The following is a 70577-nucleotide window of genomic DNA, read 5'->3' as shown; positions in this document are numbered from 1 at the left end:
TGGCTCACTGCAAGCTCCGCCTCCCAGGTTAACGCCATTCTCCTGCCTAAGCCTCCGGAGTAGCTGGGACTACAAGTGCGTGCCACCACGCCCGGCTAATTTTGTGTATTTTTAGTAGAGACAGAGTTTCACCGTGTTAGCCAGGAGGGTCTCAATCTCCTGGCCTTGTGATTTGCCCGCCTCAGCCTCCCAAAGTGCTGGGATTACAGGCATGAGCCACCGCGCCCGGCCCGCTGATTTTTCTTTCAAGTGGAATTTGCTGAAAGTAGCACAAACCAGTTGCAGAGCAGACTCTTTAAAAAGAAAAATGCTATGAAAACTCCTGGATAACACTGCCATTTTCGCCCTTTTTGTAGTTTATTATTGTAGGGGCCATAGGAAAGCTTCCCCTTAGCCCTCTGATGGTTTGCTGAAAATCACTGACAAAAGGCAGATTAATAGGAGAAAAGATATACAAATTTATTTGATCACAGTTTCACGTGACTCGTGAAGACTCAGAGATACAGGGAAAACTGTCCATTTTTATGCTTAGGTTCAACAAAGTATGGACAGTGGTGTAGAAATACGATTGGACAAAATGGGTGTGCTCTTATGCTAGCAGAACTCACTGGGGGCTTCACAGATGCTGACGCCCCCCTAGGAACCCCCTGCTACCAGCCATGGTGACTCCCACTGTGTTCTTCAACATGGCCATCAATGGTAAGCCCTGGGGCCATCAAACAGCCCTTCAAGCTGTTTGCAGACAAGATTCCAAAGACGGCAGAACAGTCTCGTGCTCTGAGCACTGGAGGGAAAGGATTTTGTCACAAGGGTTCCTGCTTTCACAGAATTATTTCAGGGTTTAGGTGTTAGGGTGCTAGCTTCATATGCCATAATGGCACTGGTGGCAAGTCCATCTACAGGGAGAAATTTGATGATGAAAACTGTAGCCTGAAGCATACAGGACCTGGCATGTTGTCCAAGGCAAATGCTGGACCCAACACATACGGTTCCCAGTTTTGCATCTGCACTGCCAAGACTCAGTGGTTGCATGGCGAGCCTGTGGTCTTTGGCAAGGTGAAAGAAGGCACGAGGGTCCCGAAATGGCAGGACCAGCAAGAAGGTCACCATTGCTGACTGTGGACAACTCTAATAAATGTGACTTTGTGTTTCATCTTTTAAAAAGAACTGACTGCGAAAACCCAGCAAGGCCTGTCTGGTGTTCAGGTTCTTCCTGGCCTCTGTGCAGCCTCCTTCCTTCTGGGTAAAGGAGCAAGACCCTCTCTGGAATGGGGGTCTTATGACCTACACTCAAGCAAGATAGGTCAGAACATTTCTTTTTGGCCAGTTTTTTGTTTGTTTGTTTGTTTGTTTGTTTTTGAGATGGGGTCTCGCTCTGCCACCCAGGCTGGGGTGCAGTGGCATGATCTCGGATCACTGCAACCTCCACCTCCCAGGTTAAAGTAATTCTCCTGCCTCAGCTTCCCAAGTAGCTGTGATTACAGGCATGCACCACCACACCAGGCTAATTTTTTGTATTTTCAGTAGAGATGGGGTTTTACCACCTTGGCCAGGCTGCTCTTGAGCTCCTGACCTCAAGTGATCCACCTGCCTTGGCCTCCCAAAGTGCTGGGATTACAGGCATGTGCCACCATGCCTGGTCTGTGGCCAGTTTTTACAGAGAAAAGTTGGGGTGTTGAGTTCTGTGTTTTTACACAGGAAAGGTGGGGTCAGCTTATTTAGCTGATCTTACTATAGGATAGAGTGTATTAGGTAGCATAGAGAATTTTGGATTTTCAGGTGTTGGGGGGCAGGGAGTTAGAGTAATTATTTGGGGAAAAGGGGTTCTGGTTTCTATGTCGTGCCTAAGGGAAGAGGGATTCTAGTTTCTCTGGCTAGCCTCAGAGCAGAATGAAGGGCAGGGACAAGAGGGCAGGAGAAGGTCAGAGAAAAACTTTTGCTTCTGAGGCTACAGCTGAGGCCTCATTCTGGGGTTCTGTTTCCTGAGCCCGTGTTGTCACTGTTGATATCAAGAGGCCCAGAGGCAGCAGATGACCTCCTCCTAGCTCTGGGAGCGCTGATGTTCTGACGTGGACAAGACTACTAGGCTCTGCCCTGAGCTGAGCCAGGTTTTGGGGAGCTGTGGGATACACCGGTGCCCACTGGTAGATGACACTTTTCAGCTATTCAAAACCCCCCAAAAGTAAACATCCGTATTGATCATTCAGCACCCCCTTCAGCTGATGATGTGGGAACCACACTGCCCACACCCCACTGTATAGCCAAGGAAACTACCCAACCCATGGCAGGGGAGGGGCGATGCCAGGACTCACTGCCCCAAGCAGTGCCCTGGAAAGTCCATCCTCTCTCTGTATGACCATGTTAGGGCCCACAGGGAAAAACTGGCCATGACCCTATTAAATTGGCTTGGGCTGGCACAGAACACGCTGAATGTGGCCTTTCCTTAAGCCCCGTTAAAGCTGAAAAGCAAGGACTGTGGCTGATTGTGGCCATGTGCCCACGGGTTCCTCTTGCCCACTAATATTCTGCTGATCCTCTATATAAGTATATAAGTATCATTTAGACATGTTCTTTTTTTTTTTTTTTTTTCGGGAGGGAGTCTCGCTCTGTCACCCAGGCTGGAGTGCAGTGGCATGATCTCGGCTCACTGCAACCTCCACCTCCTGGGTTCAAGCAATTCTTCTGCCTCAGCCTCCCAAGCAGCTGGGACTATAGGTGTGCGCCACCACACCTGCATTTAACCATTTAGCCATGTTCTATTCCTTCGTGGTGGTGGTGGTGGGGTTCCCATAGCCTGAAGAATAAGGGCTTGGGGCTGAAGCTTGGGCCTGGGAAACCTGAAGCTCCAGAGGAAGATGCTTTCCTGGACTTCCCTGGCAGCAAAAAAATACTTCACCTCTTGCCTGTGAATTGACTGTATTTTAAAGGGTGTGTGTGTGAGAGAGAGAGAGAGAGAGCGAGCGAGAGAGAGTGAGAAATTGAGGTGTAATTATTTTGCTGGGTAATGACAACAAACATTTACTGCTCCTAAACAGGCAAGGAAATGATTTAGCCACAAACTTTTCATGATGCCTCATTCCCTCCTGTGGTCCTGTGGTCCTCAGCCTGCCCAGTGGGAGGAGGGGGGTGGGGGGGCCACAAATACCCCATGTGGAGAGGAATGTGGGGTCAGCCTCAGGAAAACTGGGAGGGGAGGTCCCACCTAATGGGGGTCTTTGTAAACCCTACCAAGGGAAGCCCAGGAACACCAAGAGGTACAGGGAGAGAGAGGCGAAGGTGTTTTAAAGAGTAAAGCCTGATATTAAAAAGTGTTGTTATTCGAGTAAAATGGCCAACGTTTCCTTTCTTTTAAGAGTGACTCTTAAATTCCAATTACTCCGCCCCCAAAGACCAGTTGAGAATAACCCCAACTGGAGGGAATTAATTTCCTTAGGAATTTCACTCTTACAAGATTAATGGAGCCCCCTGCAGAGAAACAGTAAAACTGTAAGTACAGTAGATTTGCACCTGAAGGATACATATTTTAATTTCTGTTCTCAGGCTGCGATAACATCGTCTCCAGCTACTATAAAAAGCATAAATGAGCACCCGCACGTCTGCTGAGAACTTGCAACCCCAGGCTCCCGGGGAGCAGCCCCGCGCCGACCCCCCACGCTGCTCGCCTGGGTGCGGGATAGGAAGGCCCGGGACAAACAGCCTCCCCGCGAGCCGGGTCGACCCAACCCAGAGCAGAACGCCTGGACCACATTATCCGAAGTTGACCCCTACCCCACCCCCAGCCCTGCCACCCACCCTGGCACCGCCCTCCCGCGGGGACAATTGGCCTGGACCGAGAATGGGGAGCCTGAACAGTGGCCGGTCTCCCACCCGCTCCTCCGGAGCCTGCAGCGGGGTTCAGCCTCTGTCCAGCAGACTTCCTGGCCCCAAGGATGGGCCCTGGGAAGGGTCTCCCCTGACTCCACGTTGAGAGCAGCCCATCCCTTCTCCTTAGCCCAAGCCACTCTGGCAATGGGGACCCCCTCCCTCACCCTAACCAAGGACCAGTCTGGGATGGGGAGTTGGGGATGGGCTGTGAGGACTCTTCTCTCAGCCCGTAGGAGTCCAGAACTTATCTGGGAACACATCAGCCAATTTTCTGTTCCCTTTCTTGTCAGGAACTGCTTTTATTGGAAGAAGTCTGTGTATATGCGTGCTATAAAGGTTGTTTATGCTGTCATAGCTAGATTTTTATTGGTTGTATTTTTGCTGCACTTGCTTGAAAAATAATTATTTTCAAAGAAAAGAAGAATTACATATCCAGTAAACTAAATAAGACTCACTGTTTATTAGAGACCTCTGACAGCTCCTCAAACATGAAAAAAGATTTCCAAGTAGTGGATGGACAATTTATGTGTAAGTTTATTTGTAAAACAGATTTCAAGACATACTTCATCTTGGCTTTGCCAATAAAAATACATTCCATTTCTTTTCAGAAGTATGTCTTATCTGATGGCTTCACAGTAATCTGGTTTCCCCTAAGAAGCTGAGACTGTCTGGGCAAGTGTGTACCCAGTAGCCCAGTCTAGCCTGGGGTTGAGTTGTAGGACTGCTATGCAGGGGGGAAAGTGATTATGTCCCACGGGCAGTTCTCTAGAAGAAATGTATTTGTAAGAAATGTAGTTCATAAATCCCAACCCAGCCGCTGCAATCTCCAAAAATTACTTAGTTAAAATAATTTTCACACGTTTTTAATTGTTTACAATTTACTGAGGGAAGAAAAACTCACCTTGGAATTGCCTGCCCATTTTGCATTCCCTGCATAGACTCTAATCTCTCTCCCACCGAGGATGAGCCAGGGAGTTGGGCGCGAATTGTAGTGCCAGATTCCAGGCTGTAGGTGGCATAAGTGCCTCTTCAGGCGGGCGAAACAGCAGCCTTTGTTGGGCGGCTTCTTTATCCAACCTGAGAAACCACAGCTGAGAATTCACACGAACTGATGCTGTATTTGTGGAGGCTCCGCCGACCCACCCAAAACACGTGCTTTTCCCCTGACCTGCAAACTTTTAACACCTTCTTCTTCTCTTCCCGTTTCACTAGGCTATTTGAGATCTTGCAAGATTTATCAAGACCGTGCTGGCCATATGAAAGCATGTTAACACAGGGAGGGAGAGAGGAAGAGCCCTCCACGTTATGACTGGCATGCACGCTTCCAAAGCATCGTTACTAACCAAAAGCCCAGTTCCTGCGGCGATCACCCCAGACACACCGAATGCGATTTGCTGGTCACTGAGGGTGTATACCTAATTGCCACGGATGTTTACATGTAGCTGCATTTTCTCTCCTTTTGAGTCACAATGTTTTATATGTAAATAGTATTGTGTGTGTATGTGTATTTATCCTCCAAGTCCAGTTGGAGTTAATTTTCTGCTGTTATTTGTAGTTCACGTTTCATATCTAAGAAACTAAGGACACAGAGGGACTTTCCTTGGTGTCACAAACTTTTATTTTTATTTTTTTTAATAGAGATGAGGTCTCACTATGTTGCCCAGGCTGGTCTCCAACTCCTAAGCTCAAGTGATCTTCCTGCCTCAGCCTCTCCAAGTGCTGGGATTACAGGTGTGAACCACTGCACCTGGCCAACAAACTTCTGATTCTTATAGAATCAGATGTAATTCCTTAGAGACCTGAGAAGTTCTATACTCAGGTTCTTTCATGCTGTCTGGCTTCAAGAGTTCTCGCCTGAAGGAGGTCCCTTCCAGGACACTGGGTCCCAACCCACACCACCTCCTCGGAAGGCGTGTGCCCTCTCTTCTGCTGACCTTGACATTCTTTCACAGGCTGCTTTTGCACAGAAGCATCACCTCCCAGAGGGGACCACTGGAGTGGCCTCAGGCACCAGGTACAGTCAGCGGCTCCTACCTGTGGAAGGCAATCAGGGTAGAAAGGTCTGGGAAACACTAAAAATACATATAACCCTTACAAACACAAGTCAGTGATACACGCTCATAGTTCTGGGCTCCAAGCTGGGGCCAAAGCACAGACTCCATAGCTAGTTCTAGCATGTAGCAGATGTCACCCAACCTGAAAAGCTACTTGGTTGAAACTTATTTAAATCAGTGGCCCCAGCAGTTTTATACTTGCCCCGAGTCCTCCAATGTCTGCCACACCTGCAGTGGCTTCCTTCCCATTCTCTCTCTCCTCTAAAAAACAAGTGACATTTCCCCCCAGTGCAGGAAGATGGAACACAGACTATTTTGTTAATCATCTAGATTCGTGTTCTTGAGTTTTTTCTGGAGTTGCCAGGCTGAGGCTGCATGAACATTGGCCCACCACAAATGCCTCCCTCTGCCGAGAGTGAGGTGGGCCGGTCGGGGCAGAACGCCTGGTTCTTATGGCACCCCATGCTCGTTCAGCTCTGGGAGCCCCCGTGCCAGCATGCCAGACAGTTACTCTACATGAAGTTCGAGTTCCATTTCAGGAAGGTGGTGAAACAATAAAATAACCCAGGATGACGTGAACAGTTTTGCATTTGCTTCAAACTCTGAAAGGATTCATGGTTCCCATGGCCTCCAGACTGGATGACACACTTTGGGTTTCAATGGCACGATGATTTTTCTGTAAAACAATGGCTGGCTTTAAATTTCTTCTTCTAGAACAAACCAAAAAAGAAAAGAAAAAATAAACCACTAATTTTTAAAGGATGCATAGGCCCCGGTTGCCTGATGGTATGTAGAAAGAAAGCCCAATCCCTGATGGTATGTGGAAAGAAAGAAAAAAGAAATACAGCGGGAATGTTCTGGTGAGGGAGCTCATTTTGTAAGAGTCAAGTGGAAGCTTGCTGTTGACTCCATGATTAGCCTACGTCTGAGGTCGTATCTATTACTTGCCCATCATATGAAATATGCTTTAATCAGAAGAAACATCTCATTGAAACACTCCATGCCAACATTACTTTCATACTTTCCCACCATAACATATATGTTCTTTTTCCAGTTCGCCCCTGGTTGAAATGACTTAAGAAGTGGAAACGGGAGATGCACAGGAGATGCAGGAAGAAAATCACCCTCCTATGATGAGAGACGGATGTGTGGGGCCCTACTGAGGAACCCTTTACTCCATGAAACCGAGGGAAAGATCTGTGCTGAGCCACGTCTGGCCGACTCTGCACAGACACAACAGGGCAGCTCTGCCGGCCACCAAGCCCATCAGCAGCCAGGTGGCCAGTGAGCAGCAGCTGCCCTGAGGGCTGATGGTAGGAGGCAGAGAGCCCAGAGGCCGAACAAACAGAGGGCTCAGTGCCCCGCTCCCTCCTCTGCAGCCCTTCCACAGGGGAGCACAGTTTGGCCCCATTTTCAAAGTCACTGTTTTATTTCTGTTGTCCCAAACTCTCTGGCCTTCTTCCTGGAGAACACCAAGAGGAATGCTCTCACCAGTTAGGTTGAAACCCTTATTTTTTAGTTTGTGCACATTCTATGTCACTATGCTAAGAGTGACCAGATGTATTAGTCAGTTTCCATGCTGCTAATAAAGACACACTGGCCCGGCGCGGTGACTCACGCCTGTAATCCCAGCACTTTGGGAGGCTGAGGCGGGTGGATCACCTGAGGTGGGGAGTTTGAGACCAGCCTGGCCAACATGGAGAAACCCCATCTCTACTAAAAATACAAAATTAACCAGGCGCGGTGGCGCATGCCTGTAATCCCAGCTACTCGGGAGGCTGAGGCAGGAGAATCGCTTGAACCTGGGAGACAGAGGTTGCAGTGAGCTGAGATCGTGCCATCGCACTCCAGCCTGGGCAATAAGAGTGAAACTCTGTCTCAAAAAAAAAAAAAAAAAAAAAAAGACATACCCAAGATGGGTAATTTATAAAGGGAAGAGGTTTAATGGACTCACAGTTCCATATGGCTGGGGACGCCTCACAATTATGGCGGAAGTCAAAGGAGGAGCAAAGTCGTGTCTCACATGGAGGCAGGCAAGGAGCTTATGCAGGAAACTCCCCTTTATAAAACCATCAGATCTCATGAGATTTCTCATTATCAGGAGAACAGCACAAGAAAAACCCACCCCCGTAACTCAATTACCTCCCACAACGCGTGGGAATTATGGGAGCTACAATTCAAGAACAGATTTGGGTGGGGACACAGCCAAACCACGTCACCGGACTGCCTCTTCAGGGAGTGAATCACAGATGTATTCCTGACCACCCTGTTTTCTCCCTTCTTGAATCAGGTAAGTATATAATTCCTTGCCCAGGACTGAGATTGGTCATAACTGTATTTGCCCTAAAGAAACATGTCCTTTTATGATGGAATATATTTATTGAATAACAGTATTCTGTTATTTAATGACTACATGAACACTAACACAGCTGGATGAAATTGAATTCCAAAGGAATCCCAAGGCCTAATCCTATCCTTAAATAAAATATTCTTTTCTTTGCAAAAGGGTCTTGCTTTTTCACCTAGGCTGGGGTGCAGTGGTGTGATCATGGCTCACTGCATCCTAGACCACCCAGGCTCAAGGGATCCTCTGCCTCAGCCTCCCGAGTAGCTGGGACCACAGTCGTGTGCCACCACACCCAGATACTTTTTTTTTTTTTTTTATTTTTCATAGAGATTGGGGTCTCCCTATGTTTCCAAGGCTGGTCTCCACTCCTGGGCTCAAAAGATCCTCTGTTTTGGCCTCTCGAAGTGTTGGGATTACAGGTGAGAACCACCATGCCTGGCCTAAAATGTTCTTTTTTTAAGAGATAGCTATAACAATCTTTAACTATTTAGCAATCCTTTTGGAGGGGGGGAAGGTTGTCTTTTGTTTGTCAGCAAATGTCGTATGTGAGTCTACATGTCTTTGCTTTCATTGTATAATTTCAAATAGTCAGAAAATATTGCATTCACTGGCAATCAATTTATTTTGATTGATAAAAAGGGGTTAATAAAAACCCCCTTAGAAATAAAAAGAAGGTGAATAGTAATATATCAGTCATGGTGCCTTCTTTCTGCTATGCATAAAGAAAACAAGCTTTTTTACTTCTCCCCAATAAGTCTTCTCCCCTTATTTTCTACACCTATGGAGTCATTTATAATCTTTATTATTTCCAACCACACACTAACATGGCATCAGTCATATTGCCACATGCTGGGTTTTTTTTTTTCCTTACTATGTTGTGAGAACTGAGAGGCAAAAATGTCCTATAATTTATATGAAAATACATGTCCAAAATGGATGATCAGACATAACCAATGTGACTTCATACACTTGAAAATAAAAAAATTTAGGATGAAATATAAAACACCATGGTCAAATTTCAATCTATTGTTGAAACAAAGCATGACTTAGAAAGGACATTGGTGTGTGGCATTTAACAAACATTGTCAAGCTATTAGAAGCAGGGGTAGGTTAAGATGGGAGAGAGTACTTTCCAGTCAAACATAAAGCTGTTGACTTTGGAAGGTACATTTGTGGTTTATTAATATTTTTATTTATCAACAGCACCTATGAAGAAAATGCAAAATGACAGACTATAAAATTCTTACCTTCTGTATATAGCGTGTGTTTATAGTACCATTGTGAGATGGACTTGGGCATATACATTACACAGTGTGTCATATAGATCTCTAATTTGCACTGGTCATAAAGACTTTTTTTTTTTTGAGACAGGGTCTTACTCTGTCACCCAGGCTGGAGTGCAGTGGTGGGCGAGATCTTGGCTCACTGCAACCTCCTCCTCCCAGGTTCAAGTGATGCTCATGCCTCAGTCCCCTGAGTAGCTGGGATCACAGGTGCCCGCCATGGTACCTGGCTATTTTTTTTATTTTTATTTTTAGTAGAGATGGGGTTTCACCATGTTGGTCAGGCTGGTCTCGAATTCCTGACCTCAAGTGATCTACCCACTTCAGCCTCCCAAAGTGCTGGGATTACAGGCATGAGCCACTGCGCCTGGCCTAAAGTCTTTTGATATTAAATAATTATCTGTTTCTTTATCATCCTTAAAAAGCACATTTACAATGTCAGAAAACAATTCAGGGCACTGGCTTAGATTACAAGTCTGCACGTAGAGGTATTATTTTGAAAGTTGAGGCCAGGTGTGGTGGCTCCCGCTTGTAATCCCAGCACTTTAGGAGGCTGAGGTGGGTGGATCACCTGAGGTGGGGAGAAGTTCGAGACCAGCCTGACCAATATGGAGAAATCCCATCTCTACTAAAAACAGAAAATTAGCCAGGCATGGTGGCGCATGCCTGTAATCCTAGCTACTCAGGAGGCTGAGGCAGAATTGCTTGAACCCAGTAGGCGGAGGTTGTGGTGAGCTGAGATCGCACCATTGCACTCCAGCCTGAGCAACAAGAGCAAAAGTCTGTCAAAAAAAAAAAAGAAAGAAAGAAAAGAAAGTTGAAAAATAGTGGGTTGTTACTTTCTTTTTTGTTTTAATGATGTATTCCTGGATTATTATAAGGATTGCATTTAGAAAAGTCTTTCTCTTTTTTTTAATCTCATTTTTATGAGCAGGTAGAAAAGTCTTAAACTGAGTCTTATAAAAGAAAATGCAGCCTAAGCTAAAATGATACTGGAACAAAACCATGACCCTCACCAAAACAAATGTGTGACTTCCCTTGTAGGGACAAGGGCAGCCTTCAGGTTCTAATCCTCTTAGGCTAGTACAACTGCCCTGTCCACAGGGAGAGGAGAGGGCTAAAGACCGAGTCTAGACAGGAGAGATGAGAGGCAGCAAAGCGGGAGACCCTTCGTAGGCAGTCCTATGCAGCTACTCTTCAGTGATGCGATTTGAACATACAAGTGTCAGATGTCATGAGAAAATCACGAAGCAGCGTCTGCGTGGCTTGTACATTCTCACCGACTTGTCTCACTTAACGTCGAGTTGTGTCTGCTTCACTGGAGCCTCTCCTGCAGAGAGGGCAAGAGGGCAGGGGTACCCCTCCTAGAGGCTCCCCCAGGGCTGGGCCTGAGCAGACACCTCACAACCAACTGCTGAACTCACCTATCCCCGGCCTTGAGCAGGCACCCACTCTGGGCCCTGCCTGCCCTGGGCGCCAGGACACACAGATAAGCAGACACAGGGCACCTGAGCTCCCTCAACAAGTCCAGGTGAGCAAACGCGGATGGCCGGCAGAAGGGGGAGCTCCTTTGGAGGACCAAGTGCCAGGAGAGGTCAGAGGAGCAAGCCTGAGCCACGATGTGAAGTCCCCATGCAGCCCTGGCTCGAGCTTGCAGGACGAGAGAGGTGGAAATTGCATGGCATGAAGCCAAGCCTGGAATGCACGGCCCCGGGGCAGCGCAGGCACTGGCAACGGGGTGGTAAGTGGACCAGCAAGGAGCCGGGTGGGGAGGCAGGCAAAGCCCTTAATTGCACATGGCCCTGCACAAGCCACTTCAGACTCAAAGGGGTGTGTGCAGAATAAAGAGCACACCAGGGTGTGCAACAGAGGCTCATGTCAGAAAGCCACGCCCTGGGCCTTGCACGTCACTCCCCAGCAGGGCGCCCGGAAAGTGCCACCACCAGTGCTGGAGGTGGGCATAGTGGGACGAGTTTGGGTCATGGGGGTGGATCTCTCGTTAATGTCTCCATGTCATCCTCCAGGTACTGAGTGAGTTCTGGCTCTGTGAGTTCGTCACAATCAGCAAGAGCTGATTGTTTAAAGAGCCTGGCACCTCCTCCTCCCTCTCTTGCCATGTGAGACCCCGCTGCCCCTTGGCCTTCTGCCATGATTGAAAGCTTCCTGAGGCCTCACCGGAAGCAGATGCTGACACCATGCTTCGTGGACAGCCTGTAGAACTGTGAGACAAATAAACTTTGCTTTGTGAATACCCAGCCTCAGTTATTCCTTTACAGCAGTACAAAATAGACTAATCCAATGGGGACGCCTTTCCAGGTAAAGACGGTAACTGATTATTGTTACTATTAATATATAAAGAAACTGTAAATTTCAAAGGTAAAAACTAACCTTATTCTAGTGCCCAAGGAAGTGCTGGGAATGTTTAAATAAGAAGGCAGCAGGGAATGGAAAGGGTGCCTCTGAAATGCCTACTCCATGCCAGGCTCCCTACTACAGGCTTTACATGTTATCTTGTATATCTCAGTAAGATGAGCAGACACGGTGCTTTTTAAAAGACGTCATGGGAGTTTGAAAGGGGGAAGACTGGGTAAATGGAAGAACGGAAGTAATGGCGTTGCAACAGTTGAATTGAACTGCTCCTTGGCCTGGCCCCACCACACACACAGATACCCGTTGGCATGGCCAAGATGAGTGTGTTCATTGGCAAATCAGCAGCCACTCTTGGAAGCTCTGACTTCTCTAGAAGGCAAGCGACAGGAGCAGTCTATATTATTCCTATTTTATAGATGAGGGAACTGAGGCTCAGAAACAAACACTCGTCAGTTGAGTACAGGAGGCATTACCAAGTCAAATGTCTCTGGAAACTTCCTGAACTCTATGTGATCCAGGAAGGGGAAAGGCTACGTGCTCAGTTAGAGAAAGACTAGAGGCAGTCACAGCAGCTACCACTAGTTGAGAGCTTACCAGACGCAGTGCTCACTACCCCACAGTCACAGACAGCATCTCACTTAAAACTCCAAAGTGTCCGGGTGCAGTGGCTCACGCCTGTAGTCCCAGCACGTTGGGAGGCTGAGGTGGGTGGATTAAGAGGTCAAGAGTTTGAGACCAGTCTGGCCAACATGGTGAAACCCCATCTCTACTAAGAATACAAAAATTAGCCAGGTGTGGTGGCAAGTGCCTGTAATACCATCGACTCAGGAGGCTGAGGCAGGAGAATCGCTTGAATCCGGGAGGAGGAGGTTGCAGTGAGCCGAGATCACACCACTGCACTCCAGCCTGGGCGACAGAGCAAGACTCCATCTCGGGGGGGAAAAAAAGTACAAAAAACAAAAAACCCAAAAGTATTCCACTGAGGTAGACACTATTAGCATCCCAATTCTTAATTTTATTTCTCTAGTTTTTAGACAAGGTCTCCCTATGTTCTCCAGGCTAGAATGCAGTGGCCATTCACAGGTTATACCATAGCACACTGTAGCCTCAAACTCCTGGCCTCAAGCAACCCTCCTGCCTCGGCCTCCCGAGTAGCTGGGACTACAGGTATGTGCCACCGTGCCAGGTTTTCTTATTCCAATTTTATGCACCAAAAAGGGGAAGGGGACTTAGAGGTTCAAGCAGCTTTGTCCAGGTGCTGGAAACTGGCAGGGTGGGACTGAACTCAAATCACCTTCCACCTGAGAGAGACTTCCCTTGAAAGCGGTGTGCAAGATGACAGTAAGTGGTGCATAAACAGGTTTTTATTTATTTATTTATTTAAGGCAAGGTCTTGTTGTGTCGCCCCAGCTGGAGTGCAGTGGCATGATCGTGACTCACTGCAGCCTTGACCTCCTGGGCTCAAGTGATCCTCCCACCACAGGCTTCTGAGTAGCTGGGACTACAGGTGCACGCCACCATGCCAGGCTAATATATATATGCCTGGCATATACATATTATGCCTCTCAAACTGCTGGGGTTACAGGTATGCGTCACCATGCCTGGCCATGAGAAACAATTTTTATTTTATTTTTAGAGATGGGGCTTTGCTTTGTTGCCTATGCTGGTCTTGAACTCCTGGGCATGAGCCACCGCACCCAGCCAGGCATTCTTTATATAATCTGGATATTAACTCCTTATCAGATACACGATTTGAAAATATTTTCTCCATTTCCTGGGTTGCCTTTTCATTGGATTAATAGTGTCCTTTGATGTATAAAATTTTAAATTTTGATATAGTTCCAAATTATCTATTTTTTTTCTTTTATTGACTATACTTTTGGTGTCATATGCAGGAAATCAATATCATGAAGCTTTCCCATATTTTCTTTTCTTTTTTGAGACGGAGTCTCGCTCTGTCGCCCAGGCTGGAGTGGAGTGGTGCAGTCTCAGCTCACTGCAACCTCTGCCTCCCAGGTTCAAGCGATTCTCCTGCCTCAGCCTTCCAAGTAGCTAGGACTACAGGTGCGTGCCACCACACCTGGCTAATTTTTTGTATTTTTAGTAGAGACAGGGTTTCACCATGGTGGCCAGGCTGGTCTTGATCTCCTGACCTCGTGATCCACCCGCCTCAGCCTCCCAAAGTGCTGGGATTACAGGCGTGAGCCACCGCACCCAGCCAATTTTTTTCTTTCTTTCTTTTTTTTTTTTTTTGAGACAGAGTTTTGTTTTGTCAGCTAAGCTGGAGTGCAGTGGCGTGATCCTGACTCCCTGCAACCTACGCCTCTGGGGTTTAAGCAATTCTCATGCGTCAGCCTCCCAAAAAGCTGGGATTACAGACATGCGCCACCATGCCTGGCTAATTTTTGTATTTTTAGTAGAGACAGGGTTTTGCCATGTTGGCCAGCTGGTCTCGAACTCCTGGCCTCAGGCAATCTGCCCGTCTTGGCCTTCCAAAGTGCTGGGATTACAGGCATGAGTCACTGTGCCTGGGCTCCCATATTTTCTTCTAATAATTAATCTATTTAACATACTAAAGTAGTGAGCATTCAAACCATCATTTTATAGATGTTACATATTATTCTTAAAATTTTTCAAACTTAAGATATTGAGAATTTAAATAAATGTACTATGTAAATAATAGGAGAAGTTTAGCATACACCTTGCAGTTAGTACCCATGACTGATGCTTGGAGAATAGTGTGCTAAGCTAAACTGCATCTTTCTGAATATACCTATTGCTGTATCTCATTCCTAGGCTAAGTAGTCCTCCCCATTACCAAATAGTTGCCTCATGCATCCATTTAAGAAAGACAGCAGGCCAAAACTGGAGTCACTAATGCTAAGGATCCATGCCACCACACTGAAACCTGGGTTGCTTACTTGTAAGATCTTCTGAGAAATCAGGAGAGAGATGAAAGCCAAATTACATAAAGCCAAGATTTCGTTTGCACCTCTATAACGGAAGTAATCCTGAAATGACTGAAATGACTGTTCTGCTATTTGTTCATTCTTCCTGCTTTCCTCCACTTTTTTCTGCCTGTCAAACTCACCCACTCGGTCCTCACTGGAGCACTTTTCTGTCTTGTAGACTGCCTGGTGCATGCAATGCTAATAAAAGCCAATCAGATCTTTGAAACTAAATTTGTTGAAATTTTGTTCTTATACACATCTGAAAAGCAGCCATAAGTATAAAGGCCAGTGATACCAAAAAAGGGTAACAAAGCAAGTCATCTAATCTAAACTGCAAGACAAACGTTTTTAGAGGCCTACGACATACCTTATTTTCAATTCTGAAATGCAGAAAGTCCTCCAAATTAGTTTTTCCCCACACTTGGAGTGAACTCATTTGAACTGATACGAGACTATTTACAACCTTTATTTATTTATTGTATTTATTTTATTTGAGACAGGGTCTCACTCTATTGCCCAGGCTGGAACCACTGCAGCCTCAACCTTCCAGGCCTAAGCAATCTATCTTCCCATCTCAGCCTTCTGAGTAGCTGGGACTACAGGTGGGAACCATAGTGCCCAGCTAATTTATTTTTATTTTTATTTTGTAGTGACAGGGTCTCACTATGTTGCCGAGGTTGGTCTCAAACTCCTGGGTTCAAGCAATCCTCCTGCTTTGGCCTTCCAAAGTACTGGGATTACAAGCATAAGCCACTGTGCCTGGCCCTTTTTACAACCTTTATATATCCCACTTAGGATGAATATTTGTGAAGACTCACACATTTCTGCTATAGAAACATTGTTTGACTATGGGGGTATACAATATATCTCACCTTTTTTAAACATTCAAAAAATTCTGAATTTCACAAACACATCTGGCCTGAAAGGTTTTTGATAAGGGGCTGTGAACCAGTGGTGGCACAATTAGTCCTAGGAGTACTAACTAGTAGGAGAAATATAACATTTGTTGAGTACTTAGTTTGTGTCCAGCATTGTTCTAAGTATCTTCTAGGTAAATGCCTCATGTAATCCTCACAATCTCTATGCTTTATTATCCTATCCTTTATAAATGAGTAAACTGAGTGAGATTAACTATTTAATTTGCTGAGGATCATGCAGCAAATAGCCCGAAGAGCGATTCATGCGTTTCACTATAATGGTTAAGAACAGGGCTTTGTGCAAAGGATACCTTCAACTGCAGAATGATGGACTCACATCACAGACACACGACAAAGTGACCGGTAGTCAGTTGTGGGTTGGTTCAGAGGCTCAGGCTGTTCTGGCTTTAGGGGCTTTCCTAGGGTTCCCCCCAGCTGCCCTCACGGTGACAAAAAGGCTGCCGCAGCTCCAGGAAACTTACACTGGGCAACGACAACAGGAAGAAAACAGCACCCACCCACCCACCTCCCTTTTTATCTAGAAGAAAAATCTTTCCCAAAACTCTACCTCAACAGACCTCGCTTACTTCTCCCTGGCCCGTACAAGGTCATGTGCCCATTGCCAGCCAATCGCTGGCAACGGATTGGCCCTGTTTTAAATCATGCAAAAAGGGCGCCTGTCTGGGATGTTTGGAGCAATCAAGGGAGCTCCGTGCTAAGGCAGGAGGGGCCTGGACAAGCGGCTGCAGGAGTCCGGAACTCGGTGCCCTACGAGGAGGGGTCAGTGGTGCTCAGCACCGCGCCGGGCCAGAGACTGAAACGCCGCCGGCTGTTGAGGGTTGGTTGGCTGCATCCCCGGCAGGGGCCAGGCGGAGCGAACATCACGGCAGCAACCACCTTCGCAGCACACGCTCCCGACAGTGGCTGCGCTTTTTCCCTTCAGCACAGCCCAAAGGCCCTGGCAGCTCAGCACCTGCAACCTCCTAGTGCCCTCCAGCCTAGGGGAGAAGAAGTGCTTCCGGGTCCTCCCAACCAGCAGCCACGAGACACAACAGTCGTGTGCCGCGCGGGGCTGGCCTGAATGCTCTGCATCTTCCCACCGCGGCGCCAGGCGCTCCCACCCGGAAGCAACGCAGCCCTGCAGACCACAACTCCCAGAAACACCCGCTGTCTTACTCAAGCTAATTGGCCCGCTGCGCCATCTATTAGCCAACCAGCCACAGGGAGACCGCGCCCCACGAGGCCTAACAACCAATCATAAGACAGAGGAGGCGGGCTCTCCAGCCGATCCACCGGCTGTTGTCAAAAGTTTGGCGGGATCCTGAAAGAATGCTTTCTTTGGAGCCCCACGGCTGCTCCTGTGAAGAGAGAAGCGACAAGCCGACCTCTCTGCGAAGTAATGACTTGGGGCAGACGGACGACGCCCACATCTCCCAATATTCCCAGAAGACTCCGGTCTCTACTGCTCCTGCCTGCAGTCCTCGCCTGGCGCTCTCGCGCTTTCCACGGCGCCCCACCCCTCAGTCTCCCCATTGGCTCCCCAGGGCCGTGTGCGGAAGGGGGCGTGAAGCGCGGGCCTCGGCCAGGCCTGAGAGGCCCGTAGGGTTTGACGCTGTGGCTGCATGGACAGCCTAGCGCTCTGCCGCTGGCGGCGGCGGAGGGCGGAGGATCTGCAGGTTCAGGGGGACGTGGTGAGCCCCCGGGGCCTGGGCGTTAGGGACGGGAGGGCGGATGGCCCCTGGGCGGGTTCCCACCGCGCCTCGTGTTGGCGGGCGCGGCCCTGCCTATGAGGAGGCCTGGCCCAAGCCACTCGCAGGCGCGCGCACCTCCCTGGGAGGGCGTGGCCCGTTACAGGCGTGGCCTGTTCCGGCGGGGTTGTGACACCGCCCTCCCGGTTTCGCGCCTGCGCGGACTCGCGGAACCTGGGCACCTTGACCACACGCTTACTGGGACTCCAGACCCAGGCTCCCTAAAACATGGGCCGGGACTCATAGCAGGACCTCGGGTGCTTGGTATCCGTGTCAGGTTTTCTCCTGCCGTCTACACTTGACTGTTCATGAGTCTTGTTCACTGAGCGCTTGCCACGTGCCAAGCCCAGGGCTGGGTGTTGGGGAACAGTACGTGGGGAGCGAACACGCGCAGAAAATTACCCGTATTGAGCGTGTTAGTGCTTCTTGGGCTGAGTCCATTAACCGATGAGAAGAGGGTAAGATGAGATGGTAATGGTGAGGCTTGCACAAGATCCCAGGGTGAGTGGGTACGTCAGGTATGTGTGAGACTTGAAGGATGACCAGGGGTATGTAGGATGGGAGCTGACAAAAAACAGTGTTGGAGGAAGAAGCTTAGCGTCTTAGGGGAACTGAAAGAAGTACTGCAGGATTGGAGCTGGAAGACAGAGCTGCTTGGCGTTACTGTATTTTATCTTCCACCTCTGCTTGCAAATTGGCCAGTTCTTACTCAGCCTCATTTATTTCAAAGTTCCTTGCTAAGGGCAGCAGTGAGCAGCCAACATACCGCATATTTGCTTTTTTTTTTTTTTTTTTCCTTCTAGAGCTACACAGGCTTGGTAAGTGCAGGATCTGTCTTCCCAGTTAATGCAGGCAGCATTTTTAAAGATGTATTTACTGCGTAGCGGGAATGACTAGCTTTCTGCCCTGCACCACCTCTTTCCTCACCACCCACTGCCTGTCCGTGAAGCCAGTGCCACTTAGGTTTCTGTCACAGCCGCACCCCTCCTCCAGGTACAAATTGTTACATTACTAGGGTGCAGGTTACCCCAGTAATGTACTAATAATATGGTATAGTAATGTAGTATAGTAATAGTATAGTACAGTAATATAGCAGGTTAGGGTGCTTTTGTAACCAAGAGCCTTCAAAGTATGCTGGCCCTAACAAGATGGAAGTTTGATTCTCCTGCACAGAACAGCATGAAGGTGAGCAGTCGGCGTAGGGCTGGTGGCACCCAGATCAGGGGATATGCAGGGACCTAGATTCCTTCCCATCCCACCATCCCCTGGGTGTTACCCTCCTCTGCATAGCCAAGAGTGGATCACCACTACCATGCTACCAGACGGTAGGGAAACAAACAGGAAAGTGACATGACTATGCTGATGTGTTTAGACCTTACTCCACTGCCCTGGAAAATGAAAGGCGTGGTCAGTGTGCAGGCAGGGAGGCAAGGCTTGTGGCTACAGTAGTATGTCCGAGGAGAAGTGGCAGAGGCTTGCACAAGAGAGGGCAGTGGGGTGGTGATACTAGACAGACGTGGCTATATATTTAGAGGGAAAGCAGACAGTCTCACTGATGGAGTGGCTATGGCAGGGTAATGTGAAGGGCAGAATCCACGGTGATGCCAGGGTTGACTTGAGCCCTGGGAGGGCAGTGCTGCTGTTCCTTGAGAGAAGAGTGGTGTGGAGCTGTGAGAGGCAACAAAGAGCTCCTGTTAGGCCGTGCTGTGTTTTCGGCGACTTTGAGACATTTAGTGGAGACATGGCAAATACTGCTAGTGATAGAATGGTTATCATGTAGATTATCTGAATTTTTTAATCAACTAAAATTTATTTAATTAAGCATAAAGTTACTTTCACATTTGTCTATACCTACAGTAAATACAGTTCTTGGCTTAAAGACACAGCCTTTAGAATTTAAAGCCTCCCCACCTGCAAGATTACATATGTAAAACTCCCACTATCGTTTCTATAATAGTGGATTAGTTAATCAAATTAAAATGGGTATACTATCTAGAATAAAATACAGTGGAAATAATTTACTCATAAGATTCATATTTAAATCATCCTTATTTACAAAATATATCCTAAGAATTATAATTCCATTGTTTCAATTTGAGCAAAAGTGTAATCACTTAAGCAACAGTAGTTACTTAAACTGAAAATGAGATCAATCAGAATTACTTTTGCAGAGAGCAGAAATATTGTCAGGTGTCTTGCTGCGGTTTTGGATGTTCAGTAGCAGGCTCATTTGAAGGCGATATCAGCCCAGAAGGGAACTCATTTATACCTTCAGAATGTGGGGGTGGGGGGAGACTCCAGGTCTTGAGGGGAAGGTAAGGGGGAAAACCCCTCCCTCGGTGGATAGACGTTTCTCATTGCAAGTGGAACATGTGACGGACCTGGGAAATCCCTTCGTGGAAAATAATCTTGAGAAGCTCCAAACCCGGTTCCTGGAGGAGGTCGGGGCAAAGGAGGTCCTCTTCTCATGAATGGGCCCCTTGTATCCACTGGAAACAATGGACCTCTGATTGGAGCAAGAGGTGGAGGAACAAAGCCAGGGCCAGTTGCGTCATTTTCAGCAGGGAGAGATGAATCAGGCATATTTAAATTACCAAGATCATCTTTGGTATCATTTCTACTGGATTCCATTTCTGAAGGCATTGACCCATCCATTTTATCCAAAGAAGGCGTATTAAAACTTCTGAGTTCTGCTGGTCCAGATGGTCTACCAGAGTTAGAATAAAATCTGTCTGGCCTCTGGGGAGGAAGAGCTGAATCAGGATATGATCGTCCTGGTGGAGGAAACATCCTACGGTCCTGTTCCCACGGAGATGGCAGGGACCCAGTGTCAGAAGGAGCCGTGTGAGGATGAGTTAACTTCTCACAGCTTGATTCTCCTCTTTCATTGGTAATCTGATGGTCCAGAGGATTCCCTGGGCCTCCTGAGCTTCCTTCTTCCCCTGGAGGCAGAGGTGAGAGTCTGAGTGGACCTTCCAACACAGTTGGAGGAGAGAGAAAAGCTCTCTTTTCAGATAAAGGCTGACCCAATGATGAGGGACCATATGGGGAATGCTGTCTGCCAAATGCTGTATTTGGACCATCAAGTACATGAGGGTCTTTTTCTAAAAGTTCAAATTTAAACTCTGTTTTAGTTAATTTTTGTCTGTTAGCATTTTCTTTCCTTAAATCATTGAGGTTTCTTTCAGCAGTCCAAGCTGCCAACCAATTATGATGTGCTTTTTTCTCATGGGAAATAATCTGCTGTTGATAATAATGAATAGTTCTTTCCAATTCTTCTTCAAGATCTTTGGCTCGCTGTCCATAGGTCTCCAGCTCTTTAGTGGCATGGCTGATCTTTTTGTCTACCTTAGAAAGTTTCTCTTCTTTCTCTAACCGGTTATTTTCCTCTACTGTTAATTTCCTGTAGAGTTTCATTTCATTTTCTTGATATAATTCAGTCATTACTCTAAGTTTCTGTTGAAGCTTCTGATTCTCACTTTCAAAATGTGTGTTTTCTGACTGCAAAGATGCTTGTTCAGTCTGAAGATTTTTAATATGCTCTGTAAGCTCTTCCTTTGTTTTATCAACTTCAGATAACTGGATATAAATTTGGTTTCGTTCTCCTTGTAAGGTTTTTAAAGAAGCATTTAATTTAGCAGCATGAATCAGTTTCTTCAAAGCTCCTTTTGGAGGATCATCTAAGTAAGCACCATCTTCCGATTCACTGTTCACTTCTAAGTTACCATCATCCGTTATGTCTTCTCCAAGCCTAGCAGTCCAATCTTTCATCTTTAGCAAGCGTTCAGTCAGAGTCTTGGTGTGATTTGCTGTATCATTTAGAACTTGTTCTGCCTGTACTTTGGAGTCTTCAGATGTTATTTTCTGTTTATTAAGTTTACTCAGTTGTTCTTTCCATACTTCAACTTCTTGCAAAAGCTGTTTCTGGCTTTCCTGAAGTTGAGAATTTTCATTCAAAGCATCTTTTATTGCTATCTTCAGTCGTTCTTCAGTCATTTGAAATATCTTGAAGATTATTTTGACTTCAGCTACTTGTGATTTGAGGGATTTTGACTCATCTTCTAGAGACTGTATCCGTTTTGAAATATCTGCCATCAATTCATTTTTTTGAGAATGTTTAGATTTCTCTTCTGTTAACTCTTTTTCTAGACAGAGCATTTCATGCTCAAGTTCAGAATTGGACCTGTTCGGATTTTCGCAGGTTGCCTCCAAACTTTGTTCTTCCATTGTCACATTCTCAAAGCTGGCATCCGCTAAAGATGATGCTACTTCATAGTCTTCATACTCTTTTTGAACAAGGCTAAATTTTTCAAGTAGTTTACATTTTTCTTCAATTAGTCCAGAAAGCATTATAGCAAGCTTTTTCTCTCTTCCCACATAAAGCCGACTCCTAACCGATCTAAAACTTCTCCGCAAAAAAAGGAGAACAGCAAAAAATCCAACAACAGCGGCACATATCACCAATTCCCATGGAAAACCATAAGGATCAGAATCTATAGGCAGTGCTGCCGCAACCCTGTGTAGCTCCCCCAGGACCAGCCCCAAGTACAGCTGCCCTGGCTCCTCCATAGCGCCAAGGCTGCTCTGGCGGTCGGTCGCCGCAGTAACCCGGCGACAAGTTCTGTCCGGAACCGAATCCGCAGCCGGCAACCGGAGCGGACCATTGCGGACCCGGCTGCGGAGGGAGCTGGGGGATGCGGGTACTCGCAGGCCTAGGCTGCCCACCCTGGCCGGCTTGTTCCGCTGCATCCTGAGGTAGCACATGTCGGAGCCGGACCCGCGCAAGCCTGTGAAACCACCCCTCGGTTTGGTTTCGGCCAGGCAGCCTTGGAGGGGGAGGTTTTTTTTGTTTGTTTTTGTTTTTGTTTTGAGAGGAAGTCTCACTCTGTTACCCAGGCCGGAGTGCAGTAGCACAGTCTTGGCTCACTGCAACCTCCACCTCCCCGGTTCAAGCGATTCTTCTGCCTCAGCCTACCAAGTAGCTAGAATTGCAGGTGCCCGCCACCATGCTCAGCTAACTTTTGTATTTTTAGTAGAGATGAGGTTTCGCCGTGTTGGCCAGGCTGGTCTCGAACTCCTGACCTCAGGTGATCAGCCTGCCTCTGCCTCCCAAAGTGCTGGGATTACAGGTGTGAGCCACCATGTCCAGCTTGGATTATCTGAATTTATAGCACAACACTGCTAAGTTATTCCCTTGATACAAATGAGGAAACTGAGACACAGAGGGGGTAATTAACTGGCCTAAGGATACACAGCTAGTAAATGGTGGAACAAGGTCTTAAATCCAAGCCATTTGGCTGCAGGGCCTGCCCTCTTAACCACAGGGCTACACAGCTTCCCATGTAGCATTTATGGAACTAAAATAGCAGGCTGGCGCAGTGGCCCATGCCTGTAATCCCAGCACTTTGGGAGGCCAAAGCAGGCTGATCACTTGAGGTCAGGAGTTCCAGACCAGCCTGGCCAACATGGTGAAATCCTGTCTCTACTAAAAATGCAAACATTAGCTGGGCTTGGTGGCATGCCTCTGTGATCCCAGCTACTCAGGAGGCTGAGACAGAAGAATTGCTTGAACCCAGGAGGCAGAGGTTGCAGTGAGCGGAGATCACACCACTGCATTCCAGCCTGGACGACAGAGTGAGACTCCATCTCAAATAAAAAAGTAAAAATAAAATATACCCACAAAGCTTCCCAATGAAGTCCTAAATTGGCCATCATAAAATGATGAAAAGTGTGATGCTGTGGGCTGTCAGGGAAGGGGAGCCAGAGGTCATTATTGATCAGAGCGAACAGGGAAGGTTTAATGGAAGACACCCTGAATGATAGATCAGGTTGGAATTGCTGAAATTGAGTGCCAGGCTTCAGGTTGCAATACTTCTTGACTGTTACCTAAGAATAATGAGTTGGGTATCTTATTGGCATGGTGTATATTGCCTCTTAATTTGATAAAGTTTTGTTTATATTGTATTGTGTCCTAGTCTTTGATTTAATAATCCAGATTGAGTTCAATAAAGTATCCAAGTTCTTCTACCAAGTTTTCTGCCCTCTCTCTGCCTCTCTGTGTATTTCTCTCTCACAGGCGTCTCCAGAATTTGGTTACTGAGAAACAGTAACTAGTTTCCTCTGTTCACAGCCTAGAGGCTCTATACTCTGCACATAACCACCAGCAAAGGTTTGGAAAACACAGCGGCCAGGACCCATCTCGGTAGTGACTTTGCAGGTGATTCTCGGGCAGAGCCAGGGTGAAGCACCGCGCCTGTACTGTGAGTGTCTGATGGCTGTGAGTTTCCTTGCAGTCCAGTTAGCTAGCGTGGTCACATGTGTCATACATAGTTCAGTGCCAGTAGTGTTTATCGTTTCCATTGGGCAGACATGTTTAGAGCACCTGCTGCGTCTCAAGCCCTGTCCTAGGCGCTGGAGATGAGATGAAGAAAAGATGAGCGTTGCTTACGTTTATCCTGCAGCTCATGACGAGGCTGACTCTGCAGCTCCAGTGCTCGACTTTTTACACAGTAAGTCCCCCTGCTTACCACATGCTGGCCATACTCATGTGTTTCAGACTGAAAGTTGTCTGCCTAGAATGCCTAAAGATTCAAGTCCACTCAGTCTTTCACCTCTGCTGAGACTCTCCTCCCTAAAGAACTCACTGAGACCAGGTTTCTTGGGTAGAGCAACATTTTAGATGCCTGGACTGGAAAATCAAGTTGATATTTTTCTTTTCTGGTGTCATATGAGTTGATTCAAGATCCTTGTTTCTAGCTTTTTTTTTTTTTTTCTTTTTGAGACAGAATCTTGCTCTGTTGCCCAGGTTGCAGTGCAGTGGAGCAATGATGGCTCACTGCAGCCTCCATCTCCTGGGTTCAAGTGATCCTCCTGCCTCAGCCTCCTGAGTAGCTGGGACTACAGGCGTGCATCACCACGTCCAGCTAATTTTTTAAAAACTTTTGTTGAGATCTTGCCATGTTGCCCAGGCTGGTCTCAAACTCTCGGGCTCGAGTGAGCCACCTGCCTTGGCCTCCCAGAGTTCTGGGATTATAGGCATGAGCCATGGCGCCTGGCCTCATGTACAAGTATTGATTGATTGATTGATTGATTGATTGACTGACTGACTGAGACAGAGTTTCGGTCTGTCATCCAGGCTGGAGTACAGCAGTGCCATCTGGGTTCACTGCAACCTCCGCCTCCTGGGTTCAAGTGATTCTCCTGCCTCAGCCTCCCAAGTATCTGGGACTACAGGTGTGTGCCAGCTAATTTTTATATTTTTAGTAGAGATAAAACTAAATACCCAAAGGAAATTGCAGAGATTATTAGATTGAATAAAAAAATATCAAGACTTGGCTGGGCACTGTGGCCCAATGCCTGTAATCCCAGCACTTTTGGAGGCCGAGGCAGGCAGATCACCAGAGGTCAGGAGTTTGAGACCAGTCTGACCAACATGGAGAAACCCTGTCTCTACTAAAAATACAAAATTAGTTGGGCATAGTGGCGCATGCCTGTTATCTCAGCTACTTGGGAGACTGAAGCAGGAGAATCGCTTGAACCCGGGAGGCAGAGGTTGCGGTGAGCCAAGATCGTGCCATTGCACTCCAGCCTGGGTGGGCAACAAGAGTGAAACTCTATCTCAAAAAACAAAAAAGAAAAATCAAGACTCAATTATAGTCTACCTATAAGAAACTCACTTTAAATATAAAGATACAATAGATCAAGAAATAAAAGGATGCAAAAAAATATATAATGCTAACACTGACCAAAAGAAAGGTGGAGTTGCTATATTAATAAAAGACAAAGTCAATTTTAGAATAAAGAATATTACCATGGATATAAAGGATGATTTCATAGTGATTAAAAAAGTCAATTCATCAAGAGAACATAAAATTCATCAATGTTAATGCATCTAATAACAGAGCTTCAAAATACATGAAGCAAAAGCTGATAGAACTGCAAGGAAAAATAGACAAATCCACAGTTGTATTACTAAGTTTCAATATCTTCTCACAAAAATTGATAGATACATGAAGAAAACCATTAAGGATATAGAAAATTTAAACTACTGGCCAGTGCAGTGGCTCACGCTTTGTTTTTTATTTTTGAGACGGAGTCTCGCTCTGTCCCCAGGCTGGAGTGCAGTGGCGTGATCTCCGCTCACTGCAAGCTCCGCCACCTGCTGGGTTCACGCCCTTCTCCTGCCTCAGCCTCCGTAGAAGCTGGGACTACGGGCGCCCACCACCACGACGGGCTAATTTTTTTGTATTTTTAGTAGAGACGGGGTTTCACCGTGTTCGCCAGGATGGTCTCGATCTCCTGACCTCGTGATCCGCCCGCCTCGGCCTCCCAAAGTGCTGGGATTACAGGCGTGAGCCACCGCGCCCAGCCGGCTCACGCTTTTAATCCTAGCACTTTGGGAGGCCGAGGTGCGCAGATCACTTGAGGTCCGGAGTTTGAGACCAGCCTGGCCAACATGATGAAACCCCATCTCTGCTAAAAATACAAAAAATTAGCTGGGTGTGGTGGCAGGCGCCTGTAATCCCAGCTACTCAAGAGGCTGAGGTGGGAGAACCACTAGAGGCAGAGGTTGCTCTAGCTCACTAGAGGCAGTGAGCCGAGATGGCACCACTGCACTTCAGCTTGGATGGCATAGTGAAACTGTCTCTAAGATAAAATAAAATACTGTCAAACAACCTGCCTTACTTGACATTTATAGAACTCTTCATTCAGAAACAACAGAATACAAATTTCCCAAGACTAATTATATTTTGAGCCATAAAGGTAGCTTCAATAAACATAAGCTGGGACTACAGGCACATGTCACCCCATCCTGGCTAATTTTTGTGTATTCTTGTAGAGACATTTTCACTGTGTCACCCAGGCTGGTCTCAAACTCCTGGGCTCCAGCAATCTGCCTGGCTTCAGCCTCCCAAAGTCTTGGGATTACAGGTGTGAGCCACCATGCCTGGCCTCAGTTTTGTTTTCTGCCTGAAGGAATTTTTTTTAACATTTCTTATAGGATAGGTTTGCTGGTGCTACATTTTTTTAACTTCTATGTTCTAAAAAAGTCTGCTTTTTTTTTTGAGATGGAGTCTTGCTCTGTCACCAAACTGGAGTGCAGTGGCATGATCTCAGCTCACTGCAACCTCTGCCTCCTGGGTTCAAGAGATTCTCCTGCCACTGCCTCCCGAGTAGCTGGGACTACAGGTGCCCACCACCATACCCAGCTAATTTTTATATTTTTATAGAGATGGGATTTCACCATGTTGGCCAGGATGGTCTCAATCTCCTGACCTCATGATCCACCCGCCTTGGCCTCCCGAAGTGCTGGGATTACAGGCTTGAGCCACCGCACCCGGCCTATGCTTAGGTTTTATTGAGATTCTTGGATCTCTGGGTTTATAGTTTTCACCAGATTTGGGACATTTTCAGCCTAGATAAATAGATAGATAGATTTTTTCCCCCCCAGAGTCTCACTCTATTGCTCAGGCTGGAGTACAATGGCGCGATCTTGACTCACTGCAACTTCTGCCTCTCGGATTCAACTTCTGCTTCTCTCCCTCTTCTCCTCCCAACTAGCTGGGATTACAGGTGTGCTCCACCACACCCTGCTAATTTTTTGTATTTTTAGTCAGCATGGGGTTTCACCACGTTGGCCAGGCTGGTCTCGAACTCCTGACCTCACCGGGCGTGGTCAAAGACAAAACAAAAACTGGCAAAGAACTGACACAGATGTTAGATTTAGCGAGAAGAACATTAAAAGAGTTAATATAACTGTATATGTTCAAAATATTAAAACATGGAAGATATTTTTTAAAAAATAAAAATAAAATGTTATGAGATCCAAACCAAATGCTATAATGTCTGGGATTAAAAATGCACTGGATGTAATTAGTGGACAGTTAGATATTACAGAAAAAAAGATTCATGAACTTCAAAGCACAGCAGTAGAAACTGTCATAAATCAAACACAGAAAAGAGATTTTTAAAAGTAGACATAGCATCAGGGAACTGTGGGACGACGATCAAGAAGCTTACTAGATGTGTAATGAGAGTTCTAGAAGAAGAGAGAAAAGGGACAGAAAAAATATTGAAAGATATAGTAGCTGAGGCCGGGTGTGGTGGCTCACGCCTATAACCCCAGCACTTTGGGAGGCTGAGGTGGGTGGATTACAGGTGTGAGCCACTATGCCTGACCCTATTTTGTCCATTTTTGATCAGTTCATGCAGAAGAGTAAATCTTGTTGGTCCAGTTTGGCCCAAAAAGGAAGTTGGATAATACAGTTTGGGTCAGAGTTTAAAAGAAAATGAAGGCTAGGCACGGTGCCTCACGCCTATAATCCCAGCACTTTGGGAGGCTGAGTTGGGTGGATCACGAGGTCAGGAGTTCAAGACCAGCCTGGCCAACATGGTGAAACCCCGTCTCTACTAAAAATACAAAAATTAGCCAGGTGTAGTGGTGCATGCCTGTAATCTCAGCTACTCAAGAGCCTGAGGTGGGAGAATCGCTTGAACCCGGGACACGGAGGTTGCAGTGAGCCAAGATCGCACCCCTGCACTCCAGCCTGGGTGACGGAGTAAGACTCTGTCTCAAAACAAACAAACAAAATTAGAAAGAAAAAAATGAGGTCGGGCATGGTGGCTGTAATCCCTGCACTTTGGGAGGCTGAGGCGGACGGATCACTTGAGGTCAGGAGTTCAAGACCAACCTGGGTAACATCGTGAAACCCGTCTCCACCAAAAAATACAAAAATTAGCTGGGCATTTTGTCACACGACTGTAGTCCCCAGTTACACAGGAGGCTGAGGCAGGAGAATCACTTGAACCCACGAGGCAGAGGTTGCACTGAGCCGAGATCATGCCTCTGCACTCCAGCCTGGGTGACAGCGTGAGACTCTATCTCAAAAAAATAAATAAATAAAAATAAAAGAAGAAGATTCAGAGTTAAATTTCCTTGTTTTACCCCATCGGTTGCAGACTTTATAGCTCATCTGCTGAGTGAGATCCTTGCCGTGAGAACCTGGTAAATAACCAGCTGATGATGCAACCCCTGACAGAAGCCCTTATTTTGCCTTTCTGTGGTCACTCTTCTCCTTCTAAATAATTATAACCCATTCCTCAAGAACAAGGTATTTAATTCTCTCACCCATTTTGTATTTTGGCAACAATCTGTTGAGCTATATTATGCTGTTTGTTATACCAGTTTAATGAGATTCCACCATTCTCCCATCTAGATATAGGAAATTGATCGATGATAATTCATCTTTGGTTACAATCCTAATACAGGTGTTCACCCTGCCAGTATGCCTAGACTCAATCATTTCTTTTCTTTTTTTTTTTTTTTGAGATGGAGTCTCGCTCTTTTGCCCAAGCTGGAGTGAAGCGGCATGATCTTGGCTCACTGCAACCTCACCCCTGGGTTCAAGTGATTCTCCTGCCTCAGCCTCCTTAGTAGCTGGGATTTTACAGGTGTGCACTACTCCGCCTGGCTAATTTTTGTATTTTTAGTAGAGATGGGGTTTCGCCACGTTGCCCTGGCTGGTCTCGAACTCCTGATCTCAGTGATCCTCCCTCCTCGGCATCCCAAAGTGCTAGGATTACAGGCGTGAGCCACTGCGCCCAGCCAATCATTTCTAATTTTTGGCAGGTTTCTTTATATACGACACAGAAAAGTCACAGTGAGGTTAGGATCAGCAAGGAGGCCATTTTCTGTGGTTAGCCACCTCTTAAGGTGTCTGTTTTGTCCAGCGCTGACCCTGGAAGGACTCTGCCTTGGCTTCTGGTTCTCGAATTACTAAACACCCAGAACTGAGTGGGGCACATAGCAGGTATTTAGGAGGGGCTTTTTGGTTGACTGACATGTGACAGTGTGTGTGTGTTTAACTGAGAATTGGTGAAAGAAGGATTAAGCAAATGCATAAAATTGTTGGTATTTTCAAAACATCATTTGTTTAGGGAAAATTATAATTCATCTGGGGAAAACGCCCTCAGCGTGCCACATGGTCACCCTTCATTATCATCACCTAGCTACTATCTTTTTAGATTTCTCTCTTGCAGTTATCAAGAGCATGTTATTTAGGTTTAGAGCTTTTTTGTTTTTGTTTTTTGAGACAGAGCTTCCCTCTGTCATCCAGGCTTGAGTGCAATGGTGTGATCTCAGCTCACTGCAACCCCCACCTCCCAGGCTCAAGTGATTCTCCTGTCTCAGCCTCCAGAGTAGCTGGAATTACAGGCACATGCCACTATGCCCAGCTAATTTTTGTATTTTTAGTAGAGACAGGGTTTCCCTATGTTGGTCAGACTTGTCTGGAACTCCTGGCCTCAAGTGATCCTCCTGCCTCAGCCACCCAGAGTGTTGGATTTACAGGTGTGAGCCACCGTGCCTGGCCAGGTTTAGAGTTTTTTTAAAAGTGTGTAATTAAGTGGTTTTTAGTAAATTTACAGCTGTGCAACTATCACCACCCAGTTTTCATTATCTTCACCTCAGAAGAATCTCTGGCCATTGGCAGTCACTCCATTCACACCCCTAGCTCCAGGCAACCACTGACTGACTTTCTGTCTCTGGATTTGCCTTTTCTCGAACTTTCTTGTAAAGGGAGTCATATGTGATAGGGTCTCCTGCAGCTGGCTTCTTTCAGTTTGCATCATGTTTTCAAGGTTCATCCAGATAAAGCATAGTGTGCTCCTTTTTATGGCTGTGTGATATTCCATTGTATGAATAGAACACATTTCTCCATTCATTTTGGTTATGAATAGTGCAGAAAATTCTGAAAATTCACATAGGTACTGATCATTGTGTGAACATATCTCTTAGATGGATACTTAGGGCTGGAACTGCTGGTTTCTATGGTAAATTTATTTTTAACTTTCTAAGAAACTGCCAAAATATTTTCCAGAGTGGCCGCACCATTTTACATGCCCAGCACCAACATATGAGGGCTCCATTTTGGCCATATCCTCGTATATAGTCATTCTAGTAGATACAGAGCAGTATCTCACTGCAGTTTTTATTTTTACATTTTCTGTAGAGGTGCAGTCTTGCTATGTTGCCCAGGCTGGTCTCAAACTCTGACCTCAAATGATCTTCCCAAGTCGGCCTCCCAAAATGCTGGGATTACAGGCATGAGCGCCCGTGCCTGGCCATCACTGTAGTAGTGATGTCGAGCATCTTTTCATATACTTATTGACCTTTCATATCTCTTTATTGGGGAAATTACTCTTCACATCTTTTGCCACTTTAAAAAATTGTGTTGTCTTCTCGTTAAGTTGAGTTTTTAATGTATTCTGGGCTGGGTGCGGTGGCTCATGCCTATAATCTCAGCATTTTGGGAGGTTGAGGCAGGAGAATCGCTTGAACCCGGGAGGCAGAGGTTACAGTGAGCTGGGATCGTGCCACTGCACTCCAGCCTGGGTGACAGAGCGAGACTCTGTCTCAAAAAAATTTAAAAAAAAAGTAAATATGTATGTGTGTATATATATATTCTGGATACTTATATCATATATATGATTTGTAAACATTATTTCTCCACGAATGTGGTTTGTCTTTTCACTTTCTTTTATATATATATATATATATATATTTTAAGTTTTGGGATACATGTGCAAAACATGCAGGTTTGTTACATAGGTATACACATGCCATGGTGGTTTACTGCACCCATCAACCCATCATCTATATTAGGTATTTCTTCTAACGCTATCCGTCCCCTAGCCCCCCACCCACTGAAAGACCCCAGTGTGTGATATTCCCCTCCCTGTGTTCATGTGTTCTCATTGCTCAACTCCCACTTATGAGTGAGAACATGTGGTGTTTGGTTTTCTATTCCTGTGATAGTTTGCTGAGAATGATGGTTTCTGGCTTCATCCATGTCCCTGCAAAGGACATGAACTCATCCTTTTTTAGGGCTGCATAGTATTCCATGGTATGCCACATTTTCTTTATCCAGCCTCTCACTGATGGACATTTGGATTGGTTCCAGGTCTTTGTTATTGTGAATAGTGCTGCAATAAACATACATGTGCATGTGTCTTTTTAGCAGAATGATTTATAATCCTTTGGCTTTATACCCAGTAATGGGATTGCTGGGTTAAATGGTATTTCTGGTTCTAGATCCTTGGGGAATTGCCACACTGTCTTCCATAATGCTTGAACTAATTTACACTCCCACGAACAGTGTAAAAGCATTCGTATTTCTCCACATCCTCTCCAGCATCTGTTGTTTCCTGACTCTTTAATCATCACTGTTCTAACTGGCGTGAGATGGTATCTCATTGTGGTTTTGATTTGCATTTCTCTAATGATCGGTGATGATGAGTACTTTTTCATGTTTGTTGTCCTCATAAATGTCTTCTTTTGAGAAGTGTCTGTTCATATCCTTCACCCACTCTCTGATGGGGTTGTTTATTTTTTTCTTGTAAATTTGCTTAAGTTCCTTGTAGATTCTGGATATTAGCCCATTGTCAGATGGATAGATTGCAAAAATTTTCTCCCATTCTGTAGGTTGCCTGTCCACTTTGATGACAGTTTCTTTTGCTGTGCAGAAGCTCCTTAGTTTAATTAGATCCCACTCATCAATTTTGGCTTTTGTTGCCATTGCTTTTGGTGTTTTAGTCATGAAGTCTTTGTCCATGCATGTGTCCTGAATGGTATTGCCTAGGTTTTGTTCTAGGGTTTTTATGGTTTTAGGTCCTACGTTTCAGTCTTTAATCCATCTTGAGTTATTTTTTGTATAAGGTGTCAGGAAGGGGTCCAGTTTCAGTTTTCTGCATATGGCTAGCCAGTTTTCCCAATACCATTTGTTAAATAGAGAGTCCTTTCTGCATTGCTTGTTTTTGTCAGGTTTGTCAAAGATCAGATGGTTGTGGATGTGTGGCATTATTTCTGAGGCCTCTGTTCTGTTCCATTGGTCTGTATATCTGTTTTGGTACCAGTACCATGCTGTTTTGGTTACTGTAGCCTTGTAGTATAGCTTAAAGTCAGTCAGTGTGATGCCTCCAGCTTTGTTCTTTTTGCTTAGGATTGTCTTGGCTATACAGGCTCTTTTTTGGTTCCATGTGAAATTTAAAGTAGTTTTTTCCAATTCTTTGAAGAAAGTCAATGGTAGCTTGATGGGGATAGCATTGAATCTATAAATTACTTTGGGTAGTATGGCCATTTTCCTGATATTGATTCTTCCTATCCATGAGCATGAAATGTTTTTCCATTTGTTTGTGTCCTCTTTTATTTCCTTGAGCAGTGGTTTGTAGTTCTCCCTGAAGAGGTCCTTCACATCCCTTGTAAGTTGTATTCCTAGGTATTTTAATCTCTTTGTAGCAGTTGTGAATGGGAGTTCACTCATGATTTGGCCCTCTGTCTATTATTGGTGTATAGGGATGCTTGTGATTTTTGCACATTGATTTTGTATCCTGAGACTTTGCTGAAGTTGCTTATCAGCTTAAGGAGATTTTTGGCTGAGACAATGGGGTTTCCTAAATATACAATCATGTCATCTGCAAACAGAGACAACCTGACTTCCTCTCTTCCTATTTGAATACCCTTTATTTCTTTCTCTTTCCTGATTGCCCTGGCCAGAACTTCCAATACTATGTTGAATAGGAGTGATGAGAGAGGGGATCCTTATCTTGTGCTGGTCTTCAAAGGGAATGCTTCCAGCTTTTGCCCATTCAGTATGATATTGGCTGTGGGTTTGTTATAAATAGCTCTTATTATTTTGAAATACATTCAATCAGCACCTAGTTTATTGAGAGTTTTTAGCATGAAGGGCTGTTGAATTTTATTGAAGGCCTTTTCTGCACCTATTGAGACAATCAAGTGGTTTTTGTCGTTGGTTCTGTTTATGTAGTGGATTATGTTTATTGATTTTTGTATGTTGAACCAGCCTTGCATCCCAGGGATGAAGCCAACTTGATCGTAGTGGATAAGCTTTTTGATGTGCTGCTGGATTCGGTTTGCCAGTATTTTATTGAGGATTTTCACATCGAAGTTCATCAGGGATATTGTCCTGAAATTTTCTTTTTTTGTTGTGTCTCTGCCAGGTTTTGGTATCAGGATAATGCTGGCCTTATAAAATGAGTTAAGGAGGAGTCCCTCTTTTTCTATTGTTTGAAATAGTTTCGGAAGGAATGGTATCAACTCCTCTTTTTACCTCTGGTAGAATTCAGCTGTGAATCTATCTGGTCCTGGGCTTTTCTTGGTTGATAGGCTATTAATTACTGCCTTAGTTTCAGAACTTGTTATTGGTCTATTTAGGGATTCGACTTCTTCCTGGTTTAGTCTTGGGAGGGTGTATGTGTCCAGGAATTTATCTATTCTTCTAGATTTTCTAGTTTATTTGTGTAGAGGTGTTGATAGTATTCTCTGATGGTAGTTTGTATTTCTGTGGGATCAGTGATGATATCCCCTTTATCATTTTTTATTGTGTCTATTTGGTTCTTCTCTCTTTTCTTCTTTATTAGTCTGGCCAGTGGTCTATTTTGTTGATCTTTTCAAAAAACCAGCTCCTGGATTCATTGATTTTTTTGAAGGATTTTTCGTGTCTCTATCTCCTTCAGTTCTACTCTGATCTTAGTTATTTCTTGTCTTCTGCTAGCTTTTGAATGTGTTTGCTCTTGCTTCTCTAGTTCTTTTAATTGTGATGGTAGGGTGTCAATTTTAGATCTTTCCCGCTTTCTCCTGTGGCATTTAGTGCTATAACTTTCCCTCTAAACACTGCTTTAGCTGTGTCTCAGAGATTCTGGTACGTTGTGTCTTTATTCTCATTGGTTTCAAAGAACTCATTTCTACCTTAATTTCCTTATTTACCTAGTAGTCATTCAGGAGCAGGTTGTTCAGTTTCCATGTAGTTGTGTTGTTTTGAGTGAATTTCTTAATCCTGAGTTCTAATTTGAGTGCACTGTGGTCTGAGAGACTGTTTGTGATGATTTCCATTCTTTAGCATTTGTGAGGAGTATTTTACTTTCAATTATGTGGTCAATTTTAGAATAATTGCAGTGTGGTGCTGAGAAGAATGTATATTCTGTTGATTTGGGGTAGGGAGTTCTATAGATGTCTATTAGGTCCGCTTGGTCCAGAACTGAGTTCAACTCCTGAATATCTTCGTTAGTTTTCTGTCTCGTTGATCTATCTAATATTGACAATGGGGTGTTATAGCCTCCCACTATTATTGTGTGGGAGTCTAAGTCTCCTTGTAGGTCTCTAAGAACTTGCTTTATGAATCTGGGTGCTCCTCTATTGGGTGCATATATATTTAGGATAGTTAGCTCTTCCTGTTGCATTCATTCCTTTACCATTATGTAATGCCCTTCTTTATCTTTTTTTTGATCTTCATTGGTTTAAAATTTGTTTTATCAGAGACTAGGATTGCAACCCTGCTTTTTTTGCTTTCCATTTGATTGGTAAATATTCCTCCATCCCTTTATTTTGAGCCTATGTGTGTCTTTGCAGGTGATGTGGGTCTCCTGAATACAGCACACCGATGGGTTTTGACTTTTTATCCAATTTGCCAGGTTGTGTCTTTTAATGGGGGTATTTAGCCCATTTACATTTAAGGTTAATATTGTTATATGTGAATTTGATCCTGTCATTATGATGCTAGCTGGTTATTTTGCCCATTAATTGATACAGTTTCTTCATAGTGTCGATGGTCTTTACAATTTGGTATGTTTTTGCAGTGGCTGGTACCAGTTTTTCCTTTCCATATTTAGTGCTTCCTTCAGGAGCTTTTATAAGGTAGGCCTGGTGGTGACAAAATCTCTGAGCATTAGCTTGTTTGTAAAGGATTTTATTTCTCTTTCGCTTATGAAGCTTAGTTTGGCTGGGTATGAAATTCTGGGTTTGAAATTCTTTTCTTTAAGAATGTTGAATATTGGCCCCCACTCTCTTCTGGCTTGTAGGGTTTCTGCCGAGAGATCCGCCATTAGTCTGGTGGGCCTCTCTTTGTGGGTAACCCAACCTTTCTCTCTGGCTGCCATTAACATTTTTTCCTTAATTTCATCCTTGGTGAATCTGACAATTATGTGTCTTGGGGTTGCTCTTCTCGAGGAGTATCTTTGTGGTGTTCTCTGTATTTCCTGAATTTGAAAGTTGGCCTGTCTTGCTAGGTTGGGTAAGTTCTCCTGGATAATATCCTGGAGTGTTTTCCAACATGGTTCCATTCTCCCCGTCACTTTCAGGTACACCAGTCAAACGTAGATTTGGTCTTTTCATATAGTCCCATATTTCTTGGAGGCTTTATTCATTCCTTTTCATTCTTTTTTCTCAATCTTGTTTCATGATTTATTTCATTAAGTTGATCTTCAATCTCTGATATCCTTTCTTCCACTTGGTCGATTCGGCTATTGATACTTGTGTATGTTTCATAAAGTTCTCGTGCTGTGTTTTTCAGCTCCATCAGGTCATTTATGTTCTTCTCTAGACTGGCTATTTTAGTTAGCAATTTGTCTAATCTTTTTTCAAGGTTCTTAGCTTCCTTGCATTGGGTTAGAACATACTCCTTTAGCTTGGAGAAGTTCGTTATTACCCACCTTCTGAAGTGTACTTCTGTCAGTTCATCAAACTCATTCTCTCTCCAGTTTTGTTCTCTTGCTGGCGAGGAGTTGTGTTCCTCTGGAGGAGAAGCAGCATTCTGTTTTTTGGAATTTTCAGCCTTTTTGCACTGGTTTTTCCTCATCTTCATGGATTTATCTACCTTTGGTCTTTGATGTTGGTGACCTTTGAAGGGTTTCTGTGTGGATGTCCTTTTTGTTGATGTTGATGCTTTCTGTTTGTTAGTTTTCCTTCTAAGAGTCCGGCCCCTTTGCTGCAGGTCTGCTGGAGTTTGCTGGAGGTCCACTCCAGACCCTGTTTTTCTGGGTATCACCAGCAGAGACTGTAGAACAGCAAAGATTGCTGCCTGTTCCTTCTTCTTATGAAGCTTCCTATGAAGCTTCTTCCTGAAGCTTCATCCCAGAGGGGTACCTGTGAGATGCCAGCTGGAGCTCTCCTGTATGAGGTGTCTGTCAACCCCTGCTGGGAGGTATCTCCCAGTCAGGAGGCACAGGGACCAGGGACCCACTTGAGGAGGCAGTCTGTCCCATAGCACAGCTCGAGCACTGTGCTGGGAGATCTGTGGCTCTCTTCAGAGCCAGCAGGCAGGAACGTTTAAGTCTGCTGAAGCTGCACCCATGGTCACCCCTTCCCCAGGTGCTCTGTCCCAGGGAGATGGGAGATTTATGTATAAGCCCCTGACTGGGGCTGCTGCCTTTCTTTTAGAGATGCCCTGACCAGAGCGGAGGGAGTCTAGAGAGGCAGTCTGGCTACAGTGGCTTTGTCAAACTGAGGTGGGCTCCGCCCAGTTCCAACTTCCTGGAGGCTTTGTTTACACTGTAAGGGGAAAACCACCTACTCAAGCCTCAGTAATGGCAGATGCTCCACTCCCCACGAAGCTCAAGCGTCCCAGGTCAACTTCAGACTGCTGTGCTGGCAGCGAGAATTTCAAGCCAGTGGATCTTAGCTTGCTGGGCTCCTTGGGGGTGGGATCCGCCTAGCTAGACCACTTGGCTCCCTGGCTTTAGTACCCTTTCCAGGGGAGTAAATGGTTCTGTCTCGCTGGTGTTCCAGGTGCCACTGGAGTATGAAAAAAACAAAAACAAAACAACAACTCCTGCAGCTAGCTTGGTGTCTGCCCAAATGGCCACCCAGTTTTGTGCTTGAAACCCAGGGCCATGGTGATGTAGGCACCTGAGGGAATCTCCTGGTCGGTGGGTTGCAAAGACCATGGGAAAAGCGTAGTATCTGGACTAGAGTGCACCGTTTCTCACGGCACAGTCCCTCACAGCTTCCCTTGGCTGGGGAGGGAGTTCCCTGACCCCTTGTGCTTCTTGGGTGAGGCGACTCCCCACCCTGCTTCAGCTCTCCCTCCATGGGCTACACCCACTGTCTAACTAGTCCCAATGAGATGAGCCAGGTACTTAAGTTGGAAATGCAGAAATCACCCGCCTTCTGCATTGATCTTGCTGGGAGCTACATACCCGAGCTGTTCCTATTCAGCCATCTTGCCAGCCCCCACTTTCTTTTTTTTTTTTTTTTTTTTTTTTTTTGTGACAGAGTCTTGCTCTGTCGCCCCAGGCTGGAGTGCAGTGGCACGATCTCGGCTCACTACAAGCTCCACCTCCCGGGTTCATGCCATTCTCCTGCCTCAGCCACCCAAGTAGCTGGGACTACAGGTGCCCGCCACTACGCCCAGCTAACGTTTTAGTATTTTAGTAGAGACGGGGTTTCACCGTGTTATCCAGGATGTTCTCGATCTCCTGACCTCGTGATCGGTCCGCCTCAGCCTCCCAAAGTGCTGGGATTATAGGCGTGAGCCACCGTGCCCGGCCACCAGCCCCCACTTTCTTAATGGTATCATTTGAAGTCCCAAACCTTTGAATATTGATGAAATCCAAATTTTCCACTTGTTTCTTTTAGGGATCATTCTTTTGGTGTTGTATCTGAGAAATATTTGCCTATTCTAAGATCATAAGGATTTTTTTTCAAATGTTCTCCTTTAAAATTTTTATATTTTTAGTTCTTACATTTAGGCTTCTGATCCATTTCAAATTAATTTTTGTGCATGATATATGTCAAGAGCCCAAATTTATCTTTTTACATGTGGATATTGAATCATGTCGGCACCATGTCTTCTAAAGACTGTTCTTTCGCCTTTGAATTTTCTTGGCACCCTCGTCAAAGATCATTTGACCATAAATATAAGTGTTCATTTCTGGACTCTCAGTTCTGTACCATTGAACTGTATGTTCATCCTTATGCCAATACCATATTGATTACTGGAGCTGTATATTAAGTTTCTATTATATTAAGTTTTGAAGTTTTTAAAATACATTGTTTAGTTCCTAGTGCTTCTTTAGGTGTATTTTTCAGTCTTCTCTCTCTACCTAGCCTGAAAACAGACTTAAGACCCAGCTCAGTCATTTCATATAACCAGACTTCGGGCAAGTTGGCTAAGGTTTGTTTTTTTTTTTTTTTTTTAAACTTCTTTTTCCTCATCTATAAAATAGAAATAGAACTCCATACCCCTCCATTGTCACAGGATTATTGTGAGGATCAAATGAAATAACAAATGTGGAAACATCTAAACTAGTTTTCTGTAAATGCAAAGGACATTTATTAGGCTCTGCCTGTTGCAAGTAAATGTGCATAACTGCTTTCCTTAAGATCCTTAATTTATTCAGGACTATAACTTACGTTTACAGTGTGCTTGGTAAACCTCGCAGGCCTAAAATTAATCCTCAACAAGTCCAGTGTGTTCATTTATGTCTTTTTCAGAATGAAAGTAGAAAAGTGGTTTTTCTTTAATCTCCTCCATTATCTCAAGATAAGTAGCTCCCCTAGAATTCAGTTGCCCTCTTACTTTGAGTGTTGGCTTGTTCATATCAGAACTTGCCTTCTCTTTGCCAAGCTAGACTTGGTCAAGACTGTGGACTGAAAGCTTGAGCATAGTAGGCCGAGGAGTCTTTTTTAAAAAAGGTCACAGTATCAAGATGTTAAGATCCAGTTGGTGAAAGCCCCAGCGTGCCCTGGTAATGCAGGAGTTGAGTGTGAGAATCCTAACTTCTGGCCCTCCTTAGTCAATGCAGTTCCAAATGTCATAGAAAGAAACCTCCTAATAGTACCAGATCATTCTCCAAATGAAAATGTCGTAGGGAAGAAATCTTTACTTGATGGAAAGAATGCTTTCTTCCTAAATGGCAGTCTGTGGGGCCTTCTTAATCTTGCTCCATCCAGCATTCCTGTTCTGCGTTCAGACCAGTGCGCATGCGTGTCAGCTGCTCCATCTAGCAGAATTAACTTTATCATGGTAGGACTTAACTAAACTGAACTGAAGAAACTTCCCTCAGCCGACTGTTCCTGGTACCTACGGACTCAATTACCCAGCATTATACACTTACACTACAAATGATCTTCAGCATAAGGGCCATTAGTCAATAAAAATTCTCAAAATGAGAAGATATTATTTTCCCTAAAATATATTTCCTTGTGGACTTATTAATTGCATTACTGATTTCTGATGATTTCCTTTGTTATTTTATTTAAAGAATTAATATATTTTTTTGAAATGGAGTTTCCCTCTTGTTGCCCAGGCTGGAGTGCAATGGTGCAATCCCAGCTCGCTGCAACCTCTGCCTCCCGGGTTCAAGCGATTCTCCTTCCTTAGCCTCCTGAGTAGCTGGAATTACAGGCACGTACCACCACGCCCAGCTAATTTTTTGTATGTTTAGTAGAGATGGGGCTTCACCATGTTGGCCAGGCTGGTCTCGAACTCCTGATCTCAGGTGATCCACCTGCCTTGGCCTCCCAAAGTGCTGGGATTACAGGCGTGAGCCACTGCACCTGGCCAGCTCCTTTGGTATTTTAGTTTGCTGTATATTTGCCTAACTCATATGGTAGCTCACGTATTAACACATGTAATACATATGCTTAATCCAGTGTGTTTGATGTTGAAGAGTGTGCCATTTTCATGCTTTGCTGACTAAAGAGAGTATGTGGTGCTTTTCTGTTGAAGAGGTCAGAGAACCATGCATCTTCTCTATTCTCCACCCTCCTGTTGAGCCCAGAGTGGAGGCTGCCAGCATGGCCGAGCCCCACCAGCGGCAGAGGTGGCGCTGGGCTCTGCTCACCCTGCTCCCTGTTCTCTGGCTCTGCTGTATGTTTCTGGGGGCTTTGGGGAAATGTCCCCTGTCCGGTTTGTATAACGGCTGGCTCTTCTCAGCACAGAAACCAAGGCTTTGAATCTCATCTCTGGCAAACTGTTAGGTCTTCAACCCCCTATCCCTTAATAGACACTTCATTCATTAAGCTCACTTGGAACCATCACCTCCAATAAAGGAAGAAGTCCCCTCCAACAAATGGTTGGTCTTGCCTCCTCAAGACAGGCAGCAAGGCTTCCTGAGACCTGTGGCAGCTTCGTGTGTTTCTATCATTGAGGCAGCACCATCCCTGTTTGCTATTTTAATTTAGCATCCTTTGAAACAGCGTCTATTTCTCGGCCACGCTCCTGCTTCACCTTTCTCTGATAAGGATGCTGGTCACTTGGTCTATTCTAGTTATTGTTATGTAATGGGGTCTTTGTGTATACTTAGGATTTTCACTTCATTCATATAGCGCAAGTGTCTTTTTAGCTTGGCGTAAGTCTTCATCTGCCTTTGCGAAGGCTGACGGATCTTCGCGTTCAACTTAAGCAGCCCTAGATGTAAATGCCTCTGTGGCAGTCATTTTTCTTTGTCCAGGCCAATCCATGACAACTGAACTATTTGCCAAGTAACTGTATAGATCAATATTGTATGTGGTCAGCTCTCAATAATCCACAGTAAGTAACAGAAAATATGAATAAATTAATTCACTCTGCTGGCTGAGTGCCACTGAGACGTCATCCTCACGTTCCCTAGTGGAACCCATGCTCTGCTCGCCTCGGTGGCAGAGTATGGCTTGGCTCTCCTTTCTCCTACTACAGGCTGTGGGGACCCTGGCCCTTCAGTCCCCTGCGCCCCTTGAAGAATGTCCATTGCAGATAATCACAAGTCTGCTGACCTTAATGTGCCAAGGGTCATTCAGCCACACAGAAAAGGTGCAGAATATAGTTTCATAAGTGTTGTAAATTTCATCCAGAAAGTACAGGTTCTCATTCATATTCATGCATGCCTGTTTGCTTTCCTTTTGAGTAAGTCCCATGTTATTGAGAAAAGAGGAAGGGAAATAATATTATTGCTATTAGCCGACTGTGGTGTTACTGATGGGGGAAAATTGAAACTTGTAAAATTATGTGGGGAATACTTAATATTTCCACTTTTCCCCTTTAATCCAGATGATTGAAAGTTGACAGCAAACCAGTTTTAACATAATACACCTCCTTTTGCACTGTAAGGATTGAGCAGATCCTGAATAACCAGAGATTGAAGCCTTGGTCTTAGTTCTTCAAACTGTCATCCAACTAAGGTGAAGACATAGAAGGCTGCATTATTTGCAAAAGTCCTAAAGATGATTAATATGATTGCTGTAATATATAGCAGAATAAGGATTGAATATATTTTGATATGCTACAAATCAAATACATATTTCATGGAAATCAGATTTAACTAGTGTACACAGGAGAGCCTACAGTTAAATTAAAAGAAGAAAAAGAGGAAGACAATAACAACTTAATAAGCTCCAGGAATGGGAGAGTACGTTTGTGTGGAGAAGCCAAGGGGGCTGCACGAGAGGGGAACTCGCATGGACCTGTGTGTGATGTGGTTGCTGGGGCTGTTAACCTAGTGTGGGTTTCTCCTGTGGAAACACAGTGGCCAGTTCTTGGCAAGTGGTGATTCTACTCTGCTAGTTACATGGCATTGAAAGTATTTTGCATGGTTTATTTTAAGCAGGATATTGGCAATTTAGAAACACTGGAGTAGGGTGTCTAGGATATGAAGAGTCTGAAGAACATCTTTGAAATGGAATAATGAGAGAGACTAGGGATGTGTGGTTGGAGAGAACAAGCCTCCAAAGTGTCTGAGAATGATCATCAAATATGTGAATGTTTATCTCATACACAAGTGGCTTTGTTTATTTTATGTTGCTCAAAGGGGAATAATTAGAAACTGGGTTGAGGTTGTGAGAAGGCAGTTTGGTTTAGATCAGTATTTCTCTCACATTAGGGATGCAAGTATACATTTTGTTCGTTTTTAAAAACTTGTTATTTTGAAATAGTTTTAGACATACAGAAAGGTTGCAAAAACATAGTATAAAGAGTTCATAGACATCCTTCACTTAAGCTTGTTAATGATCTTAGTATAGTTAGCAAGCCATGAAATTAAAGTTGGTATGGTATTGTTAACTATAGACCTTATTCCAATTTTACCAGTTTTTCCACTAATATCCTTTTTCTGTTGCAAGATCTAACCTAGGATCCCACATTGCATTTAGTTGTTGTGTTTCCTTCCTCTCTTCCAATCTGTGACACCTTGGCCGTCTTTTAGGACCTCGACACTTAGTGATTATTGGTTAGTTATTTTGTTGTCCCACATTTTCTTATGATTAGAGTCAGGGTGTGCGTTTTTGGCATGAGTACTGCAGAAGTGATATTGTGCCATCTTGGTACATTGTATAGAGGAGGTTCATGGTTTTGTGTCCTATTACTGCTGTTGTTCACCTTGTCACTTGATTACGATGGTTTTGTCCACTGTAAAGTTACTATTTTTCTCTTTATAATTAATACAAATCTTGGGGAAGATAGTTTGAGACTGTGCAAACATCCAGTTTCTCCTTAAACTTTTGCCTCCTGATTTTAGCATCTATTATTAGATCTTGCCCACAGTAATTTTTACTGTGGTATTTACTTAATGCATGTCCCTGTTTCCTTTTGCATTTATTAATTAGAATTCAACTATAAGGAAGTCCTGTCCCTTCTCACCTGTTTATTTCCTCAGTTATTTTTGATATAGGTAGACTAATAGGCATTTACATTCTTCTGTGGATTATCCAGTGCTGTTTTTATTTATTTCATTGCTTAAATCATTCCAGCTTTGGCCAATAGGAAGTCCTTCCTTTGACATGCCCTCATTTTACAAGAACGTTCTAAGTTTTGGCCCATAAAGTGTTTCAGGCTCATCTTGTATTTTCCCTGCTCCTTCCCTGAATCAGCTGCTTCCCATGGAGTCCAGATTCCTTTTATGGGAAAATGGTATTTAGAAACCAATTTCTCAGGTGCTAAGTGTAATCTTGCTACTAGGATGCCATTGTCCTTAGTGGACACAGCTAGGATATATATATACATATGTGTGTGTTTGTGTGTATGTGTATATCACCCCCACACACAGTAACGCACACATACATATCTTTATATATTTCTATATCTCTGTCTGGATATGTATTAAAAATTCTAATCCAACACCACTGGGTTCATTGTAGCCTCTCCCTTTTCTGTATTTGTAGCTTATTTCTTCAACAGTGAGAAACTTAGCTCTTATTATGTACAATGTATTTACCTACTTACCCAATACCAATAAAGTAATTTCAAAATTGCTAACCCTATAATAAACACATTTACTAGCTAGAGTACAGCATTTCTATACAGTGCTTTTTGTCTTTATTTAGCCTTTGATTTTCCAGTCAAAATAGTTTTTTTTTTTTTTTTTTGAGACGGAGCCTCACTCTGTTGCCCAGGTTGGAGTGCAGTGGCGTGATCTCGGCTCACTGCAGCCTCGACTTCCCGGGTTCAAGCAATTCTTCTGTCTCAGCCTCCCGAGTAGCTGGACTACAGGGCCTGCCCCCGCGCCTGGCTAATGTTTTTGTGTGTGTATTTTTAGTAGAGATAGGGTTTTACCATATTGGCCAGGCTAGTCTCAAACTCCTGACCTTGTGATCTGCTTGCCTTGGCCTCCCAAAGTGCTGGGATTACAGGCATGAGCCACCGCACCTGGCCCAAAATAGTATTTTTTACAGTTATTTGGGGTAGTTGTTTTCAGTGTGACTATGTTACTTATTTGTAATATAGTTAGGTTCATTATTTTTGTATTCCACTTGGGTTCCCCTCCCCCGATGTCCTGGTTTACTTACATTTTTCCCTTACTTTTTGGCATGTGAAATGTTACTCTGGTGCTTCAATGCAGAGCTATACGCTCCTCTTCATTTCTGTTCCCATGCCACCCTTTTCCCCAAACCTTTCCTACCCACTGTCTATAGGAAAGCAGTCTCTTTCATTTCTCAGAAATCCTTCCTGTATTTCTTTTGCGGAAATGAGCAGATAGTGTCTATTTTCTTATAACCTCTTCTTTCTTACACAAAGGATGGCATATTATAGATACTCTTTTGCACTTTGTGTTTTTCACTTAACAATGTATTCTGGAAATCAGTGTAGACCAGTTCATGGAAATCTTCCTCTTCCTTTTCTCATTTGCATAGTACTTCATTGCTTAGAAGTACCATAGTTTATCCAACCACTCTCCGGTGTAGGGGCATTTAGGTTGTTTCCAATATATTGCACTATTGAAGAACTCTGTGCAAATGTGCTTTTTTCCCACATTGTTGGAGGTGTATGTTTAGGGTAGATTCTAGAGTTGTAATTGCTGGGTTAAAAACTGTGCATATGGCTTTATTAGGTATTGCCAGATTTCCCTGCATTAATTTGCATTCTCACCAGCAAAGTGGGAGGTGCCTGTTTTCCTGCAGCCTCACCAACAGGGCCTATATCACATTCTACAATTTTTGCCATTCTGATGATACATGATATCTTGATGTTGTCTTAATTTGTATTTCTTTAAATATGAGTGCGTTTGAACACTTTTTTCATGTTTGAGGACCATTTTAATAGCTTTTGTAAATTGTTTATGTCTTTTCTTCATTTATCTTTCAGGTTTTTGGTCCTTTGTCAGTCAGCTTTTGTAATAGTTTCTTATATTCAGGTTATTCACCCTTTTTCTGTGATATGTGTTGCAAACATTTTTCTTCCTTTTTTATCAGTTATCTTTTGACGTTGTTTAGGATTTTTTTTTTGTTTGGCCCTACGGAAGTTTTTATTTTCATATAGTAAAACTTATCAATCTTGATTTTATTGCCTCTGTATTTTGAATCATAGTTAGAAAATCTTTCCCTACACCAAGATTAGAGAATTCACTCATATTTTCTCCTAGGAATTGCATAGTTCTTTATAATTAGACCTTTTGCATTCAGGTCCCTGATGCATCTGGTTTGGTTTTGTATGTGGTTGTATTAGTCTGTTTTCATGCTGCTGATAAAGACATACTGGAGACTGGGTAATTTATTTAAAAAAAGAAAAAGAAGAAGAAGTTTAGTGGACTCAAAGTTCCATGTGCCTGGGGAGGCCTCACAATCATTGCAGGTGAAAGGCACATCTTACATGGCAGCAGGCATGAGAGAGAATGAGAACCAAGCTAAAGGGGAGCCCCTTATAAAAACATCAGATCTTGTGAGACTTATTCACTAACACGAGAACAGTATGGGGGAACCGCTCCCATGATTCAATTATCCCCCACTGGGTCCCTCCCACAACACGTGGGAATTATAGGAGCTACAATTCAAGATGAGATTTGGGTAGGGACACAGCCAAACCAAGTCATGGTGTGAGGTGCAGATCTAAATTTCTTTTCTCCAAATGTCTCCAAGTTGTCCCAGCACCGTATATTAAAAAGTGCAGGCCAGGCGTGGTGGCTCAAGCCTGTAATCCCAGCACTTTGGGAGGCCGAGACGGGTGGATCACGAGGTCAGGAGATCAAGACCATCCTGGCTAACACGGTGAAACCCCGTCTCTACTAAAAAATACAAAAAACTAGCCGGGTGAGGTGGCGGGCGCCTGTAGTCCCAGCTACTCGGGAGGCTGAGGCAGGAGAATGGCGTGAACCCGGGAGGCGGAGCTTGCAGTGAGCTGAGATCCGGCCACTGCACTCCAGCCTGGGCAACAGAGCCAGACTCGGTCTCAAAAAAAAAAAAAAAAAAAGTGCATCCTGCTAGGCACAGTGGCTCATGCCTATAATCCCAGCAATTTGGGAGGCCGAGATGGGAGGATTGCTTGAGGCCAGGAGTGTGAGACCAGCCTGGTCAACATAGTGATACCTTATCTCTTAAAAAAAAATGAAAATTATATATGTAAATATGAAAAGTCCATCCTTATTACAGTGATTTGAAGCCAAACTTTCATATATATTTTGATTTCTATCTGGACTTTTAATGCTACCACACTGGTCTGTCTGTCTCCTTGTGTGCCACCGTGTTTAATTATGGAGTCTCTGTGGTTTGTTTTCATGCCCAGGAGTTGCTTCATTTTTTTCTTCAGGGTTTTCCTAGCTCTTCTTTCTTATTTGTTTTTCATTGTGACCATTAGTATCAACTAATGTAACTCTATAAAATAGTTTACTGGAATTTTTACTGGGATTATATTGAATTTACAAATTAATTTAGGGAGAACTGTCATCTTTATAATGCTGGGTTATCCTATCCAAGAGTTGGGGTTGTCTTTTCTCTTGTTCGTATCTACTTTGGTGTCTTTCAAGAATGTCTTACATTCTTCTTGTATAGATTTTGTGAAATTCTTGTTAAATTTGTTCCTAGATATTTAATCCTTGTTGCAATTATTTTAAATGGAGTTTTCTCTGATTATTATTTTGTATTTGAAAGCTATTGATTTTTGTATGTTAATTCTGTATTAGTGAATTCTTTTATTGTTTGCGTTAGTTTTGTCATTGATTCTCTGGACGTTTCCAGGTATGTATGGTTATCAACTGCAAATAGAAGTGGTTTTACTACTTTACCCCTTCTTATAATGCTGATTGATTTCTCACGTCTCAGTATATTGGGTAATACCTCTCATACAATGTTGAACAGAAACGGAGACAGTGAGCATCTTTGCCCTGTTCCTGATAGTAGTAGAAATGCTATTAGTTTTTCTTCATTTAGTAATTAATTAAGGAATGTGTATTTTATTAATTTAACAGTATAACCCTCAATTCCTGTGTTCTTTAACTTTTATCATAAATAAGTTTTAAATTTTGTTAAAGGATTTTTCAGAATCTATGGAGGTCATCACATTATTTCCTTACGTTTATTAATATAGTACATTATATTAAGAGTTTTCTAATATTTCGAATATCTTAGACCCCATTTCATATTTTTACATCGATATCGAGCAATTGATTGGTGCGTAATTGTATTTTCTTGTTCTTTCTGTCTGGTTTATCAGTGTTATGTTTGCTTCATAAAAGGAGACAGTGTGCTAGAATCTTCTTCATAGAGCATTGGCATTACCTGGCCTTTGAAGGTTTGAGAGAATTCCCCTGGGAAACCATCTGGTCCTGGGGCTTCTTGTGGGTAGTCACTTAATAACTCTTTCTGTTTCTTCTGGGAAATCATCAGTTTAAACTTTCTAACTCTAATGGGATCAGTTTTGGTAATCAGACTATCCTTAGGAAGTTATCAGTTACATCTACATTTTTCAAATTCATTTGCATAGAGGTCTGTGAAATAGTCCCTGAAGATTTTTAGAATTTCTTGTTTCATTGGTTATTTCCCCTGGGTCCTTTCTTATTTTCTACTTTTGTATTCACTCCTCCTTTTTCTAGAGCAACTTAACTAGTGGTTTGTCTACTTTTTCTCCCTCCAAAAACCAGGATTTATATTTGTACATTAGATCTACTGTTTTTCTGTTCTCCACCTCATTAATTTTATCTTATCTATTCTTTTTTTCTCATTAATTTTAGCTTTTTCCTTCATGTTTTCTTTGTGTATTATTTTGGTTTGCTTTCTTGTTCTTTTCCTAGTTTTTATGAGCTGGGAATTACTATTGTTATTATTTGTTTTTTGAGACAGTCTCGCTGTGTTACCCAGGGTGGAGTGCAGTGGCATAATCTCAGCTCACTTCAGCCTCAGCCTTATGGGCTCAATCTTCCCGCCTCAGCCTCCTGAGTAGTTGGGACTACAGGTGCACCACCATGCCTGGCTAATTTTTATATTTTTTGGTAGAGACAGGGTTTCACCATGTTGCCCAGGTTGGTCTCAAACTCCTGGCCTCAAGCGATCTGCCTGCCTTAGCCTCCCAAAGTGCTGGGATTACAGGCGTGAGCCACTGTGCCTGGCTGGGAATTAATTAACTTTCATTTTTATTGATAAAAGTGTCAGTGCAATGAATTTTTCTCTGATTACTGCTTTAAATGAATTTCATGGATTCTGATATGTAGTGTTTTCATTGTAATTATTTTTTAAAAATTCTTTCCTCTCAGTTGGTGACCTAATAAATAATAAGACTCTTAAATTTCCAGGTGGAAGTGCCTTCCATGTTTTTGTTTTTGTTAATGATTGATAGTTTATTGCATTATAATCAGAAAGTATTGGTTACATTTCTACCCTATGGAAATCATTGTTTTTTCCTTTAATGCCATCAGTGTTGACTGTGCTGTGGGTTCTTGAGAGGAATGTGTATACTCTGTTATCAGGGTACAGAGTTCAATATATATGTCCATAAGGTCAACCTTGGTTGATTATGTGGTTTAGATCTATCTCCTGACTTGTTTTCTGTATACTTGCTCTGCCTTGTACCGAGAATGGTGTATGAAACCTCCTATTATTAGTATGTTTCTAACAGCGTTTGTTCACATCTCCTGTAGTCTTTGTTTGATAAAGGTTGTGGTTATATTATTCGGCTCATAGTGTTCATGAGCATTCTGTCTTCACTGTGAACTGTGGCTTTTAGCGTTAAAAAAAAAAAGTCCTTGGTTGTATTTCACACTTTGGGGTTGTGTTCTATGTGATCTGCTCCTGCTCTCTTTTTGTTTTTATTTCTCTAGTATACCTTGGTCCGTCCTTTTTATTTGTAGCCTTTCAGAATCACTTGATTTTAAGTGTGTCCCTTGTATACAGTGTATAGTTGGGTCTTGTTCTTTTAAAATTTTGGATATAGAAGGATTTGTATTTTCTAGTGATTATTTGTATTTAAACCTATTTAATATACTTAGGTTCCCTGTTTTATTATTTAACCCTTCATTGTCCGAATCTTAGTTTTTTTCAGCATCAGTTAATACTCACCTATTGCTTATACAATAATGAACTATACAATAATGAGAATCCTTCTCTCTTCCTTTTCCTTCATCTCCCATTTTTAATGCATCATTTCTAGTCATAAGGTTTCTATATTGTATAAATGCATTAAGTGAAAAGAGTTCATTAAGAATATATTAAATAATAATAGCACAGATAATAAACACATTTTGCAAAAGTCATAAAGTTGATTTGCAAGTGGCTGAAGAAGTTGGGGAGATGCCAGTGTACTATGCAGTGTGTTCTGAAATCGGGGCTGTCCAGCAGCGGGGCCTCTTGGGCTGGCTACCAGGGCTCCTGGCGTGGATTGCTGGCCCTGGGCCAGGGTGGCCTCCATGACTGTTTACAGAGGTCCTCCTGCCTCTGAAACTCTGTGTCAGTTACAACATCGTTACTCTAAACATACAGAAAGTCTTGGGACTTTCAAACTGAGTGCTTCTTTTCTTTAGCGTTAGAGGATTCCTTTTGTAATTATTTTCTTTAGTTCACATAGTAGTAAAAACCAAATGCTAACTTTCCCAAAGGTTATCCGTTATGGACTGTGTGTGCAACCTTTGAAATAAATAAAATTAATTTGCTCTTCAGTGCCAGTGAGACAGAGAAGTAGTCACATGTGAATTATTCATATTGTATTAAGAAAGTATGTAATTTGATACTAAGCAAAAGCATATAACTAGTTTCTTGAACAAAATTTATGGGTTTTGCACATTTTCAATATCAATAAACCAGTCACCGTAGTTTATTACAAGAGTTTCAGCCAAAATTATTTGAAGTGACTATTTTAAATGTATAAAGCTAAGTAAATATCAGGCAATGCAAGAAATAATGAGGTTAAATGTAATTGATGATTGTCATTCTGAAAAGATAAAGTTTAAAGTCATCTCCTCAAATGCCCTATAAAGTTTTCCAGCTCCACAGGGGTCTGTATTTGCAGCTGAAGTTTTCTGAAAGCAAATTCAATTAGAGTGTTGTGTGCTTTATGAGACCATCTAAAGTGAAATTTTGTTTGTTTCAGAAGCGGGCATGCAGGAGATTAGAAGTCAGTGTGCACGAGCGTGGCTGCCACCAGGTGAACGCCTGTGTCCTGGCATCGTGGGGCCCAGAGGACCGGGAGCCTCCATCAAGAGGCTGCCCCCCAGCACCGAGGCCAGAGAGTAGCCAGGGGAGGCTAAGTACAGGGGTATGTTCCTGTTCCCACCAAACTAGTTGTGAGCATGTTGAAATATTTTAGTAGAAAGTGTAAATAATCATTGTTCTGATATATCTGCAACTGTGATTTGTTAAATAGATTTCTCAGAATGGTGGAAGGAGCTCAGCCCAGCCTTGCCCAAGATGTATTGCAGGGGAATCTGTAAGTGCATTAACCTTCTTGCTGTGACATAAAAGATAGACTTCTTCTTAAATATTAGATCCATAAAACAAAGTTAATAAAAACTGCAATTACGTTTCTGAAGAATGAGGAACATAAATAAAAAGGTGAAAATTGATTTAAGCTTTTCTTAGCATTCTATCGGTATACAAACTAATTTGTGTCCAACTTCAGATTGGAAATAGAAATTGCAAATACATTTAAAATTCCTTCTAAAAAACAGGGTTTAGGGAAGGGACAAGGCCATTGGATTTGGTTAAAATAGAGAATCATTTAAGGACATCTTGGAGAGAAGATCTTTCTCATTTAATTTTCCAAATAGGAATCACCATTGCTTTTTTCTTTTCCCTGTTTATGCTTTTCTTGCATGTTTCTGTCATAAACTTCACATAAATCACAGATTTCAGAAGGGAACACAGTGTTCACATCATTAATTCAAAGTAAAGGGAGGTCAGAAACTGCCAGAGTCAGATTCTCAGTCTCTTCTATTGGGCAGAATATCATAAAGTATATATTAGCATAATAATACCTTTGTTATTAATTTTGAACTTACTCCAAGAACAAGTTAATATGTCTTTGATAACCTCTATAATTCTTGGGTTTCTTTAATTTTAAATTTGAAATCTTAATATTGCAATAAAATAGAATTATATTTAAATTCCACCTAGAAACCAGGAATTTGTGTGTGTGTGTATGTGTATTTCTGAGATTGCCGCTAAAGATCTTTAGAGAAATGTATTGCTGTTTTTGATAAGCAAAAGATTGAGTCAATAAATTATGGAGATCCTCAGCTGACATACTGTAAGCTACTGTGTTTTACAATGATAAGCACTGATTTTGTTTCAAACAAAGACCTAAAACCATGACAGCCATCAACATGTCTGATGACAGGGTGAACCTCTAATTGTCTGAATTCCTTAGACAAATATGAAAACAAAATTTAGTATGAAACTCATTCCATGAAGGTATACTTTGCTACTTTTTGTACTCTTTTTAGAAAAATTTTCATAGGTTATGTTGCATTCTATGGTGTAATTCTGAATAATGGTGAAATTAAAGATCCGGCAACTTGAATTTAGTATGTTTAGGTTGATTCACGTAGCTGTTAAATATACCCTAGAATACAAATGAATAATGCTTACTTTGAGAATCATGCCTCCATTGGGGTTGAATTCCTTGTTTGCCAATGACTGACTGGTGCCTTCTTTGTCCCCCCCCACCCCATTTCCATGGAATGTATCTTTCACATCCCCCCATCTGTTGGAAGCAAACACTTGGAATGTAGCACAGATTCTTAATGCTTTGAGAGCTTGTGTTCTGGCATGAATGGCTTAAAGAAAAAAAAATTTAGTTCCAGCAACTGATTGGATCATTTTGGCTAATATTCTGTTTGAACAACAGTACCTATTTGATTAGGGTTTTTCCTTTCTTTATAATTCCCCAAGCTTGCCTCTGTTATGTTTCGTAGGAAATGAATCTATGAGCAGAAAACCTTCATTGATATGTAAATATCATTTTTTTTTGTTAATACTCAATATTCTTTTCATCTAAATTTCAGAAACTGACTTTAAAAAATCAGTTTCCTTTTATTTGTAGTTATTCTCAATAAAATTTCACCCAGGCTTGGGCGTTTTAATATTTACACCCACTATTTCTGAAAGTCTAATGTAAATAAAGATTGAAATGTGAATTTGAAAAGTCACACCTCTTGATATTTGAACAGACTATAGCTGCATATATCTTCTTCTTCTAATAATATGGCTAGTTTCTCTCCTAAGCTTTTAAAATAATAAGACACTATTTTTGTATTATAAAACATCAAAAGGTTCAGTGTTAAATAAAAAGCAAATAGTATTTTTAGCAATGAAAGATCCCTGGGAGTTGTGCTTAACAATAAATCACCATTGGGGCAAAATTCCAAATTTCAGAAGACTTTATTAAACTTGCAGTTCCATTCACAAATGCCTGCTTACACATGGACCTGCCCGCTCTCCTGTGATGCCCGTAGGCGGTTCAGAACGGTTCTCTTGGTCAGAGGGAAGCCAAGGTGATGTCAGGGGTAGTTGGTGTGAAATTCCTAATGGGAAGCTTACATGTGATTCTGAGTTAATTTGGTGGCTTTTCTCCAGTAATTCTCTAGTGTATTTTTGACCTTAGTAGGATGTCAGCTGATCTGATCTGTTCTGCTCTGAATTCTCAGTGTAGCCGTCTGAGCTTGGTGGTCCTTCTGTTCCTAAGCTTTTCCTTATGTTTATGATTGAGTTGTTTCTCACACATACAGGGTTTTGACATTTCCCATATGCAAGAGTTTCCTGGGCAGACCTCTTCAACCTCATTTTCCAAGTTTGCATTTCAGTCTATTTCTGTTGACCCATTCTGGCGCGTCGTAACCATTGTTACAATGGTTCAGGAGTGGCTGAGGTGGTTTCTTATAGTAATTACCATTAGGGTTCACCTCCTGCTGTACGTTATTATTTAAGAGCATCGTGTCGTAACCCTGTATCACCCTGCTCTTGTTATCGATGATCGAAATGAATGTAGTGAGACCTGATCTTGCTGCATCCAGGGCGTCTGCTCCTGCCCAGGGTCAGGCTGCTTGCTCTCGCTGTTGTGCACTGTCTGGGGCTGCAAGTCCTGTAGAGGATGATTGCCATCGCTAGGAGGCTTCCTTTCCTGCCACCACTGGCTCCCACGCTGGGCAGTCACCTGGGCTGCAGGCTTCCTTTCCCGGATCCGCACGGCTGGCTTGTACACAGGCCACACAGTAACCAAGTGTAAAATGGAAATGAAGCTGCTCTTTGCACATTGAAAGCAATTAAGTGAAAACTTAGGGGGCTGCCAGAGGTCTCCAAAATAACCAAAAAAAGGTACATGAAAAGGGGAGGAAGGCTTATAAGGCAGCACACTGTAGAAAGGGTTTAGGATGTTGGTTGAGGGGAGACGTGATGGTATTTCCTCAGCACCGTGTTTTCCTAGAGGTCTCTGGTCCTGATGTTTTGTAGTCTCTCAGTGCTGGAATCCTCTGGAGTAGGGGCCACCCTCGGATCTTATTGGATCACTGGTCAGCTGTTGCCTGTTTTTTTCTCAGCTCTGACCCCCTTTCTCTGCCCCTCCTCTGTGTTGTGGAGACTGTGTTTCCCAGACTCCTTTGCTTCTGACTTCTGGGAGAATCCAGCCAACGTGAGGCATTGGCAGGACACAGGAATGCTGGGGAGAAGGAGGAGGAGGCCAGAGCATTTCTTTCTCTCTCTCTCTCAGCCCTCCCCCAGGACTCAGCTTCTGCAGAGCCGTCCCTCTGGGCCCAGCTCTTGCGAGGTCCACTGCCTCCTCACTTTGTCCTCCTGGTGAGTGTTTGGCTCCTGTACTAGTCCCTTTTCATATCACTATAAAGAACTACCTGGTGCCTGTAATCCCAGCTTGGGAGGCTGAGGCAGGAAAATCGCTTGAACCTGGGAGGTGGAGGTTGCAGTGAACCAAGATTGTGCCATTGCACTCCAGCCTGGGTGACAGACGAGGCTCCATCTAAAAAAAAAAAAAAAAAAAAAAAAAAAAAACTATCTGAGACTGGATAATTTATAAAGAAAAGAGGTCTAGTTGACTCTCAGTTCCATAGACTGTACAGGAAGTATGGCTGGGAGGCCTCAGGAAACTTACAATCCTGCTGGAAGGTGACGGGGAAGCAAGCATGCCTTACCATGGCAGCAGGAGAGAGACAGCCAGAGGGGAAGTGCTACACCCTTTCAAACAACCAGATCTCATGAGAACTCACTATCACGAGAACAGCAAGGGGAAGTCTGCCCCCATGATCCAGTCACCTCCCACCAGCTCCCCTCTAACAGGTGTGGAGTACAATTCTAGATGAGATTTGGGTGGGGACACAGAGCCGAACCATATCAGCTCCCCCATTTGGCTTCTCATCTCTTCCATCATTTGTGTAGCCAAATCCTGTTACGGTCCCTCTGTTTGAAATACACCTAGATTGGTTTCTGTTTTCTTACCTGTGCTAATTAGCTAATGAATGGACAGACTCTCCTGGGGAGAAAAGTTGCTGTTTCTAACAGAGGTCTCTGGGCCTTTGTTGTCCCCTACAAGGGCTCTGTCAGTAGTCCGCAAGCTTGGCACTCCGGAGTGCTGGCAGGGCTGATCCCGGTGATAAGCCACATGAGTCTCGAGAGCCTGGACATGAAATTTCAAAATACAATCAGGCCCTTCAATGTTGCCCATCACTAATGCTCCTTCACTTCCTTTTACCTGTGGTTATTGGTTTTTATTGCTCAAACGGGTAGGGAGTTACCACTGAAAAGCCAGCATGCAAAACGTGGTGTTTCTTGGTGCCATGGAACCTCCGCTCCCATGTTGATTCTGGATACCAGCATTGTCATTAGCCTAATCTTTTTTTTTTTTTTCATTGAGGGCAAATAGCAAGGGAGCAGTCTTAATAAGCCTCCGTATTATTCACTTTTTGACGCTGAAATCTATTGCCTGACAACATTTGTGTGTGTGTGGTGTATATGGTGTGTGTGCATGTGTGTGTCTATGTACATATGTAGCGCATGTGCACGTCTGTGTGTGTGGAGTCAAGGCAATGTAGGAGTAGCAATTGAGGGCAGGGGAAGGGAGGTGTTTGGTCCAAACCTATTGTTTTGGTTCAGTTTTCCCTTGTAGGGACAGCAGGAGGAGCCAAAGTATGATTATTCTGATTCTAAATGGATGCATTTTTTTCTTTGTATTGCTTTTTATCTCCAAATTGGTGACCTTTAAAATACTTCTGTTTATTTTGTTTACATATCTGTACATTATTGGTCACTGCTTTCTACATCTACATCATCTATAAATACTGCACTAGAACAGGAAGGCTTGGAACCCGTTGATCTCTGCCCTCCTCCGGCGCCTGTGGTGACGGCTGAGAACGCTGCCTGTGCTTGCTATGGCGGGTCCGAGTGTCAAGCTGGGGACGGGGCCGAAGATGGAAATGTAACGTTCTGACATGGATGAACAGAGATCGATGCGCAGTGCCCTGCTCTTTGTGTCCTGTCTCGGCCACAGCTGATAGCAAGCATCCTTGTCAGTTCTTTCTTCTGTCCTGAGAGAAGAAAACACAATCATGGAGGGATCAACGGGAACTTCATTGATCATTCTGTAAGAATCAAATTGTGCTCCGTGCATTTCTCCCCCCAGGTTTGTCAAGGATCCTGGAGTTCATTGGTCTAACCCTGTCAATTTACAGATAAGGAAAGTGAGGTCCCCAGGCGCTAAGCGGTTGGCCTGCCACGCAGCGTCATTGATGGGGAGGCAGGGGCCTGAGCACTTGGCTGGGAGCCCCCTCTGCTTTCTGCTCTTTTGGCTGGTCAGTGTGTTTGCAGTCAGCATGCCGGCGTCACTCCCCCACGCTGGTGGCCCAGTGTCAGGCTCGAACACCCTCTGAGAAGTGTGGTGGTGATAGTGCAGGTTTTTGTGGATTTCATCCCCAGACACAGTGAGAAGCTCTTGGCTAAGACACAGGGCTGATTTACTCACACTGTGAGGGAATAAGCTGGGAATGGAAGAGTCTGGCTGTGTCAGTATAGCCAAATATGAATCCCAGAATAGACGGGTCTGAATAGACCACTGACAGAATCTTCAGATTTAGCTTCTAGCAGTAGCTGACAGTGAGTAGTTTCTCTGGAATATGGATATTGAAAAACTACCTTTAAAAAAATTTTAACTGTTATTTAGGTCATTTTCTGGTGCTAAAGGAGCTGAGGTGCTTCAGATGACTGGAAGAAAAAAGAAAAAAGTTCAATTTAGACTTCCTACAGACATGTTAGATAAAACCAACACAGATGTGTCCCCCTCCTGCTGCACAGACTCAGGGTAGACTCTGATAAAAAACACACAGCTGATCATGTAATAGGCAAAGAGAGAAAGCAAAGGTAGAGCCGTTGGGACCAACACACTCTTTAGTGGGCCATTACTGTCTGGGTACTTGTTGGGTTTGGTCCTAGAATGCACCCAGGGCTGGGAACTGGAATGCTCATGTCCAGAGACAGATGTGGTTTTGGCCTAACAGAGGTGTGGGAGCTACAATTTGGATCCTTGCATGAAGTTTAGAGGCTCGAAGATCTGATTATACCCTAAAAGGGGACTGGAAATTACAATACCAGGCTTTGCATGGGTGTGGGCTTCAAGCTTATTTTATCTCAATTGTATAGGAACCAAAAGTAGAAGCCCTGCCATAAAAACAGTTGCAGCCCATTGAAGTTCTGAAGGCCTTGGGTGGCAGCAGATGCAGAACTGTCCTGTAGGCATGCCTCCACCACCCAGTGCGTAGGAGATTTGGAGATAAAACAACCCCTACTAAGGATAAGATCACAATAGAAAAATAAGCACATAAACAAATCTACTACCATGGTGAGAAGAGGGGTCAGGAATTAAACAGTAGAATCAAAATCTCCAAGAATCTGAAATAATAGAAGAACCTGAAGTTGGATATAAAGTACGGGCACACCTCATTTTATTGCACTTCACTTTATTGTGCTTTGACGATATTGTGGTTTTTATTCATTGAAGATTTGTGGCAACCTTGCATTGAACAAGTCTGTTTGGTGCCATTTTCCCAAAAGCATATCCTCACCTCATGCTTCTGTGTCAACATTTTTAAACAACAAAGTATTTTTAAATTGAAGTGTGTACATATTTTTAGGCAGAATGTTGTTTGCACACTTAATAGACTACAAGCATATTGTAAACAAAACTTTTATGTGCACTGAGAAACCAAAACATTTGTGTGACTCACTTTATTGCAGTGTTCTGCAACCAAGCCTGCAATGTCTCTGAGGTATCCTGTAGTTATTTTACAAAATGATTAAAGAAGAAATCAAGCCATAATAAGAAAAGAAGACAGTTTGAAAAAAATATTGGACGATTTTTTTAAAAAGAACTAAAAGTGCATGATATGTTCACTGAAGTTTTTTAAAAAAGTCATCAGAGTAGACACAGTTAAAGACAGAATTCATGAATTAGAAGATAGAGCTGGATAAATCCCCCAAGCATAGCAAGGGAGATAAGAAGATGGAAAGTATAAAAGTGTAATTAGGAGTCATAGAGGAAAGAATGAGAAGGCCCATTAGGAAATCCAGAAGGAAGGACTTTAGAGAATGTTTGAGTAGAATAGTTGAAAAGATAATGGCTGAGAATTTTCCAGAATTGAAGAAAGGCATATGTGGTCAAACAATTTTGAAGTAGAATAACAAGCAAGGGAAATTATCCATCAGCTATCAAGATATATTACAAAGCTGTGACCATTAAGACAATGTATTACTGGCCCAAGCATAGACTAACCAATGAAATAAAATTGAGATATTTAAACATGCATATATGGCAGTTTGAAGGCATTATAAATTAGATTTACATAGACCTATACATTGTGCCAGGGTAATTAGTTATCCATATATGAGGAAAGATAAAATTAGATCTCTGCCCCACACAAAATCAATTCTAGGAGGTGGGAGGTGGGGGTGTGAGTTAATAAGAACCTATATATGAAAAAAGAAAACTTTAAAATTGTTAGTAGAAAATATAGAATATGATGGCCAGGCATGGTGGCTCATGCCTATAATCCCAGCACTTTGGGAGGCCAAGGTGGGCAGATCACCTGAGGTTGGGAGTTGAAGACCAGCCTGACCAACATGGAGAATCCACATCTCTACTGAAGATACAAAATTAGCCAGGCGTGGTGGTGCATGCCTGTAGTCCCAGCTACTTAGGAGGCTGAGGCAGGAGAATCACTTGAACCTGGGAGGTGGAGGTTGTGGTGAGCCAAGATCACACCATCACACTCCAGCCTGGGCAACAAGAGCAAAACTCTTGTCTCAAAGAAAAAAAAAAAAAAAAAAAAGAAAAGAAAAAGAAAATATAGAATATGACTACATATATTGACATGCTACATATCAGAATTCCTTCATCATTGTCTAAGAAAAGCTCTTTGCAGGAAAGATATTTACAATGCACAAAACATAAAGATGGGTGTCTTGAATAAATATGCAAATCAGTCCAGTAAATAAACTCAGAATGGCCAATAAATATAAATAGGTGTTCAACTCACTAGTAATTTAAAGACTTGCAAATTAAAACATCAAATTAGCAAAAATAAAAATGGTGCTATAAGTGTGGGTGAGGTTGTAGAGTGAAAGGACACGTTCACTTCCTCAGAAGCCATGTAAATGGGTAAAGCTTATGGTGTGCATTTCTGGTGAGCTAGAAGAGATATAGTCCTAGGTGTATATCCTAGTTGATGCCCAAGAAAGTGTATACAAAATATTTGTTGTATTTGGGAGGCTGAGGCGGGCAGATCACTTAAGGTCAGGAGTTTGAGACCAGCCTGGCCAATATGGTGAAACCCCATCTCTACTAAAAACACAAAAACATTAGCTGGGCGTGGCGCATGCCTGTAGTCCTAGCTACTCAGGAGGCTGAGGCAGGAGAATCACTTGAGCCTGTGAGGTGGAGGTTGCAGTGAGCCAAGATCCCACCACTGCACTCCAGCCCGGGTGATGGAGCAAGACTCTGTCTCAGAACAAAACAAAATATTTGTTGTAGCACTGTTAGTGTAAGAAAAGCCAGAAACAACCTAAATGTTCATTAATAGAATGGATAAATGAATTGCAACATATTTACTCAATGAAATGTTATAGAGAGCAGTGAAAATGAATCAAATGGATAAAAAAGGAAATTACAGAAGGATCTATGTAGAATGATACTATCCAGATACAATATTAAGCATGGGAAACATATATATGTACTAAAGGAATAAAAACATTTGTGAGAGTGGTAAACAACTTCGAAATAAGGGAGTTATTTCCACTGAGTGGAAGGGCTCAGGGTGCAGTGTTTTGGTGATATCTAATGTTTTATCTCCTAAGTTATGTGATGGTTCATGAGTGTCTGTTATATTGTTGTCTGTACCTTTTTTCATATGTCTGAAGAATCACGATGAGTCTTGGGTGTGATGTATCCACACATAGATAGGTCATAATGACACTGGAGGACATCAAAGGCAGAGAAACATCTGTAGAACTGCTAGAGAGAAATTACTGGCCAAGCATGAAGGGATGATAATTTGACAACAGATCTCTCATTAGTAGCAATAGATGCCAGAAGACCTTGGAATGCATCTTGGAGATGCTAAGGGACTGCACTGTGACATGCATGTGGACAGGCTGCACTAGGTCTAGGGCTGCAATGGCCACTACAGTGGGGTTCCTCTCCCCACCCCAGAAAATTCAGTTACAAAAAATGACTCAAGAACAGAGAAGAGAATCAGGTCAGTAACAATGGAAGAATCTGGGGACGTTATCAAAAAGCTACAGATTTTAAAAACCCTGTATGAAAGAACACATGGATGATTTAACATTAGGAAAACGATCACATTGTCTGCTCAGAGGGAAAAAGAGATCATCTATTAGATGCAGAAACAGCATACAGTCAGATGCTAATCCCATTCATGATACATGTTTAAAAACTCCACAAAACAGAAATAGAAGGCTTTCTTCTGCTAAAAATTAAGGATGTGATACTTAGTGGAAGCATCTGTGTTGAAGAGAAAAGGACGAGGATGCTATTAGCACTTCTGCTTGGTGTGCTATGGCTCCTAGCTGGCATAATGTGATAAGAAAAAGAAACAATGGGCATAAGAATTGGAAAGAGAAAAATCTAAATTGTTATTCCAGATGGCGTAATTATCTATATAGAATATCCAAGGCTGACCACAGTGACTCATGCTTATAATCCCGGCACTTTGGGAGGCTGAGACAGGAGGATCGCCTGAGCCCAGTAGTTAGAGGCTGCAGTGAGCCATGATTATGCCACTGTACTCCCTCCCAGGCGGCAGGGTGAGACCCCATCTCTTAAAAAAAAGATGTCCAGAAAATCTGCAGATAGACTACTAGAACTAATATCCAGCAAGGTTGTTGAATATAAGATGAACACACAAAAATAGATAGACTCTTACTTACCGGTAACACTCAATTAGAAGAACAAAACTCCATTCACATGGTTGCAGCATGAGGATGTAAGTTGCTATCTAGTGTTCTGTATTTCATCTTGAAGGGCTCCCTTCAGCATTTCTTGTAAGGCAAGTCTTCTAGCGACAGATTTTCTGTGTTTTTTTTTTTTTTTTTTTTAATCTGGGGATGTCTTCATTTCTCTATCATTATAATTTCAATGTCATTTGGTTTTGTTGGACATCGAGGAAAGGCATGTATGGCCACATGGTTTTGAACTAGAGTAACAGGTGCTGACAGTCTTTCTCCTGGAACTTGGAATATGTCATCTCGCTGCCTCTCCCTCCATGATGTCTGATGAGAAGTCAGCTGTTAGTATCACTGAGGCTCACTTGCACATGGTATGTCGCTTCTCCCTTTCTCTGTGCAAGATTCTTTGGTTCTAGATCATTTTATTATGATGTGTCTAGGTGTGGATCCCTTTGGGTTCATGCTAGTGGAAGTTAATTGAGTTTCTTGTGTATGTAGATTAATGTTTTCAAATCAAATCTGCAAAGTCTTTGGCCATTATTTAAAAAATATTCTTTCTGCCCTTTCTCCGTGTCCTTTTCCTCTGAGACTCCCGCTGACGGGTGTGTTGGGACACCTGATGGTGCTGCACAGTCTCTTCGAAGCCCTGTTCATTTTCCTTCGCTTTTTTTTTTTTTTTCTGTTCCTCAAACTGGATAATCTCAATTGATTTCATGTTCACTGGTTTTTTTTTTTTTTTTTTTTTTTTTTTTTTTGAGATGGAGTCTCGCTCTGTCGCCCGGGCTGCAGTGGCCGGATCTCAGCTCACTGCAAGCTCCGCCTCCCGGGTTCATGCCATTCTCCTGCCTCAGCCTCCCGAGTAGCTGGGACTACAGGCGCCCGCCACCTCACCCGGCTAGTTTTTTGTGTTTTTTTAGTAGAGACGGGGTTTCACTGTGTTAGCCAGGATGGTCTCGATCTCCTGACCTTGTGATCCGCCCATCTCAGCCTCCCAAAGTGCTGGGATTACAGGCTTGAGCCACCGCGCCCAGCCATGACCTTCTTTAGTTCTTTGACCATATTTAAAATGGCTGAGGTGAAGTCTCTGTCTGGTAAGTTCATTTCTGGACTTTGTGTTCTGTTTGCCCCTCCAGGTCAGATCCACTGCCCACCTTTACTGGCATCTGCATAGTAGGCCAGCCTGTATGGCTTACATCGGGGGGTGCCTGGGCTCTCCCACTTCCCTTTGGGCTCAGACCCTAGGGGTATTTGGGACAGGCAACAGGAGACTGGAGAGCGAGGGCAGGGTATGTGGCCATGTCCCCTGGCCAGTGTCTGCTCCTCTGAAGGAGCCAGCAGCATGTGGCACCTCCTCCTTCCGGGTTCTGGCAGCCGCTGCTGCCCTTTATCCCTTGGCTCTGGCCCCTGCACTGTCCCTCGCGGCTCCCAGGCAACTTTGTGACGAATCCTTTTGTAATAATCCCTTTGTGAGGTCTCCTGTTCGCCCCTGTATCTGTTTCCTGTTGGGGCTATGACTGGTACAGAAGGGTGCACACCCACTTTCGAGTGTTGACGCCTCCAAGAAGGAAGGGAGGAAGATGAGGCAAGGGTGTGACAGGTGTCCATCGGCACAGGGCACCACAGGTGCTCTAAAGACATTTCACCATACAAAGATGCATGCCAGCAAAGACGGATGATTGGCTTAGAGGTCCAAGCTTTTACTGTAGGCCTTTGAAGAATTCTCTTGAGAAGGGACAGTGTTTTGTGGCAGTAAAGATGAATATGCTGTTAAAGGAAGAAAAAATGACTCCTCTGGTAGATGGTAATGGCAGGAATCATCAACATCTTTAACCCACAGAGGGCTGCTGTCATTCTGTCACACAGGTACTCGGGGAGAAGCGGAGAGCTAGCCACAGCCAGGGCTCTGCCCGTGAAGGAAAAATGGCTTCAGCAAAAAGGGTAGGGGATGTGGGATGCAGTTCTCTCCTCCCCCAGTCTACAGAGATGACTTGCAGCTAGATGTACCGGAGGCGAAGGCATCAATCGTGGTGTTTCACGTGATGGTCCCAGATGGAGTGAGGTGTGTTTCTGTTGGCCCTGCTGTCCTTGCTGGCTCCACAGAAAGGTCATGGAGAGCCCAGCGAGGAGGGCTTCCAAAAAGGAAAGGGGAACATTTTGAGGGAGTTCATGCATGGTGGCAAACCCTGTAAAGAAGCCATTGCAGTGAGAGATGAAAGAAGGGCTGAGGCCACGCACGTGTGCCGCAAGCGTGCAGAGGAGAAGGCGCTGGGCAGCAGGTGCAGCCAGAAGCAGCTGGCCCTGGCCCCTTTTCATCCCGGGGTTAGAAGCAAATAAAAACTCCCTCTTCATAAACGTCGTTCTCTTGCTCCGTGGAACTGTGTTTTACCAAAAGTGGAAAAGGGTTTTTCCATTATTGCTGATCAAATGACTTTTCAAGCCTGACCAAACAGGAGGCAAGGCATTTTCATTGTCCACAGTAAGACTCACAGTCAAGGCACAATGAGCCTGAAGCTCCTCATCAGACCTGCCTCTGGTGGCTGGTGTGGGGCATCTGTGAGTCCCAGAGTCCGGGGACTTGAGGTCCCACTGGCCCAGCCCCGGTCTAGATTGGGGTCCGTATGAGGCTTCTCTTTGGGCGTCACTGGGGGCTGCTTGCTTTGAGAGAGACAGAGACAAACTGGGACGTGTCAAGAAGAGAGAGTAGGATTGTGTGGGGGCTTGAGATCATGCCAGGGCAGAAGGTTTAAACGAGCGATTTCTGAAGGTTCTTTTGTGTCTAAGAGAGAGTAGAATGATGCGGGGGCTTGAGATCGCACCGGGGCAGAAGGTTTAAAGAGCAATTTCTAAAGCTTCCTTTGTGTCTAAGATTCTGGGTCTTGGCCAGCTGCGTTGGCTCACACCTGTAATCCCAAGACTTTGGGACGCTGAGGTGGGTGGATCGCCTGAGGCCAGGAGTTCTAGACCAGCTTGACAACATGATGAAACCCTGTCTCTACCAAAAAAAAAAAAAAAAAAAAAAAAAAAAAAAAAGCCAGGTGTGGCGGCAAGCACCTATAGTCCCAGCTACTCAGGAGGCTGAGATGGGAGGATCTCCTGAGCCCAGGAGGCTGAGGCTGCAGTGAGCCATCATTGTGACACTGCACTCCAGCCTGGGTGACAGAGCCAGGCCCTGTCTCAAAAAAAAAAAAAAAAAAATTCTGGGTCTTAGTCCTCAAATTGATGTGGCTCTATCTTTGTCCCCAAGTTTTATCCATCCTGTCTCAAACATGTCTTCCAGATATACCCCTCCTTGAACAGAGCAGGGAAGGATGCGTTAGGAGTAAGTCACTTCAGTGAATAGCTTTTTTGAAATGAATTAAACTACATTTCCCTGCAATCCTCCCGTCTCTGCCCTAAGAGAAGCCCACTGTCTCCTGGGCCTGTGTACCCCACTGCACCTCAGAGTGAGCCTCCCAGGCTTCCGCTGACTCTGCCCCTTCAGTGCACGGCCCAGAGCCGCGATTTGCCAGCTGCGCTCCTGCGCTCAGAGTCTCCCTACAGAACAGGTCCTTGTGCAAAGAAGTTCAGGAAATGCTACGCACTTTCCGCTGCCTTTTAGAGATTTGATGTCCATTACACTATGAAAGACCTTGAGAATTGCATGAAGAAACTTGTTTCCAAAATGTCCTTTTGTAAAGGGATACCTGCTACACATGTGATTCTGGGAATATTCTGGGAAGTAAAGGCCTGTTGAATATATGCAGCACCTGTATGCACCATGGCATCCAGGGCCCTTCAGATCTCAGTGCTGCTTGATCTCCCAGACAGCTGCTCCCATCCCTGTCCTGTGCGCCACAAGCCCCCGCTCCAGCTGCCACAGCTTCTCCGATCCTGGAACAGTCTGACCTTGTGCTGTTCTTACCGCTTGGGATATACCTTCCCACCTCCAAAGATTCTCTTGCTCCTTCGTGGCCCGCCCAGGATTCCTCTCTTGTGTGAAGCCTTCAGGCCCCTCACCAGGTAGGGTCACGTGCTCTCTTCCCTGGCTCCTGTAGCGTTTTGTTCTGATCACTCGAAGGAGCCATCAGTGTCTCACGTCAGTGCTCTGTTGTCTGATAGTCCCTCCAGGCAAGTCCAGAGTCTCTCCTCTCTGGTCCCCTTGGGTCAGGGCAGCCCCTGCCTTCCAGGAAGCAGGGATGTCATCAAGGACTGGACTGCTTTGTTCCCTCACCACCCAGCCTACCCTACAGTTCTGGGCTGCAGCCAGCTCAGGAGCCTGTTGCCCTGATGGTGGAGTCCTTGCAGGACAGGGAGGCTGTGCCTGTCTCTGCCTGTGGGCCAGAGTGCCACGCTGCTATGTGCCAGGATATGTGGCCAAGTGTGACAGAGATTCCTCGATGCCGACAAGCCTCTCATTGCACAGTGGTACAGTGTCTGGCCAACTGTCTATCCCCAGCCATCTGGTTCTCCCAGTTACTTCTGCGGGTGAAAGTGAGGAGATAAGAGGCCTGCCCCAGGAGATGGGTGGGGGGACGGAGGGTCCCTGGTGGGGATTGTCATGAGCCTCTGTTACTGAAAGATGTCCCTGGTGAGAGGAGCCACTTTTGTGTTGCTTTTGTGCTGAATCCTGACTCAATATTTAGACATTTAAAAAAATTTATTTTATGAATATATGAATAGTATTTTCATTCTCTTGTTATTCCTCATAGTACTATAGGAAAGAAGGGAAGTAACATTTATTGAAAATGTTCTGTGTACCAGTCACTACTGGAAATGCTTTAAATATCTTAATGTAATACGTATTAATATATCTATAAACAGATACCTCAGGAATTAAGATATCATTTACAAATAGTCATTTTAAATGTAGTGCTTTGTGTTGGCAAATGTATAGCCAAGGTGTATTAATTTGGCAAGTTAAATTAATTCCTGCAATGTGCTGTTTTATCTTTGTAGGGACATTTTAACCATACCAAGAATCATTAGAAGATGCAAGCTGGAAGAAAGAAGATCCCAGTTTTGGTTTTTAACCCTTCATGTTGCAGCAAATGTGAATCTCCTACAGATGGGTTTGGGGATTTCCCTGTTCAAATAGCAGCCCAGTGTCCTCTGTGGGTGGGGGGAAGTTTGTCCTTTCCTTCTCGTAAATCCACCATCCTCTGCACGAGAGCCAGGAGAATCCACATCACTTCAAAAGAGCCCCCACGGCTGGACGTGGTGGCTCACGCCTGTAATCCCAGCACTTTGGGAGGCCGAGACAGGCGGATCACAAGGTCAGGAGATCGAGACCATCCTGGCTAACATGGTGAAACCCCGTCTCTACTAAAAATACCAAAAAAAATTAGCCTGGCGTGGTGGTGGGCGCCTGTAGTCCCAGCTACTTGGGAGGCTGAGGCAGGTGAATGGTGTGAACCTGGGAGGCAGAGCTTGCAGTGAGCCGAGATCGCACCACTGCACTCCAGCCTGGGCGACAGCGAGATTCCATCTTAAAAAAAAAAAAGATCCCCCAAATCATTACTACGTACTATAGCCTCCTTTCAAATGTTCCTGGTTGAGAGGGAGATGAATTGCATTATTTACAAGTCAAAAAATGTTGTATCAAACTTCCTATGAGCTTGGGCACTCATGGCCTGTAGAGGCCCGCCCAGACATAGCCAGGATGCTTTTTCATTGTTTTGTGGATGTACCCAGGGCTGTTTACACATTCTTTCATTAAAAGGCTTATTTTTATATTTAAAACGTTCTAATCTTGCAGTGAATTTTACTAAGGGCTAGTGTCCAATCTGTTCCCCAACTGAGGTTATCAGAGACAGAATCCCTTTTATATTCAAGTGGAAATTACTCATTTTCTCCTGGGTTTTCAATGTATTATCTGACTGTGAGGCTGGCATTATTTTCTCTGGGTTTGAAAGCTTCCTGAGATGTCCGGTTTGTAAGCTCCTGTCCGCATCACGTTATCTGCAGGGAATGTGCTCCCCCCAGGGAGTGTCCTCCACACTGATGTGGGAAGAGCCCCCTCTGTAAGTAGTCACGGCATTCGGTCATGGGGAGAATTCCGTACGGGAAAGATAGAACAGAGGAAGACAAGGTGTTGAAACCGGTACAGTGTCACCTGGGATATGGATGATCCAGAATTACAGGATACGTCTTCATTAACCCTGGGTAAGATCCCAGAGCTGTGACTCGATTAAAAAATGCCAGTTCGTGCCAAACAACCAAAGCTGGGAGAGAGGGAGAAGGTATTGGCATTTGTGGCCTTACGAAAGATTTTTATGAAGAGCTTTAGTTTGTTAATTAAGATGAGATACACATCTTAATTTTTATGGGAAAAAAGAGAAAACTCTTAGATACACAGCATGTTCTTTTTTGTGTGTAAACTCTTCCTTCTCACCCTCGTTCATGGAGAGAGCAGGTGTCCCCGCAGTGTCAGGTGGGTGTTTTGTAGCTGACGTGGCACGTCCCTCCAGCTATTCACACGAAGCTGGCTTTTGTAGAGAACAGTCCCCAGGCATCCTCCTGCCCCAAGGAAAATGCCCCTGCTTGAGAGTCGGACAGATGTGAGTTCCCATCTCATCTCCACTGACCATCTCCACGTGACCTTGATGAGTCCTTAGACTTCTTGGAGCCTCTGGTTCCCATCTGTGTGGTGGGGAGGTCCCCCTCGGGGTTTGTCCTTAGCCCCCAATGCAACTTCTCGGTGTCAGCGCCCTCCCTGCCGGTGCACAGCCTCTCCAGCCCGAAGCAGGCCTTCTGTTCTGGAAAAGCAAAGCTCACGAAACATGATGACCAGGTGACAAGGACGAAAGGGATGAGGTGCAACTGGCCAGAATGTGGGTGTATTAGGGTTCTCTAGAGGGACAGAATGGGATAGGTGTATATGTGAAGGGGAGCTTATTAGGAGTGTTGACTTGCACGATCACAAGGTGGGATCCCACAATAGGCCACCTGCAAGCTGAGGAGCAAGGAAGGCAGCCTGAGTCCCAAAACCTCAACAGTAGAGAACTCGACAGGGCAGCCTTCAGTCTGTGGCTGAAGGCCGAAGAGCCCGTGGCAAACCCCTGGTGTAAGTCCAAGAGTCCAAAAACTCAAGAACTTGGAGTTGGATGTTCCAGGGCAGGAAGCATCCAACACGGGAGAAAGAGGAAGGCCGGAAGACTCAGCCAGCCTAGTCTTTCCACATTCTCCTGCCTGCTTTAGTCCAGCCATGCTGGCAGCTGATCAGATGGTGCCCACCCAGATTGAGGGTGGGTCTGCCTTCCCAGCCCACTGACTCAAATTTAATCTCCTCTGGCAACACCCTCACAGACACACCCAGGATCAACACCTGGCATCCTTCAATCCAGTTGACACTTGATATTGCTGGAGTTTCTGGACTGTGAAGGGAATGGAGTAGCTTGTCACTGGGTACCTAAAAGGGGGGATGGCAACATTTTCTTGGTGTTTTCAGCCATTTTAGTACAGGCCATAAAATAGAAGGCTCAGAAATTCCAGACTTTCCTAGGTGTGGTCCACACCTCAGTCCAATCCTAGTCTGACCTTGTGTGGACAGAGGTCCTGCCCGTGGCCTTGTTGTCTCCTGACAGCCGCCCCCCGCCCACCCCCTGACTTGCTGTCACAGCTGCCCTGGCATCCATCCTGGCCTTCAGCCCCACCTTCCTGGCTCCAGAGTTGTCCCTGGCCACGGGACAGTCTCTACTCTCCAGCCCAACCCACCTCCTGCTGGGATTACCTGGAGGAGCTCGCCGAGTGCAGAACTGTTTCTCCCAGGCAAATGAATTTGTCAGCACCACAGGTACTAAAACAGATTAGCTAATAGGCAAAACCTGCATAGATTTCACTAAACTGGGTCTTGATGCGCCCATGACGAGCGTGAAATGGGATTATCCCTTTAAAGTGCTTCATGTTTGTGTTCTTGTCAAAAGAGGAGGAAAAAGACATTTTCTTACACCCTGAGGAAACAGACTGGGTGTTGATGTGTGTGTATTTCCATTAGAAAAGTTTTCAATTTGTTCTTTAATTATCATCTGTTATTGCTCTTGGGGGGAAATAGGGGCTAAAATGTCAAAACATACCTTTAATAATTTCACAAAGTAAGTTTCTAAACCAACAACTTATGAAACTCATTTTAGAACATTCAAAAGCATGGTAAGTGGTTAACAAAAATGTGTTAACATCATTTGACATGTTTTTCCTCCTTTTAAAATATAGTTTATTTCCAAATTTGTTTTAAAACAATAAAAAAGTATACTTGAAATCCATACTTATTAAAGAAAAAAATGTTTAATTATAAATTTTAGCTAAAAATGAAATTAAGTCATCCATAATTCCATTACTCAAAAGTAACTCATGTTCACATTTTGATGTATGTCCTTTCAAATTTTTTTCTATGTGAATATGTGCTCCTAAGCATATAGTCTTAAAATTTATATTTTATTTTATTTTGAGACAAGGTCTCACTCCTCTTACCCAGGGTGGAGTGCAGTGGTGCAATCACGGCTCACTGCATCCTTGACTTCCCTGGGCCCAGATGAGTACCTCCTCAGCTTCCTGAGCAGCTGGGACCACGGGCATGTGCCACCATGCCCGGCTAATTTTTGTATATTTTGTAGAGGTGGGGCTTCACCATGTTGTCCATGCTGGTCTTGAACTTCTGGGCTCAAGCCATCTGCTCACCTTGGCCTCTCCCAGTGCTGGGATTACAGGTGTGAGCCACCGCACCCAGCCTAGCATATACTTTTTTTTTTTTTTTTTGAGACCGAGTCTCACTCTGTCGCCCAGGCTGGAGTGCAGTGGCGCGATCTCGGCTCACTGCAAGCTCCGCCTCCCGGGTTCACACCATTCTCCTGCCTCAGCCTCTCGACTACAGGCAAGGACTACAGGCGCCCGCCACCACGCCTGGCTAATTTTTTTGTATTTTTAGTAGAGACAGGGTTTCACCGTGTTAGCCAGGATGGTCTCGATCTCCTGACCTCATGATCCGTCCACCTCGGCCTCCCAAAGTGCTGGGATTACAGGTGTGAGCGCGTGGCTGCATATACTTTTTAATGTTAACATCATGTACATCTTTTCATGTCAATTAATATATATTAGATTACCATTTTAAGTGGTTACAAGTATACTGTTAAATGGAAACGCTACATTTACCCAGTTCCTTCATAATGAGTGCTTAGGTTGTATCTATCTACTTGCTGTTACAGAAGTTGCTCTCTAAACATCCTTTTATCTTGTAAAGTTTTGCAATTATATTCAAAAGAACATTCTAGAAGTTGCGCTGTTGGATCAGAGGGCACCTTCTGGTTTTCTGCCCTCTGGAAAGGTACCAAGAGCCCATGTCCTGTCCCTCTGCACCAACATTGGCAGAAACATTTTTTAACATGGAGCATTTTGCACCCACAAAAGTAGGCAGGACAAACCGACAGGACAAGGAGCTCTGTCAGCTCTCATTCAGCTCCAGTGATGATCGGCCACGGCCAGTCCTGCCTGCCTGTTCCCAACTGGTCCCACCGTTAGACGCAAATACCAGAGTATGACTGCAGCTGCGCTTTTTTTCAGTGTCTCTCCTAAAGAGACATTTGAAAAGCAAAACCGCAATAAAATTGTCACTCCTAACACAAAATTTGCAATAATTCCTTATATCATGAAATAGCTAGCTTTTGATGAAATTTCTACATGCTTAATCCATTTCATGATGATTTTGTTTTGCTTTGTGTTTTATAACTTGTGTGAATTGGGATCGGAATCAGAGCCACATAGTGTGACAAGCTGATGGATTCCTAAGTCTCTCTCTCTGTTCAAGGATCTTCTCTCTCTCTCTTCCCTCTCCTGAAACTGGATTATAGAGTTTGTGCTGATTTTGCTAATTATATCTCCCTGAGGTTTTACCTGCTTCCCTGACCTGTGTTTCCTATAAATTGGTAGTTGATGTAGAAGCTTAAGCAAATTCCATTTTGATTTTTTTGGCAAGTCTTCTCTTTTGATTGATGCCAGTATGATCTTTGCTAGTTGCGGTTTTAATTTGAATGCCACACACTGCTTTTCGGAGATGCTTATGGGCCATATGTGTCTTTTGTAAACTTTCCACCTTTGCCCATTTTTCTATTGGAGCATGTGTCTTCATTATTTATTTTTAAGAGTTCTTTATATATGAA

The 70577-nt window shown here is 44.0% G+C and overlaps 2 protein-coding genes across 7 annotated transcripts; one reads left to right on the top strand and one right to left on the bottom strand.

The window, feature by feature from the left end:
• The first annotated feature begins 17322 nt into the window (after window positions 1-17322).
• On the top strand, window positions 17323-66168 carry C9H10orf143 (chromosome 9 C10orf143 homolog). 6 transcript variants are annotated; one of them, XM_073019457.1, is made up of 6 exons: window positions 17323-17477; window positions 50087-50251; window positions 50360-50422; window positions 55292-55579; window positions 64254-64449; window positions 65386-66168. In XM_073019457.1, exons 1-4 carry the CDS (start codon window positions 17409-17411, stop codon window positions 55424-55426), a joined length of 432 nt encoding a protein of 143 aa, XP_072875558.1. In that variant the 5' UTR covers window positions 17323-17408; the 3' UTR covers window positions 55427-55579; window positions 64254-64449; window positions 65386-66168. The 6 variants fall into 6 exon arrangements, with proteins under 6 accessions (XP_072875558.1, XP_072875559.1, XP_037865664.1 ...); XM_073019458.1 differs by lacking the exon at window positions 64254-64449 and adding an exon at window positions 53699-53784 and having other exon boundaries at window positions 55287-55579; XM_038009736.2 differs by lacking the exon at window positions 55292-55579.
• LOC103216711 (melanoma inhibitory activity protein 2-like) lies at window positions 19718-22112 on the bottom strand. The gene is given in 2 exon segments (XM_038009732.2): window positions 19718-19870; window positions 19872-22112. Coding segments are annotated over 2 exon segments (2382 nt in total). The 5' UTR covers window positions 22104-22112; the 3' UTR covers window positions 19718-19720.
• Window positions 66169-70577: the final 4409 nt, after the last annotated feature.

The sequence above is a fragment of the Chlorocebus sabaeus genome, chromosome 9 (assembly GCF_047675955.1).
Source record: "Chlorocebus sabaeus isolate Y175 chromosome 9, mChlSab1.0.hap1, whole genome shotgun sequence".
Classification (NCBI taxonomy): domain Eukaryota; kingdom Metazoa; phylum Chordata; class Mammalia; order Primates; family Cercopithecidae; genus Chlorocebus; species Chlorocebus sabaeus.
Note: the sequence above shows the minus strand (reverse complement) of the source record. Positions and strands in the feature narration are given on the sequence as shown.

Coding starts and splice junctions, on each gene's coding strand:
- C9H10orf143 (XM_038009733.2), top strand. CDS start 17,409: ATGGACAGCCTAGCGCTCTGCCGCTGGCGGCGGCGGAGGGCGGAGGAT. Junction 17,478..50,086: donor TGCAGGTTCAGGGGGACGTG/GTGAGCCCCCGG, acceptor TGTTTGTTTCAG/AAGCGGGCATGCAGGAGATT. Junction 50,423..55,291: donor GATGTATTGCAGGGGAATCT/GTAAGTGCATTA, acceptor GCACTAGAACAG/GAAGGCTTGGAACCCGTTGA.